The following is a 72,089-nucleotide window of genomic DNA, read 5'->3' as shown; positions in this document are numbered from 1 at the left end:
ATGCATATATATTATATGCCTTAAAATGTTTATATCTTTTAATAGTTTGCCTTATATTTCATTGTCATACATAATCCCAAATAATGCCAAAGTGCTTATGAGCCCCTTATCATAGTTGCAAACAATTTAATGGTAATAATGAATTATAATTGTATAATTGTTTTATTATTGGTGATGAAATTCTGTGTTTTAGAAGAGCAAAACTTGATACAAATGCTTAAGACTACCTGATGAAATTTAGTTCATTGTGTACTCTAGAATTTCAATTTATTTAGGTCACTCAGCTGTATCTGTGTAAAGTATAATGAGCATGAACTTCAAAAGGTTAACTATGAGTAAGTAGAACTATTACAGAAGATTTTAATTTTTTCCCTTAATTGTGTTCCAAAGCTAACACAATAAACACATGTCACTCTGTGGTCTAAATGAGCAATAAAAATTAAGATTTTTGATTGATGAATTTTAAAAATGCTTTCCAATTTAAAAGTAACAAATGAATCATGCAAAGGATTGAGTCCGTAGGCCTTTTCAGCTCATATTTTCCAAAGGAATAGACAGTGTAATATGAATATTCTCATGATTCTTTTCCAGCGCCATTGCTTTGTCTCTAACTTGTATCAGATTTCCAAATAAACCATGAAGGAAATTAACTCGTCAATTCCTTTGAAATGTTTGAAGGAAGGAGTTTCACGTAAAGACAGAGGGGATAAATGAGCCCCAAACTGTGCATCTTTAGAAAGCCCAATTCAAGTTTTAAAAGGTTTTCAAGAAAAAGACCCATGCCATCACTGATCAAAGGCTGATCAAAGCAGTGAGTAGCAGTCTGCTTTTTGACTGTGTGCTGGACTTTATTATTGGTGTAACTATTTCTGGAATTATGAAATAGTTTCTAATTGATGGTAATATTTCATCTGGTAATATTTTGGTCTCATCAGAATATTTTTATAAAAGTTCAAAGACATTTTAAATATACAAAATATGTGTCAATGACTAAGTTTAGATGTACACCACCTTTATGTGGGACCTTCATGGGGTTTTCAGTGGAGTAGACAAATAGGGAAGCCCCTCCCGTCACAGCGTTCTCTGTTTCAATATTCAGGAGTGGGAACCACTTGTCACGACTCTCAGGAATCTTACTCTCTAAGAGACTGTAACTGTAATAAAGGATAGAAGTTGACTTAGTCTCAAGGCATTGTGTTTGCTCCTTTTTGGTGGCTAAGGACTTAATAATACCAGCAGTCATCCTAAAAGTTTGTCTGGTGGCTTGAGGACCCTGTCAACCACCATTTTTTAGTTGGTACTTTGAACAAGTATCTTATACAAAATTACAAGTTTCCAGAGGTAAACAACCCATTTGCCAGGGATTTCCTACTTCTCACATAGGGACAGAAGCACAGAAGTGGTCATGAAGCCTTCAGTAAGCACAAACATTACATATTTTAGTAAGGATGTGAAAAAACCATGTATGTGCTTTGGCCTCTTCATCTGAAAAGGCCAGTCCATTGATAAAAAACAAATGCCAATGGTTCTTTATCTGTTTCTTCTTTGTCTCCCCCTTCTTTCCATGTTCATCTTTACCATTACCTTTAGTTTGTTTGAAGATAGGCATTCCTGTACATCCCAGGCTGGTTTCAAACTGGCTATCCTTTTGCCTCAGCCTCCTAAGTGATATGATTACAGGCTTGAGTCTCTGCATACCAAGAAGATACAATTTTTAAAAAGAGAGAGAGAGACTATAAGTTATGAATCATTTCATACTGTTGATAATAACAAAGATCACGTTGTAGCATTGATTATGTGCTAAATATTATTGCCAGTGTTTTATATATGAATATACACATTACCTCATCGAATCTTTACACAATCCTATGAGTCACACTACGCTCATTGCAGAGATGAAATGATAGTTCTCAGAGTTGTCCAGTTAGTAAGAGGAGAGTCAGATCTGGAATCCAGCTAATCCAACCCTACAGCCTTATAAAAGCCCTAGGTATCTATGGTTCATTTCTAGCAAATGCAAAATGGAGAGGCCTGATATTAACAGCACCACCATTCCAAATACTTTGATGAATTACATTTACCATAGGCAATGATAGAAAATGAAAATGAAAATGAGTTTACCATTACTAATGCTGATACAAAAGGCACTCAATGCTTGAAAGAGTCTGGTCTTCCTAGGGTGCCATGTGACAAAAATGTTTATGTCCTTTCAGAGATGATCTAAATCTAAGACTTCAAATTTGAACAAACCATTATGAAATCTGAGTTGAGTTCACCTAAGCTAAGCCAGGAGTGGCCATTTCTTTTAGACCTTGTGACTAGGTATAGATGGAGACTACAATCTTTCTGAAAATGTCAGACATCAGACCTGCTGTGTGATCTTCATAAATGGAAGGCCATTTATGAATTGACCTTATATGCTTTAACTTTCCTAAGTAGTGTTTAATGCTAGTTTTCCTATGTAGCTCATTGTTTTCTATTTATGACTAAAGTCTAAGCTTTTGAATATGGTCAACAAAGATACATAAATTGGTCCCCTGATTTCTTGAAGTTCAGCCACATGGATTTCTCTTTTCTTAATTTGTTAATTTATTTCTGGAAACACTGACCATTCATGAGTTCTTTAAACTTCCTCTATTTTCCCCTTATTTTATCTGACTACTCATCTTTGAAGTCTCAGCATAAATGCTCCTGCCTCAAAGGGGGGCCCTTTGCTGATCTATTTGCCCACCCTTTTATATTCTGGCCCTTTCTCATCTTTACATATTTGTTTACACAATTATATTTTGGGTGTTTGCCTCTCTCATTATTGTTAGCTCTTTGTAGGAGCAAACTATGGGCTTTGTTTGTTTCAGCATTGTTTAGTATCTAGAAAAGTGGCTGACAAATAATATTCACTTGGTAAATATTTACCAAGTGAATGAATGAGCTCTAGTGTTCTATTAAAGGGATTTTTTTAATGGTTGCTTTGAGATTAAATGAAATTTATTCACAGAAACTCACTGCCAAGTTGAGTTCTAGATTATTCGTAGACCCTGAATAAATATCATAATGTCCTTCTTTTTCTTCTCGATGTTAGTGACTCCAGTTGGGACTATTTTCAGCTTCTCATAAGCCATGGATAATGATGATGAATGATGTCTGGTGAAGATGCCTAGCATGGGGACGTGGGAATTCATGGAAGAGTAAACAGTGTGAATGAAGACAGAGAAGCTGAATAGGGTATGCAGATTTTAAAGAAAATAGGTCATTTTGATTGGCTTAAACTGAGGGCTATGCTGAAGAGTTATGTTTGAAAAGTCTGGAAAGCATTGCTTTGAATCATATTTGGAAGATCTTACTGAGGACTCTAGAAGAGAGACAGGCTCTACAAAAGTTTGGAATTATTGTAATCCTGAAGAGCAGGAAATTTTCATGGGACATCTTTTCTGTGGTAGTGAGACATAGATAGGATCTATGATTGCCATGCTGGTAGGTTTGTGCATTTGACCATCACTTCCCTTGCTTTGTTGGGTCTCCAAGACTGTTAGCATAATTTTCCCTTATTTTTCACTCATTTTTTAAAGTGTTCTATTTTCTTTTTGTGTGATTACAATTTAACTACATTTCTTCTTTCCTTTCTCCCTCCAAACCCTTCCATATACCCCTCTCCACTCTCCTTCAAATTCATTGTCTCTTTTCTCATTAATATTTATTGCATGCATACATATATATGCATATATATTCCTAACTATAACCAGTTGAGTCAATATAATATATAATGTTACTTGTATGTATGTTCTTGATATAATTATATGACCTCACTATTTCTTTTATACTTACAAATATCAGTCACCTAACCAGCATCTCCTAGGTCTCCTTGGTATATCTCAATCTTAACGTGTCTGAAATCAAACTTAAGCCTCCATAGACTTCTAGCTATATTTTTCACCAGTCAGACATGGCATAGATATTGTCCAATTTAGGTGCCTCTGAGTATTCCTAAATTCCATAAAAGATTTGCATGTAAGTCATCCAGTTACCTTTTTTCTTTCTTTTGTTTTTTGTTTACTTTTTTTAAAAAATCAGTTCCATGAAGATATTGTACAATGTTTTGATCACATTACCTCCCTCCCCCAACTTAATTCTTCCAATCATCTTGAAAATTAAAAAAATGATATAGACTCATTACAATTGTAATATAATCATTTGAAAGATCAAGTAAAATCCTATGTGTTTCAACTATGTATTTATATGCACGTATAAATATGTACTGTATTATTGTATTTCTTAGCTTTATTATCTGCACTCAATGTTGATAGATAAGTAGAAGTAAAGTGAATTGATTTATGGTAGTGTTATACTGGTTGGAAATGTTTATGGTTTCGTTTTCAGTGGCATATCTAGTACATTCTTTCTAGTACATTCTTATATTAAATGATTTTGCTGTGTGAGTGTCATCTCTCAGTACTAAGGAACTGATTGGAAAGGTCTGTGAGAAGTAAACTAAGTATAGACAGATTTTTCTTTGGGCCACTAGCTCACAAATAATGACATGGAGACTAATTATTAATTATAAAAGCTCAGATGGTAGCTTAGGCTTGTTTCTAACTTGTTCTTATAACAAATTAACTCATTTCTATTAATTTACTTTCTGTCTTGTGGCTTTATCACCTCATCTCTGTACTGCCCATCCTGCTTCTCTGTCATCTCCTGGTGTCTCTGCCTTCTTCTTCCCAGAATCCTCTCTGCCCTGAATCCTAGCTCTTGGCCATTCAACTTTTTATTAAACCAATCTGAGTGACACATCTTCACAGTGTACAAAAAGATTATTCCACAGCAACTAAGGGCAGAGTTTTTCAGTTGAATGATCCAAGCAGAAGTAATCAACTAAAATAGAATTCTTTTTTGATACAAATCAGAACAATTTAATAATTCAGGGTATTCCTCTTCCACTCAAATTCACCCAGCACTCCAGATGTGTGTTGGACTTTTTATCCTGAGAATGCTATTTTTAATAAGTTCATAGCTCCTTTCTAATTGAGCAATCATTTTAAAACCCTGTAGTCAACCAGTGAATATAACTAGGAATGCCCTTGAACCTTCAAAGGGTATTGATGCTTAGGTTCTTCTGATCTGGCCCAAGAACCAGAACTGCTGGAATAAAATTTGTATTTCTTGCCATAATTTTGGATAAAATGTATAGAAACAAGAATTCAGTTTTCCATGAAGACTTTTGGAGAAATTACAATCTGACTTGCAGGAGTTCCATCGGGTTAGGAAGAGTAAGGGCAGGGTTTTTCCAGTGTGCTGGTTTCCCAAAAAATAGAGCTTCAAGGAGGAATGCTTTACCTAGAGCCTGGCACTACTCTTTAGTCTTGTTTAAAGCCTGTCATGTCATCTCCAGGGCAATGAAGCTAGTCTGACTTCTGACACCAGCCACACTCTGATATTGCTCTCTTTTCTGTCTTTTGCAATGCTCATGACATGTCATGCCAGAAAAATAATAATTTTCTGAACCTTTTTTTACCCCTGATAAGTGCTTCCACAATGAATTTAATTAAAACCCCTTTATCTATTATGCTGAAAACAAGGAATTAACAATATCCATTAAAATGACTATTACATTCACATCAAATGGATTTCAACACCCTACTGAAATGACATGAAGGAAGCCATAATCACGCGAGGCCCAATATGGTGTATAAATTTTAAGCCTTGTGAAACCCTAAATTATTTTAATCTCCAAATGTAATTATCATAAATGTCAGTCAAACTTTCTCAAGGCCTATTTTTGTGGAAAGGAAAGGAACAAATGAGACTATGGGGCTCTACCCTTTACAACTTGATTAACTCCTCCATGCCTGGTGGAATCTCAGACTCACTACGAAGACTTACTGTTTGTTCCCGTGGAGCGCATTTTATGTTTTTATTTTTGCTTTTCTGATTACTAGTCTGATTATGATTTCCCCTGTCCCATCTCCTTCCAGAGTCTCCCTGTCTCTCACCCGTGCCACCCTTTCTTTAAATCTCTCAAACTGATACATACAAGCAACCAAAAAGTAATAATAAAATATAATTAGGTAAAATAAAGAACAAACCAGAATACAACAAAACAAAGAAAGAAAGCAAAAGATCAAGGAACACATACAGACACAAGAGGCACACACATTTGCACACAGAAAATTACAATCCGTGAAGCCATAATATATATGCAAAGAACCTGTAGAAAAGTAAAAAGTAAAAAAAAAAAAAAAAAAAAAAAAAAGGACAAAGCATTATGAGACAAAGAACTGCCAAAAAATACCATTGAGTTACTTTTGTGTTGGGCATTTATTGCTGGGCATGGGGCCTGGCCTTAAGTGGAGTTTGTAAACCCAGTGAGACTCTATTGGAGAGAACTAATTTTTCATTTGCAAGTGGACTTGGCTTGCTAGGTGTCCCCTTTCTTTCTCAGTCTTGGGATCGCATCAGGCCCAGACCTGTGCAGGCTTTGTGCTTGGTGCCCTGGTCTCTGTGAGCTCATGTGTGCATTTGGTCCTCCTGTATTTAGAAGGCCTTGTTTTCTTGGTGTCCTCTATCACCTCTGGCTCTTTCAATCTTTCTGCCTCCTCTTCCAGAGGCTTCACCCTGGTTTGAAAGGAGAGATTTGATGAAGACATCCCATTTAGGACTGATTGTTCAAACTCTCTCACTCACTGCACATTGCCCAGCTGTGGGTCTCTGTATTTATTCCCACCTACTGTAGGAGGAAGCTTCTCTGATGATGGCTAAGGGAGAACTAATTTATGGATATAGCAGAATGTCATTAGCAGTCATATTATTGCTATATTTCTTTAGCAGAACAGTGATATTTGTCTTTCCTTTAGGTCACTGATCTATCAAGTATTAGATTCTTGGTTACTCAAGCAGTGTCTGGTATGGGTTGCATCTCACGGAGTGGGCCTTAAATCTAGTCAGATATTGGTTGGTTACTCCTACAAGTTTTGTGCCAATACTACACTGGTACATCTTTCAGGGATTTCACCATTGTAGAAGAACATTTTGGTAGCTGGACTGGTGTTTACCTTTCTTCTCTGGTAGCATGTACAGTACTTTCCAGTACCCTGAACACTAGTCAGTAAAGGTGAAGGTTCTAGGGAGGCACACGCTCCACTTCTCCAATTGCTGAAGGTGTTGTCTTCACCAGTAGACCTTCACCATCAGTTTGTGGAGAGCAACCAATTGCCTTACGTGGGTTGTTTGTGGGTTTCTATGGGGCTCCTTCATCCAGCAACTTTGTAACCCATTCCAGAAACTAGAGGCTTCATTGATGATGAGAGTTGTCTTGTTGGGGCGTTGTCTCTGCCATTTTTTGGCAATTGCATTTAGATTACTTGCATGTATGTATACATTTTAGGAAGCTTCTACTGTATTAGGTTTCCATATGATCCCTAAATAGACCTTAGTGTTCAATGTTCCTCTCCATATTCTCTCCCTCAGCCTTTCCTTCCTTTACCCTACCTATTTGATCCTCTCTAGTTCTTCCATATCCATACATAACTATTTATTCTATTTCCTCTTCCTAGGGTAACTGAACCTTTCCCCCTAGTCTCTTATTCTATACTTAATCTATGTGGTTATATGGATTACAGCTTGCTTATTGAAGACTTAACAGCTAACACCCACATATAAGCAAATGATACTGTATTTGACTTTTGGAGTTTGTTTTGCCTCATTCAAGATGATTTTTATCTGGTTCTATTGGTTTACCTGCAAATTTCATTTTTAACAGTTGAGTAATACTCCATTGTGTAAATGTGCCATATTTTCTTTATCCATTCATCAATTGACAGACATCTAGTCTGTCTTCAATTTGTGGCTATTATAAATAAAACAGCAATGAACATAGGTGAGAAAGTGTCTCTGTAATAGGATGTAGAGTTCTTTGTGAATATGCCCAAGAGTGGTATAGTTTCATCTTGGAGTAGATCTATTCCTAGCTTCCTGAGGAACAACCACACTGATTTCCATAGTGGCTGTACAAGTTTGCACTCCTACCAATAGGTGAATCTTTTTTCTACTCCTCATCTTTGCCAGCAGGAGCTGTTATTTAATTTTGCTGCTCAAAACTCAACTCCAAGTAGATCAAAGACTTCAGAACAAGGCCATGAATCTGATAGAATACAAAGTAAGGAATATTTTTTTAATTCACTGGCACATGGAAAGACTTCCTGAACAGAACATCATTAGTGCAATCACTGAGAACAACAGTTAATAAATAAGAAACTGAAAAGCAAATTTGGCATAGGAAACTATCATTCAGACAAAGTGGCAGGCTACAGAATAGGAAACTGTGCTGTTTTGTTTTTGTTTTTTTTTTACCAACTACACATCAGAGGGCTAATATCTAAATTATATAAAAAACTAAAAAAAATGGACATCAAGAAAAAAAATAACCCAATTAAAATGGGGTACAGATCTAAACAGAGAATTCTCAACAGAGGAATCCCAAATGAGAACTGCTTTGAGATTTCATCTCTTACACCAGTCAGCATGGCCAAGATCAGCAGAGAAGACATTTGTAAGTGTGCTGTAGAGGCTGAACTACAGTTTACATGACAGCTGGCCTATGAGCGGCATACCTTGACTTAGTAACATGTGGTTGATAATGCCAGTAGCGTTTGTATAGTAACCATGGAGCCGTCTTTTCAGATAACTTATAAAATACCCATATAATGGCCACTGCCTGATAATATTCAGTTTTTGGTAATGTGTTGAGATGTTCTCTTGGCCTTCCAAAGCCACATTTCAGGTTGAGACAGTAAGTAAATAAATGGAGTGGTCTTCTCTCTGTTTTTATAAGTTATCAAAATGAAATGCTATCATATCTTTTCTTAAGAAGAGACAACTAAGTTTTGATGAGGCATTGTATGGGACAATTATGTCAACAGAAGAAACAAACAGTTTGGAACTTTTTTAAAGCACCATTTCCAGTACTATATTTGCCAAATATAACACATTCTAAAGTACTACTGGGGCTAAATACATGAGGATGTGTTACCTGTGACTGGGTGCTAGAGATCTTCTAGAGTACAAAGCTTTGCATGGGATAGCTCACTTCTAATTCAAACCATTATATAGTGCTGAATGTGAATTAGAAACAAAGAAAGCCACTTACAATCACTAGTTCAATGGTGCACAGATTTAGAGTTGTCTGAAAGCCATGTGTTAACCTGTTGTATATTTAAAAATTAAACCTAGATATCAGAAAACCAGTTTTATTTGAAGCCTCTCAACATCGTTTCCTGTATCATACCAACCAAGAGCTCAATCTTAGTTCTTTCCCTCTGATTATTTCATAGCCTTGTTCAATGCTTGTCACTTCTCTATTGTTGGCAAGTTCTGAAAGCCTGTCATATTGAACCTGATGCTGCCCCATTATTTACTTGGAACAATTGCTGTTATGTTTTCCTAATAACAGCTGTGAGAGCATCTATCAGTCTTTTTTATTGGAGTATAATTTTTGTATATGAAAGTAATTTGCTGTCAGCGTCTGCTGGTGACTTCCATTGTCTGTGTTGCAACAGTATCAACTCTCACCCTTTACTCTTGCTTGTGGTCTCTTTCTCCCTCTCTTCTACTAGAGACAATGAGGAGTTGTTCAGATGCCACTGATGGGAAGTGACTCACACTACAGTTTGGGAAACAGAGGCATGTTCTCACCCTATGTGTGGCTGTGGATATTGAACATGCCATTGGTATCCAGTTGGAGGTCTTGCCAGTGTTTCCTTGAGGACCCTCTTGCTGGTGATGATGACTCTAAATGAAGTTATGAAGCCCGAGTAGAAGGAAGTGAATGAAAAGTACTAAATTTCTTCAAGTTTATAAAATTTCCTCATCACACAAATGAACAAACAGATTCAGAGAGGCTAAATGACACTGTGTGGCTATAAGTGAGAGTAAAGATTCAAACAGTAAGCCTCCTCTTTCTCTTGTATCTCAGAAGTGGCAACTGGGGATAGCCTACTCTTTGAATGGACATCATATAAATGGGTTTTGTAATGGCAGTGGGATTCAAGTCACTGCTCATAGGACCTCCTGCATCCAGTCTCAAACAGGAGGATATAGTTGAGAAATGAAAGCTGAAAAACTGTAGACTAGCTGGGGAGAGGGAGCCAGACATGACTCATGTGGAGCAATGCTGAGGTGCGTTCTGAGTTGGAATTCCATGGCATCTTCAGATAGTGCCTCAGCCCCAGATCAGATTAAATGAAGGGCTTCATGCATGTTGTGTCATTGGCTTTATCTGCTCATGATGAATGTTCATGCATGTGTTGTGATTAGTCAGAGGATTAGCTTGATCATAATTTATTTTGTAATGAGCTTAAAGCATCACAGGAGTAAATGCCAAGTTCTATTGGCTCAGTCTTCAAAGCTGATCTGAAATGTGCCTACTGCTCACTATCTGCGCTGTTCCAGGTCATTGTAAAAGTTCCCTTACATTAGGTTATCTATCTTTTACTCTCCTTAACAGCCAGTGTACTCCCTCTAGAACCTAAACTAGACTACAGAATGCTTGATCAGGGCCCCCAGAAAGAGCTCCCCTGCCTTTGCATGATGCATGATGTTTCTTCCATGCCAAGCTCTCAGAAGGCTGCAAGGCTCTGGGAGGTTAGCACCCCTTAAGCCCAGAGTCCTCCGTGGCAACCCCCACTCTCTGCTTGAGTCACACTGCCTCCTTGCTGTTCTCCACACCAACAGATGTGTTCACTTAGCAGAACCTTCTCACTTTCCTGCCACAAAGCTCTTGCCTCCATAGGCTACTTTAGCATCATTCAGGCCAGAAAGTCTTCTCTACTCCCCAACCCCCATTCTCCCAGCTGCCAGCTCCACTTTATATATTATTTTGCTATCTATGTCTCTGACTGATTTATTCTTCATGAACCTTTAATATGAATATTATTTGATGCCATGACTGTTTGTTTACTTACTTTTGCTTTGCTTTTTTGTATGTGTTCCCTAATGTTGTATAAGCTCTAAGACTAATACTTTTGAATTAATTAATTAGGTGTGTGCGTGCGTGCGTGCGTGTGTGCATGTGTGTGTGATATAGGTCAGAAGACAGCTCTCAGGAGTTAATTCTCTCCTGTTACCTTGCAGAATATGAGGATGGAACGCAGGACATCAAATCTGCAGGTAAATGTCTCTACCCGCTGAGAAATCCGGATGGCCATGGGGAACTATTTTTGTCTTGTTGTTCTGCCCTCTGTGCCTAGACAGGCAGACATATAGCAAACACTCAGTAAATATCTTTAGTAGACTGAGGAATGGATGCAACTTATTGAAATTCTTACAAGAGAAAAATCTTTCTCATGCCTATGCCACATGAAAAAGTTTGTCAGATCTCCATTATGCACTTAACAAATTCTTGTTAAACTTAACACTAGTTGCTGGGATTACAGGCACAAATCAGACAGTCTGTATTGGAGGACCTAGTGTTCGAAAAATATAAGTAAGTGTAATGACAGAAAGTGACAAAATAACAAAGGGGAAGAGGAGAAGGTACCTGACCAAGTCAAAAGATAAGATTGAACCTAGCACCAAAGCAGACTTTCTAAAGGAGGTTTCTTGAAGAAGTGAGAGTTCAGTTGAGTGTTAAAAACTACTTAAGACTTATCTGAAAGAGGATGTAGACAAGGCCAACCTGAGCAGGGGTAGCTATACACAAAGACACTAACAGATACATAGAGACCAGGATATAGAAAATTGTTACATTCATACCTCATTCATTCTAAAAAATGGGGGTGGGGTGGGGTGAGAACACTAAGAGATGACACTTAACGATGCACAGGGGCAGGTTTTCCCAACCTTTTCATTCAAGAGGAAAAGCGATCGGAACAATAGAACACAATGATATGAAAAAAACAAAACACCAGTGGGGGTGGAAGGATACAAGGTGGGTGGGAAGAAAAGAGGGTGGTGGTCAACATTACCAATCTTTGTTTGAATATGCCATAATGAAACATAGCATGAAATGAATGAAACCCCTCTGGGCTAACTAAAATTATCTAATTAAAAATGAGTCAATGGAGCATGGATAAGACCCATGGCTATTTTCTGGTGTCCCTTGTTTAATATTTTCATGTGTTCTCTTGTTGGAAGAAATTTGTGAAACACTTTATGTGTTCTAGACATATCATACATTTTCAGACATAAATAAAGACGCTTGTTATTTATTATCAGTCTGAAATTACATATCCTTGCTCTCAGAGCCAAGTTGGCTTGATCTGAGGTCTCAGGTTGTAATGAGCTTTCACTGAGAGCAGAATTGATGTGGAGTCTTTTAAAACTGACATTTCATGTCTGGATTTATCTAACTATCTTATCCAACAGTTTCCCATAGTGGGCAGCAATCTATCCTAGGAATGGACTTTGGAGCAAAAGCCATGTCATCATTTCTGGGACTTGAAATTGTGATTTTAGAGTATCTAAACATGCTACAAATTATGCTAAAAAATAATCAAATGATTCATGCAGAATGTCATTGAGGGCTCAATGTATATTTTCTTTGGATGAATGCTAGCTCTTTGGGGTGGCTTTCAGAATCCTGTTGGAACTTACTACTGGAATTGAACTTAAACCTGCTGTCCCGGCCCCTCAATATCATCACTGACCCTTCCAAAATCACATTATGTCACAAAAGAACTCAAGCATTTTTATTATGTCTGGTTGGAACAACAAAAAACACAATCAAACTCAGTGACGATAACAAAATATTAACTGGATCACACACATTGTTTTAAACCTTGGAGGAGAACACTCTTGAGTGTCTTCTCAGATGCTTATTCTCTCAGCGTTCACGGTGACCGAATACACAGGGATATTCCCCAGCATAGCTACTTATTGCACAAGTTGATGTGCTGTGTAATGCTTAGAGTTTAATGTTTGAGAATTAAATAGGGTTGAGCCTTGTTGATACTTTAAGGGGAGAGCTACAGGGTATTCAAAAGGTCTCAAACAATGCATGTTACTTATTTGATACAAGTATATTAAAAAAAAAAAAAACCCGAGTAAACAGGTGGTCCAACCAAGCTTTCCTATTTGACCAAGTTTATTTATGAAGCTGTTTTCCTTGATACCAATAATAAAAATGTCACACAGTAACCAATTAACTGCAGGGTTTTTTGTTTGCTTGTTTGTTTTTGTTGTTGTTTTTACTTTAAAACTGTGGCAAAAGTGATACTTAGTTTCTGAAAGGGCAGATGTGTTTAAAAAACACAGGGCCTAAAAGAAAAATTCAACAATCACTTCAGTACACAGTCTCTTTACTTATAAAATGATCCCAAGTGGTCCGTAATAGCAAATCTTAGTCTCTTGTTCCAGCTGTGTTAGAAATAGCAGGTTCACTGCTTGAGCATAGTGCTTTCCCGTCGTCTTCACCAAGACTGCTTGAACTCTACAATTTCTACCTAAAAATTATGACACAGCTAGGCTCTATAAACATAAGTAAGCTGGTACATGGACTCTGCCATTTTCTTCATTTCCCAACTCTATGGATTTACATATAATCCATATATATATATAATTTTTTCAAATAATAACTCTTAGTTCCACCCTCTCTCTTTCCTTCACATCCTTTGATTCCTATGTTTATTACATTATAGCAGACTTCTAGGGTAAAGAACTTTCTAAATAATCTAAATTTGTCTTTTTTTCCCTCAATACTGATGAAATTACAGGCACCTAAAATCCCAATTTGACAGGACATGTTTGCCATAAAACTCAAAAGTTTGTAGCTGGGTTTAATTGCCTTCATTATTCTACCAGAGCTGCACCCCCTGTCTTGGCTACCATACTAATCACTCATTTCACCCTGGCTCTGTGCTCATTCCATTGAGGTATGTAGCAAGCACACTGAAATGGAATTCAGGGAATCTGGATATCAGTTACACATCATGAATTATCTGAACCTGGGCTTCTAATCCAGCCTTTCTGAGCTTCAAGTAAAAAAATAAGATACCCTACTCCAAAAACACCACCACCACCACCACCACCACCAAAAACAACAACAGTAAAAAACCCAGCCAAAAGAAACTTACTAACAATGTCAATATTACCTAAAGTAAACTTAAAGACAAAGGAAACCAAGGATCACTGAAAGGATGGTGGGGATTCACTAGGATATTGAAAAAGCTCTCAATTGTTATATAAATAATTAAGATGCTTCAAAACTTTGAATCTGTTGAAAACAGTACAAGGATAAATGTACTTGAAATACTATTAAGGTTGACAATGTATTTCTGAGCTATTGATATATGTCTATATTTATAGAGAATATGAGAAGCAGAATCAATAAATATGTTCTATCTTATCTCCAGAGAAAATTGCACTCAACTATTGGCCAACATACATTCTTTCCAACCATGTAGCATACTGAAAAAAATTGACTACCATAAATTTAATAAAAATCAATTTCAAAGGGTCAATAACATAATTACCACATATCTGGTCACAATAGCTTAGAGATCATTGTCCCTTTAAAATAGAAAATTATGATTAAAGATTAAGATACTCTACTAATATATACACTGAGCAAATATTAAGTCATCATAGAATTTAGAAAATATCTAGAAAGCATTGGTAATGAAAACCCTAAGGTCAAAACTATTACAGAAGTCAAGTGATATTAGAGGGACATGATTAGCCTAGACAAGAAAGTCTCAGAAATAGCCAGACATACTAAGCATCTAACTTGAAAAGTTTTAGTAAGAAAATAACCCTAAGAAGGTAAAAGAAGGAAAATACTATTATAGATAACAAAAATCACTAAAACAAGAGGCTGATGTCTCAAAAGTATTAATAAGTTAGATAAATCTTTGACAGGATTAATTAAGACCCTAATTGTGAAAATTAGAAATAAACATTAGAATTGAAAAAGGTGACCAAAGTATGCAATTTAGAAGATATTATAAATAACTTCATGCCACAATGCTTTAAAACCTGGGTGAAATAAATAAATAATTAGAAAAATACAATTTCTGAAATTGACCCAAGAAGAATTAGTGTGCCACTCATTATACAATCATTAAGAAACATAATTATAGGATAAAAAGTCCAAAAAGAAACACTAAGTTCAGAGGCCTTATGTGCAGTTGTGTTACATTTTCAAGGATAATTCTAAACTCACACAAACTCTTCAAGAATACACTGAGAATCATTCTCTGGCTCCTCTAGTGAAATTGACATTGGCTTGATGTGGAGTGCCAGGCAAACAATTAACCTAAGAGTCCATTTCATTACTCAACCAGGTAGAGAATATTAGCAGATGAAATCAAGCATTATGTAAACGAGGTAAGCATGATTGGGGTGGGCTAGGGTGAGAAAGGGACTCTATCTATCTATCTATCTATCTATCTATCTATCTATCTATCTATCTATCTATCATCTATCTATCTATCTATCTATCTATCATCTATCTATCTATCTATTCCATTAACAGATTAGACGAGATAAAATATCAATGTAATGAACACAAAAAGCATTTTGTAGAGTTGAATATTCATCTAAACTAAAACTCCTAACAAATGAGAATTAGAAAGATTTTATTTCATTAGTGTAAAATCTTTAAAATTTTATATCAAGAATCATATTTAATGTGCAACATTGAAAGTATTCCCTTTAATAGCGAGGTGAAGTCAAGGATTGTCTACATGAAATATTATAAAGATTCTGTAGAAAATTTGTTTTAATTAAATGAATTTTTCAATGCTGCCAGATACAAAAGTCAATGTACTAAACTTTATTATTCAGTATAATAACATAACTACTTAATAGAGTCTGTGAGGATTAAACTGCATAGTATCTGCAAAACACTTATCATTTGAAACTCAAATACAATTGTGAATATTAAAAAGAGGTCGGTTGTATCTCTACACATTAACAGTATGAAGACAACTTTATTTTACAATACTCTTTTATCCTGAGTTCCTGTAGAAACGGAACAGCAGACCAAGGCTTTTGTACAGTTAGGCAATTCAAGAATCTAGTCTTTTGTCTGTTTGCTTTTATTGTTGTGTTTTTATTTGACATAGAGTTCTACCATATAGCCCAAGTAGGCCTTGAATTGGTGACTGTCCTGTCTTATGCCTTCCCGGTGCTGGCATTGCAGGTATGCCCCACCACACCTGCCTCTCAAGAATAGGATCTTAAATAGTCATTGTGAGGGATAGAGGAGAAAGTACACACACACACACACACACACACACACACACACACACACACACACACACAAAGGTGAACCTGCGTTATTAATCTGGCCCCAGGAAATTCTAAGATTATGAAATCTCAGGACATCTCTATGATAATAATTTCTAGAGCTACTGAAAAAAATAATGAAGTTACATAAACAAAACACTGAAATAATGATCCTGGGTAGGAAGATGAATTGCGGAACCTGGTCAGTTTTCTTCAAGTTTATAGGTCGTAAGAATTTCTATGCAAAACTCCTATATTTCTGAAATTGCATTGTTGTGTTTTTAATTAACTTGGTCAGATGAGTGTAAAATAGACAATCCAGAGCAAATATCCTAGACACCAAAAACCACTGTACTAAGAAAAAGAGTGAGTTAGTGTCTCTGTGTGTGCATAGTGTGTGTGTGTGTGTGTGTGTGTGTGTGTGTGTGTGTGTGTGTGCAGGCATAGATTTACTGACTCATGGAACAATGAGCTCCATATACGTTCATACTTGAATAGAAAAAATACTGGATGGTTGTCCTCATGCCAGAGACGACTGATTAAAAATCAAGACATGACCTTATACTTCAAATAAGGTTAGCTAGAAGGAATAAAGGTAAGTGGGGCTGGCAACATGGCTCAGTGAGGCACTTACTGTCAAGCCTGATGATGTGAGTACCATCCCTGTAATTCACATGGTGAGAGGAGTGACTCCTGTAAGTTATCTTCTGACCTCCATGTACACATGAATGAATGAATGAATGAATGTAAAAAGTATGGTAAACCAAAACTCAAGAAACCAAACGAAACTCCAAGAAAACTTGAAGATATAATCAAGAATAATGTATTACTAAATCATAGCAGAAAAGACATCATATAAAAAGATATATAAAGGAAAAGATGAAGAAATCTTTCTGATAAAAGATGGATCGATGAGATTAAATTAATATTTAAAGGTGTTAAATTAGCATTAAAATTCCAAAAAGCTTGCAAATAGTCAAGAGAGTACAGATGATCATTATAAAACAGCCAAACAAGCAAAACAAAAGGATTAGTGTCTGGATATTAACAAGAAAAAAAAACAGTAACTTATACAGAAAAAAAAGACTCTTACATGCAGGAAGATTAAAAACAAATGCCTTTTTAACATATGAAGTCTACTGAACTTCATTTGTGTAAATGGAGTGGCAGTTATAAATCACAATTGGATGTGTTTTCTGTAGACCATATTGGCAGCCTCAAAGTCTGAAAATACCAAGCAAGTAATGCCAATAGCTTGAAGCTTACCCAGTGCTGATGGGAGGATAAATGGTCCCAGCCATTTTTGACTAGTTGGATGTGACCTACAGAAGTTGAACTGACTTTAAGAAACTCCTGTGCACTGGCTAGCCCGTGTAAGCATCTTACGCAGCTAGCAGCAACTCAGTGTGTATCAGGGAGTAGATGCATGGTGTTAGTTCCATACACATAAAGAACTACACACTGGTGAAGACCAACAAATCATCCTTACATCCATCAGCATGGATGAATCAGAAAACCTCACACTCAGGGGCTGGCTGGAATTATGGCTCAGTCAGGAAATTGACAAGCATAAGGGCTGGAGTTTGGGGTCCCAGCACCCCCATACAAGCTGACTGTGGTGACAGACATCTGTCACCTCAGTGCTTGTCAGCCCTTCGAACCAATCAGTGAGCTTCAGGTTCAGTGAAAGAGCTTTCCAAAAAGAGGAGCTGGGGAGTGGCAGAAAGGGGTGGCAGACATGGACCTCTGGCCTCCACAAGCAAGAGCATACATGTGCATGTGTGTCTCCCAATGAGGATGTTTACACACCCATACCAACATGTGCATATACCACATGCAACTCATATCGGAGAAAACAAGCACAAACTGTAATAGTATAAATTATTAATCAATATAAGTTCTAACATTATGCAATTATGCAATACATTAATTGGGGAAATATATATAAATGGCAAAACTATAAATATGAATTTAAGATATTTATATCCTAAAGAGCTTCTAAAACCCTAATACTTTATTTCTTTAGGGATTAGTTTAAGGGTTACTACGAATTTTGTTTCAACTGTTGAGATATGTTTAATGTAGCATTTTATTAAATTTCTTTTTGATTCCTTAGCATGCAAAATAAAGAACTTCATGGTGGCATGTGTGTGAGCTTGTGTGTGTGTGTCTGTCACTGTGTTTGTTCTCATCAATATAACAATACTTTTTCACCAGAAATTCCTAAATATAATCTATCCTAATTTTGGATGTGTCTACCTTATTCCTTTATAGTATACTCAATATTCAGCACCTATTTTTTATTTGGATTATAATGCTTCATAGAAAATCAGTCTCTAACATATGGTAACCTTTTAAGTGCTCAATGACAGTCCTCTTGACTCCCTTCAAATTTTTTCTTTTCCAAGAACCAAGCACCCTTAAATCATGGTTTCCAGACACCTCACCATCTTGGCTGCCTTTTCCTTGACAATCATCCAGGATAGAGCACAACATTCCAGTTTATTCTGGCCAGTGAAAGGTCTGATGGAACTATTAGCTTTCCTGTTCAGGATGCAGCATTTATTGATATAGCCTAGACCTGACCTATATTTCTGCTGTCCTGCATGTCACATTAATTTGTACTAGGCTACACATCATTTCAAACCTTTAGGCCGTGTGTGTGTGTGTGTGTGTGTGTGTGTGTGTGTGTGTGTGTGTGTGTGTGTGTGTGTGTGTGTGTGTATATACATTCCCCCACATTCCTAACTTGCATTGATGGTTTTCCTAAACTATTTACATTTTCATTTTTAGATAAACTTATATTTATTCTTAATGACTTGTCTTGGAATTTGGTTATATTATTCTAGCTTATTAAGGACTTTACTGCCCTGATTCACACTGATTGGTTTATTTTTCACCCCAGTAAATGGGTGTTTGTTTGATCAATCAAATTGTTATTGCACAAACATCTTAGATGCGGTGATATATATTCATTTCAACAGTTAGAAAGTATATTTAAGTGGAAGGAAATGAAAAGGAAGACTTATCTAGACAATCATTACACCATAACAAAAAAGCCTGATGTTTGGCATTGGTTGGAATATATATTTACAACCTTATCCTCTCATGATTTTTTTCTCTGTTTTGTCCATATGCAGCAGGACAGAGATAATCATGTTTTTGTTCACTTTCTAAGGTCCAAATCCATACCTTCTACCCTGACTGAATTTTTGTCTCTGCTGATTCCTCAGTTTCCCATCTCAGTCTCTATGAAACTAAGTTATGGAGAAGATTTTACTTTTATCCAAACCTGTCCATTTAAAAATAATAATCATTCTGTTTGTTTTTTGATAATTTTGTACAGGTACACAATGCGTTTGGATCATATTCACCATCACTGCTCCATTTTAAGATCTTCTAGTTGCCCCATTATGTCTCCCTTTCAACTGAATATCATTAAAAAATAACCCACTCCATCTAATTAGTTTTAGGCATATGCTCATGGGCTTTGGCCTATCTACTAGAGCATGACCAACCTACCAGAAGTTATAAATGAAACTAACTCTCCTTCCCCTAGCAGCCATTAACTATCAATAGATCCTCAGATATGTATAAGGACTTATTTGCTCATTTTTCACTCATGCTTGACTGGCTTGATCATGTACATGTCTTGTGCAGGCAACCATAGCAGCTGTGAATCCATAAGAGCAATGACCTTATCAAGTAGAGAACAATTTCTTGCCTCAGTCCTTCTTGATCTCTGGCTATTACAGTCTTTCTTCCCTCTTTGTCCATGATATTCCTGGAGCCTTTGGGAAACATATTCAATTTACGGCTGAGTACTTCCCAGGCATTGGTTCTCTTTACCTTCAACCAGTTGTGAGTCTCTGTGTTAAATACTATCCACTGAACAAAGGAACTTCTGTGATGAGGCCTGAGAACTGTACTTAATCTATGGCTCTAGAGATACCATGTTCATATAGCAAAGTATTTGTAGTAGGTTCTTTCCTCAGGCATATGATCTCTCCAACCATGAATTCTTAATCAGAGATATATTACTCAGCATGGTTTCTTCCTATGTATTGAAAATGAAATCTAATTAGAAAGTGGTTGGTGACCACCGTAATATTCATGCCACTATTGAACCCATGGGAATAGTTTACCATAATGGTCATTATTTTAGTTCATTGCATTCACAGCTCAGTAAGACTATTGACAACAGACAAAAACAAGAAACTATAGAATAATATCTTGAGGTTTTAGAGCAAACCAAAGTTTCTCAACCAACATCCATAAAATACTAGTATTAAAGGAGTCAACATTAAATTTATGAACTCCTAACCATCAAAAGATCCCATGAGTGAGTTAATTTTCACAAACCATTAGATAATAAACAAGAAGATATCCATCTTAAGAAGTGCTAGGTCCTAGGGCACATCAGGACAGTGCAAACCAAAAGCACAAAGAGCTATCCACATTCAAATAAGACTAGAAAACATTGCACACCACATACTGCTTGTGGGTTCAGAATTGTGGATTCAGAATTACAGGGCATCTGAAGTTGGACTTACTGGTGTCTTATGAAGAATGCTGAGGCTTAGGTATAGTTCAAAGTGAAATGCATGCATACATATAGAAGGATGTTCATAGCAGTGCAATTCACAATTGTCCTGACCTTGGAAATAATCCAAATGGGTATTTTGTTCTGTATTTGTCTGCTATAATATTACACAATAATAGAAACAAACCACTGTCCTGCATATAATATGGTTATTGCTCATACACATAATGCAGGGTTTGCTGGATATAGAGGACAGCAGATTATATTGTTTTATACAAACACTTTTAAAGTTTTGCTTCTGTGATTATTGTTTTAACTATACATAGCCACCATATGTTAAAACATTGTTTATTCAAATGAGTAGAATGGTGATTGTGTTTTCTTTCTTCTTGATGCCCAGAATGCTGACTTAAAGGAAAGGATAAACATACTTTTCTTTTTTTAAAAAACACTATCATTTTTGGATGCTAGGGTGATGATTAACTCATTTTTAGTTTTTAATGCCTTTGTCTTTCCCCTTTTATAAAATACAGTTCCCTGCATTCTTATACATTAGACAAAGTCTGGTTTTGTAAATTTTAAAGATTACTTTAAAATTTTGCATAGTAATTTCTGAGAGAATTTTACAGACATGACACATAATGAATAATAATTGAAAGAAAGAGTACTTTAAACTTGTAATAGTTCCAGGAAACTACAAAGGGGGCATGGGTGGCGTAGGGAGAAAGATGTTAAGGAAGAGGGTTAGTGGAACATAGGTAGTATGAAGTGGGAAAGGATGATTGACAGGTAGGAGACAGATAAGGAGGAAAGGGGATGACAATGTAGAGCACAGAAGGTGACAGGGGGTGGGGTAATACTAAGGATGTTTGAAAAAGCTATAGAGAAACCCACTATTTTATAAGCCACACACACACACACACACACACACACACACACACACACACACACACATACACTCACACACACCCCTCATGTAAGTGGAGTTATCTCTACAAAGATAGGGATTCTAGTTGAGAAAGTTTTCTTTGCCTCCAAGAGCTCAAGATATTCTGCTATAGTTTCTTGTTTTCTTATTTGTGCTCAGGTTTATAATATATGTGTAATTTTGTGTAATATAAAATACATTTCTTTTAGAATACCTCTGCCTAGATGATCCAGAATCATTTATTGGAATAATTTCTTCCTCACTGCTTTTCAATTATATATTCTTCTTGAGTTAAACTCATCATCCATCCATCCATCCATCCATCCATCCATCCATCCATCCATCCATCCATCCAGTATGGTTTAACTATTACACTCAAAAAGATCTATTTAGGGAAGATAGGCATCTCAATTATATATTATCATGTACTAATGTATTGATGCATTTTTATTGCTTGTCTTATTGAGAAAGTTAGAAAATTATGGCATGTGGACTAAATTCAGTCCTTTACCTACTTTTGAAAATTAAGTATTATTGGAATGCAGCTACATTCTTTTCTGTATGGACAATGAAATGTGTTGAGCCAGCCTGCAAAGGCTAAGATACTTATCATCTGACTTACAGAAAATGCTTGCTGGACCCTGGATTGTATGCTTCTTATTTATGCTACGATTTTTATACTGATTTTTAGAAACATATTTACATATGATTTGTCTGGGGGTGCTTATGTAAATATAATGACTTTGCTTAATGATATGGCCAATCTGTGGTTCTTTTCAGCATTTTTATATTTCCCATCAATGTTTATTTTTATATAATTACTTATTAAATGAATTTTTTAATTAAATTAGTATTAGTAGAAATCCATTTTGTTACTGATTGTAAAAATTCCACTTGATATTGGGTAGGATATCTGCTATATTTTTGATAACATCAAAGTTTTCTGTTTTTAATTTATGAGCTTTTATTGTGAGTAGATTTTGAATTTGTAACATATTTCTCTCCATATATTGATTGAATCATGTAATTTTCTTATTCTAGTAATATATAATGATACATTTTTGAATCTTAAACCTAATATTAATAAAGTAAGCCCTAACAATATTGAGGTATTAACCTTTTAATACCAATCTTTATTTGTAAATAGTTAATTTAAATGTTTCCATCTGTGATAAAGACAGATACTGATCTATAATTTTTTTTATCATTAGATGAGATCAAACATATGAACCTCCCCAAATGAGTTGAAAGTGTTAACATTTTCTACTCTCTGGAAGGTAGTTTATTAGTTTCAGTTACTGCTTCCTTAAACAATTGTTATAATTTGGATAAAGGAATCTAGGCTTGGCTATTTTTCAAATAGCAATTTTTCATTTAAAGAGTCAAATTTTTTAAAATTATTTTTTTAAAGAATATATGAGTACTGTATATCATTTGTAACCCTCCAACTTTTCCCATGTATCCTCCACTCCCCCTAAGTCCATGACCTTTTCTTTTTGAATTAAGATTGTTTGGAGGTCTAAGGATAAGCTCGTTGTCTTCCACTTTTTTTTTGAGGCAGGGTCTCTTTTGTTGTTCATTGATAGATATGCTAGGCATGCAAACTCGTAGGAGTTCTGTTTCCACCTCCTGTCTTGTTATAGCAGTATTGAGATGATAGACAGGCACTACCACATCTGGTTCTGGAGATTTGAACTCAGTTCCTTAAGCTTTAGTAGCAAGTTCTTTATCCACTAAGCAATCTCCCCAATTCATCTCTCACATTCTTTATGCCAATCAAAACCAGTCATCTGTGAGCTAAGTTTATAGTCAAGAATAAATCAGGTGGTTCACAGACCATGTCCCTTTGCCATGGAAGATGCCATTTTCATTATAAAGGACATTACAGAAAATAGAAGTGAACAACAGGACCCAATAGACACATTGGGTCAAGTGTGTGGAAAGGGTGGAGAGCTTTCATGCCCTCTCCATGCTTGCTATCCTCCATGTTTTCAGCTATCTGCAAACTCACCCAAATACAATCCTTTTAGTCGAGGCTTCATTATATAAGTAAAATTGATTACATGTTTGATTATTGGTGATTACGTTAATCTTTAGCCCTTCTGCTCTCCTCAAAGTGTGGGGAGTGGGAAGTCTAATCTTCATACTTAAGTGGCTGGTTCCCATGACTACTAACCTCCATCTTTTTGGGTGTATGTCTTAACTAATATTCATCCTGTTAAAATAAATCATGGTCATAGTAACCAAGAAATTCCAAGGTAATAGGAACTCTTTGTCATGAATCAGGGTGCAAAGGCCAAAGGTTAGATCAAAATATTCTCCCATCTTATCTACAGATTATGAGAAGCATTCATCCACAAGTGGCTAGAAATTGAATATTAGACCAAAAATTTGCTTAGCATTTTTAAAGTTTTTGAAGTTACCAGGGTTTTTAGAAATGCAAATAGTTTTAATGCCAAGTTCTAAGAGTAAAGCCCATTATGTATATTTCTTAGTATGTTATAGCTTCAATTTTGTTCTTAAGCTTTTTGGAATTTTGATTTGATAAACTTTTATAATTTCCAGGGAGTTTTCTTTTGGAAAAAAGGATTTTGAATATTAGAGTCCATTTTCTTTTACTTATCCATCACTGTTTGCAACAAACCCATTTTCTAGTTACTTGATTCAACATTTAGTTTTGATAATTTCATTATAAAGATATTTGAACACTTGGCTCCTATCAGCTCTTCTCTCTGTGTCTTGCTGCAGTTTTTGTTTCCTTTTTGGTGTCAACTTATTTTTGACAGAACACAAGATGCTGTATATAAGGAAGCAATAACTATGGAAATAATTTGTCAACTAAAACAATGGTATTTTTCATCACCAAAGTTTAAATTTGCTTCCGGAAAATAACTAGGGACACAATCTGTGATAACCATAATCTAATTTCAGGGTTTGAAATTGTTAGAATCTTATCTTTTTTTCCCTTTGAGAGTTGGCATATTTCTGATTTATCTTTCTGATTAAGGTATAGCCTTTTATATTCCCAATATGAAACACTGAAGGTTTATATTTCATATTTAATCCCTCAACTCTAAAAGTTTTATAGAAACAATGCTTAGGCTCTCAGCTGTTGTAGAATATTATTTTAACCAGGCAAAGATGTGTTATATTTGTTTATGATGTGGAATATTTCTTTAACTGTGTAAAGATGTATTATGTTTTTATGCTGCATTTGTTTAATGATGTAAGAATGTGTGATTAATTATGTAAAGATGAGTTGCATTTGTTTTACCTTGCCTGCCTAAGGCACTTGATTGGTCTACTAAAGAGCTTAATGACCAATAGATGGGCAGAAGAGGGATAGGCAAGGCTGGCGAGCAGAGACAATAAGTAGGAGGAGAAATCTAGGTTTAAGAGGAGGAAAAACAAAAGAGAAGAAGGAAGAGAGAACAAGGGACATGGGACATGCCTAGGGCAAGAAGCCAGGCAGATGCCAGCTAGCCAGCCATAGAGAATGAGGGAAAGTAAGATATATAGAAGCAAGAAAGGTAATTAGCCTCAAGGCAAGATAGATAAAGAGAAATAGGTTAATTTAAGTTAAAAGAACTCTCCAGAAGTGTGCCTAAGTTAGGCCGAGCATTCAAAACGAATATTAAGTCTCTGTGTCACGATTAGGGAGCTGGTTAGTGACCCCACACAAAGGAAAAAGCCAACTACACTCAGCCTCTCAGCTGCCCATTGAGATCTATCAACACTCTTATGGTTAAAGTGCCTGTGCACCCTGAACTTGTCACTTGGGTCCTTTTCTCAAACTTGGACCCTGTATGTTTAATCATCTCCGTAGTCTTTATAGCTTCAAGTAAATTATATAATTTTTTAACTTCTATATTTTTTTTCAATGGGAAGATTTGCTTCACTTTCTTATGTTATGAATGCCAACAAACATTTTTAAGTACTGTTGTATTAGGTATGATTGGATACATGTAACAGAGAACTCAAGTTGATAACTTAAATAGAGATTCTACTTCTCTTTCATAGAAACAGCCCGTTCTGTCTGTGTTAAATATATCTATGGCTATTAGAGATGTAGGAAATTTTCACATTTCTGTTCTACCAGGCTTACTGTGTGATTTCCATGTTCAGAGATATAACAGTCTGAGATGTCACTCAGAACCCAAAGCATTGTGTACACCACAGAAGAGAAAATGGAAGAATGAGAAGGTAACCTACTTGCTATCTGACCTTCAAAGAAATATTCCCAGAAGCCACACTCAATATATTGTATTTTTATTTTATTTACCAGAATGTAGTCTCTTGTGTATATATTGGTAAAAAGAGTTAGAAAATATAGTTATTTATATGGGAGCTTCAAATAGGATTAGAGTTGTGCTATTAAGAAAGATGAGCAAAGCCAGGTGTAGTGGTGCATGCCTTTAATCCCTGAATTTAGGAACCAGAGGCAGGTGGATCTTTAAGAGTTTGAAGTCAGCCTGGTCTTCAGAGTATATTCTAAGACAGTCAGTACAACACAAAAAAACCCTGTCTTGAAAATAAAAAATAAAAAAAAAGCAAAAAGGCTAATCTCTGCAAGAACTTCACAGTATCTTATCATGTGATGTACTATGATTTATTTGTTGATACAATTTATATTTGCCCACCTTTTTCATTATTATAAGCATGTTCCAATGGTCTTGATTTTATATAAGCTTTAATGCATATATATTCTATGTTTTACATAAAAGTGTCTTTGGCATAGCTTTATTAGAATAAAGACTATTCAAGAAGTCTTTATTTCAATGTATATAATATAATTTATTAAGTTCTCTATTGTTGGATACATAATTTATGTCTACTACTTTGTAATTATAAATAAAGCTACTATCAACTTTATGTTCACTTTATTTTAAAATCTCTGTCTTTTAGGAGAGTTTTCTAATTAGAAATATTTTCCTACAGATAGCAACAATTTTTACTTGCATGATTCAACACACCACAATATTTATAGTGCTGGAAACACTCTTTAACAGTATGGTACCCTTTCAACACACCTTTATCAGCACAAATTTATACTTTTAAAACAAAAGACCTGTGGTGATATTTTATCTATGTACCCCAATAAAACTTATGTGGAGATCAGAAGAAAAAGCCGGCCACTATGGCTCAGTGGTTAAGAGCACTGGCTGCCCTTCCAGAGGATTGGGGTTCAATTCCCAGCTCACAACTGTCTGTAACTCCAGTTCTAGTGGGTATGACTTGCTCACAAAGGCATATGTGCAGGCCAAACACAAAAGCACATAAAATTTAAAAAAATTATATATAAAAAAAGAAGTCAGACAATGGTAACACATGCCTTTAATCGTAGCATTTAGGAGGCAGAGATCCATCCTGATCTCTTGAGTTCAAGGCCACACTGGGAACAGAGCCAGGCATGGTGGCACATGACTTTAATTCCAGCACTAACCACGGAGGTCTGGAGGTCTGTACAGACAAACAGGAAATGATAGAGCTGGGCAGAAAGAAGAAGTGATGTAGCTGGGAGGAGAGACAGGAAATAGCTGTCTTTGGAGGCTGAGGAGTTGGTAAGGTGGGGTTGTTCTGTTCCTCTGATCTCTCAGTTTCCACCCCAATATATGGCTCAAGGTTTTTTTTTTTTATTAATAAGATGATTTAGCAATTTGTCTTATTAAGACTTTTACATTTTTATAAGTAAAAAGATGACATAATTTACTTGCTTTTTATTTAATTTCTATTATTTTGAATGGATGTTCATCTATTTGTCATCATATTTCTTTGGTGTATATACACTAATCACACTTGGCTGTTTTTCTACTGGATATAATTTTTTTCAAATAATTTATATACCCTTTGATACAGAAACTATATTTACTCTCTGTATCAGGTGTTTTTCTCATTGCTGTGCTGAAACCTGATGGAATCTACTTAAGGAAGGAAGGCTTTGCTTTGCCTTACAGTTTGAGGGAATTCCAAGATGGTAGGGAAGACAGGGTGGCAGGGACATAAGACTGCTGGTCACACTGAATCCATAGTCATGAAGAAGAGAATGAGAAATGTTGATGCTTGGCTAGCCTTTTTCATTTGTGTGCAGTCCAGGACCAATGAACTTAACCAAGACAATACTACAACACATACCCAGAGGCATGTCTTTTTTGCTGATTCTAGATCCCATCAATTTGATAATCAGTGTTCACTACATTGCGCTTTTCATTTATAGTAAATGTGGTGGACATTCTCTTTCCTTACTTTTGGCATATTGATTTGACTGATGATAGTACATATAGTTTAATCATAGTACACTTATATCTTGGGAATTTTTCATTTTGTTTTCTTCTTTCATGTACTATAACCATTCTCCCAATAAAAGAGATCAGTTAAATATTCACTTAATTTTTCTTTTAGTTGTTCTCATGATTTTATGTATTTTTCTATTTACACATGAATTTGAATTCACCTATTAGCCTCATGATGTAGATTTCTCACAGTAAAAATCCAGATGGGGTATTTATATCACTGGTCTGAAATGTTGGGGTTCATAGATATGTAATTCCTGTGTTTAATCAACATACACAGAGTTATTTCTGTACTTATGCTTTCTGCTCTCCAGTGAACACAAAAGGTATAAAGACTCAAAAGACAAGGTATAAAGATGATTTGTTTTAATCAAATATGTTTAAAATATCTTGCCTCTATAAATTCATTTATACTTATTTCTCCAACTAGTCAACACCACTGTCATTACCTTTCCTTATTCATTTAACATTAATTCTTTGAGAATTTCATACATTCCATTCTTATATATTCTTCCCAACTTTGCCTAACTCCTCCCAGATCCAACCTCACTTCACAATTTCCCCCAATAACAATAATCCATCTTCTCTAATTTTTGCTACCCATTTACTTATGGGGGTAGTACCATCCACAGGAGCATGGCCAGTCTACTGAGGGCACTCTTCAAATAAATTGACTGTTTCTCCTCCACAGAACCTCAGTTAGCAGTCCAGACTCATGAACTTCTTCCAGCTTCAAAATAGAGTTTTGACTGACTTTCCCTTTTGCAGTTCTTGGGCTGGAAGCTGTAACTGCTATGAGTTCATGAGCATAGGGTCTTGTCTTGACCAGAGCACACTGTGTTCAAGTGTAATCTTGAATGTGTAGATCTTCATGCCTTTTCCATTTACACCCCATACACTAATTCTATTACTAAACATTTTTGGGAGGAACTGCAGGATTAACTTTATTGATAGTCACCTTATAGAAGTTGTTGGGATGTGATGGTGAGAAGTAGGGCTGGGTCAGAAAACTCAGGCCAACCCAAAGCCTTTATTGTTCTCCCTAAGCCCATATTTACAATAATGCTAATTAAATCAAATTTTAGGCAGATGAGAATCTACCACTTAACCACCAGTTCCCTTAAGTTTTAAGCCCTTAAGTTGTATAGAACTCAGAGTCATATTTTTGCAACATTTATACTAGTAATATATTTTAAGCATGATTGGTTAAAACACCCCATCTTTATACCTTTTTTTGACTCTCTGTATCTTTTGCGGTCATTAGTTTGAAGATAGAAGACATTTTAGAAGATGTATTTAGTTTGGTATTAATGAATATATTTATGTAAGGTATAATTACAATGCCTCATTAACATTTGTCATTCTGTTATGAGGAAGCTTCTAGAAACACTACCTTCCATAACAAATTGTAGATTCAAAGGACTAAGATAGGTTAGTGGAAGAAAAAAGTGTTGAAATGCATAAAATTAGAAGCTTCTTAGCTAGAAAATTGAGACAGCACTAATATGAAAGAATTTTGACATCCATAGTAAAATTTTATGTTTCCTTTAATGAGTGGTAAAACTGAAAGGAAATCTTTTAAGCAATCAATAGCAATAAGGAACTCCATTCTTATTTGCAGATTTGCACAAACAGCTATTATCATTTTTATTCTCTCAGGAGAAAGTTATATGGCAATATTATTATATTATGAAGCAACAATTAAAGTATATACAGTCATAAAATATGAAAAAGTATACCAGGCAGTTAATGAAAATATACTGAAATGTTTTTTTTCTGAATTTTGTGATGTTTTGGTATTTTTCAGTGTTTTAAAGAGTATAATCATAGTGGTTTTTTTCATAGTCTTCTATACTTCTATAACTAATTTGTATATTTATGACTCTATCATTTTATTAAAGAGGATCCTTTAAATTATACAAGTTATTAAGATCTAGCCTTGCTGTTCTGTTCTTCCAATGCTGCTTTACTGGCTAAGAGCTGATGGAAGAATATCCCCACTTGTAAGCCAAAGTCCTTGAATTTTTCAAAGTCAATGAAACTTAAACCAAAGGAGCCTCCTATTTTCAGTAACACTAGTGTGCACCCCCCACTTTTTGGATGGAGCCAAAGAAAGAAGAGGATGGAGGAAGAAGCACATACAACTTTGGCAGGTTCCACTGGTTGCCTGATTCTGTAATGACAAAGATGATCTACCCTTCAGGCGGGGACACTGCCATCAATCAACCTTGCTTGAACTATTAGCGCTGTCAGCTTAGAGATTACAGTTCAAGGGTAGCTTTCCTTGTTTGGTGAAATTCCCTCAATTGAAAGGGCAAATAAGTCAGAAGCAGAGGCAGGATCATGCATCTCTGGCAATAAGATCCACACCCATACTTTTAGTCTACACAGGCTTTTGACTTAGTTTTGTAAGAGTGTGAAAGTGATCCTCAGCAGAAGCCCTGAACTTGCTAGTACAAGAGTTGGGGCCAGGACCTGCGTAGTTTGCCTTGGAAGGGTGTGTTTATGATGTCATGAACAGGAAGGTTAGCCTTTGCCTATATGATGATATCTGGTTAACCAAAATGGCAATAGACACATGCCCATATTTGTTTGTACATGCACTATCTTTGTGGAACAAGTAGACAGGATTGCTGCATTACTGCATCAGAAATGAAAGGCAGGCATTAAGCTATGGTGCCGCTTGTTAACAGGAGAAAGAGAATCTTTAGAGGTTGTGAAGGTTATTTAGATCTGAAAGCCAGGCTGTCCTTTTTTTTTTTTTTGTGGCCTAAAGCAGATGCTATATACATCAGTAGAATATCATGAAACCCATGGTATTATTAAAATTTTCAATATTTACATGATTTGAAAAGAAATCATAGCACAATTAGAAACCCTCAAAACTCTAGTTACTCATAGAGTTTGTGTCTTGTCATTTCTACTCTGTGTATGTGTGTGTGTGTGTGTGTGTGTGTGTGTGTGTGTGTGTGTGTGTGTGCATGAGTCTATGTGCATGTATACAGAGGCCAGAAGAGGATGTCCGGTATCTTACTCTATTGCTTTTACCTTATGTAGTATTTTTTTGAGACAGGATCTCTCATTGAACTTACAGCTCATTGCTTCAGCTAGACTGGACTATCAGCAGGTCCTGGGAATCTGGCTGTAACTGCCAAACACTAGCACTGGGTTACAGGTATGTGGTCATATTTGGCCATTTGCCTAGGTGTTGGGGGTGTGAACTTGAGACCTCATGCTTGTACAGCTAGTGCTCCTGCCATGAACCAGCTCTTCAGCCCAGATACTGCCATTTTCCAAATCATCACAGAAACCTATTCTACTGATAGTTTTAAAAACTGTGTATGCCTACTGTTTTTCTCTTACTTTGCAAATAAGGGGCTGTAGCTCTATCTCATGTGCACTGATTTCTCTTCAAGATGATGCTGTCTTATGGCCCTTAATTTAGGTCTATCTGCTGTAAAAGCCCCAGATCCATTTTTAAAGGGTGAAATGGGGCAAACATTTCAGTGACCTTCTCTTCAGTCTTTTTTCTCCCTGCCTCTATTTCTAAATGATTCAGGAAATTAAAAATGTACCTGTCAGCCACTTAAATTAATGATATTGCTCATGTCTAATGGAAGGATAGCTTCTCTGTATGTGCTCTAGATACATATATGAATAGAACTTAGTGTGGATACACATCTGCTCTGGCTATCAGTATAATCCATGTACATCCAGGATTGGCTTTAGAACCCTCATTCCCAGAAACCTAAGGCAAGAACTGTTGAAGAGATATGGGATATACATGATTTGTCTTTTGACCTAGAGATCAACTATAAAAACTGACTGATTAAAATTAAACTTCAGTTTTAAGAGTGCTCTGCCTTTTTTGATAAAGGAGGGGGCCCTTACTTACTGGCTTGTATTATGAGTTTATTAATTTCTTTAAAGTAGCAATATTTAGGAGGACTGCTTTAAAACAAAGCAATGTATCCCATTTCTGTAAGTGAGGTATACTAATTAGCTACAATGCTTTCTCTAAAAATAGTGTTTTCAACTTTGTGTCCGTTTGTTTCCCAGGGGACATCTGACACTGTTGAAGATATATTTGATGATTTTACCTTGGTGTGGTATGATGATCTAGACAGGGGTAGCAGTAGACACTCTACAGCATACAGAATCTCCATCACAAAAGTCAGGAGTGCTCATTTTGAGAAGCCTTTGTTTGAGCAGTATGAACAAAGTAGACAGAACAAACTGTGGGTTCTAACTCAATCTAAAATTTTATTGACATCTAAAAATGCCTTGACTGTGGTGGACTCCTAGACCTCTTGTATCATTGTTCATTATGGCCATAGGAGGTATCTTCAAAAACACTGGTTTTGATTGCTTAATTCTATTTTTGTTTTTATGTATTTATTTACTTAGAAACAGAACTGGCTTGGATGTGGATAGCCTCACCTGTTGGCTGTGCTGTAATAGAATAATGCTGTTGGTGCTTCTGATAATTCATCATCTTGGTATAAAGTCTGCCTGCCCTTAGGGCCTATGGATATATCTATAACTGTAGATTTCTCCCAGTAGACTGGAGGCCATGGCATCTCTGTATTTGTAGTTTTAGAAAAGTCCTGGTTGGTATCCCTTAGAAAATATTTGCTATTTTGGTTTGCATTGGTGTCTGATAGATTAAAATGTAGCTGTTTTAGAAGTTACAGGTAAAATTATTTAATGATTTCTTGACATTCTTTCTACATAGCTAAAAGCACCTTTTATAATGTTGGTAGGAATGCGTCTGAAATGTGGAATCACTGATAATGTTAGAGGCATTGACTAAATTGACTGAATTAATTAAAATGCTTTTCAGTTGTTACCTAATAATAATTTTGAAAATTATATAATGACACCTTCTTGATCCAATATGTTCCACAGTCTCTCTATTATACTTTGATCTTTTAAAAAATCTAATTTATTTGAATCATAGAACCATTTCTGAGTTTCACAACTGTAGCATGGTATCAGAAGAAAACTAGAAGTCATGATTGCAGAAAGGGCTCCTGAAAGTGGAAGATAAATAAGGAGAACTTATCAGTCTATGGAATGCAGCAGTGAATAGAAGTCACATAGAACATGGAAGACTGTTACAGAAACAAAACAAAGCTAACATCTGTTACCATAGAAAGCTGAGCAAAGAAAGCCATGGATCTGTAAAGTGGGAGATACATTTACCAAGAGTGAGATGGTCAATACAAGTGTAACAATCTATATATTCTTTAGAATATTGACAAAGCAGGAACAGTTATGTTCAAGAATCTAGATAGTCTTCTAATTGCAGTCCATATTATTTCCTCTAGTCATTGTAACAGACTATTATTGATCAGCTTAAAATAATTAGAAACATTCATATTGCATGACTTTCCTTGTAGAGATATAAAGAAATGTAATTCATTAAACAGTCCAAAACTTCTATTCAATTCTATTTTGGTGAAACTATGAGTGTGCTGGTGCTACTTACAAGAGCTACTTATAGGGGACTTAAAGTCCACCGAGTGATGTAAGGGTTGCCATACCACTGGGAAATCCCCCTCCTAGTTAATTGTTTACTTGTTTACATCATATAATCTCAGAAGGTGTTGGACCTTGTGAGAATACTGTGATGGCCTTCTAGGGCTTTTGTGAGTTTCATGGATCTAGTGACCCTCCACTGACCCTCCACGAAGTCTGACTTTGAGAGGATCTCCTGTGAATCACCAAAGATTCTCAGTTTTAAAATGGCAATGGCCCTATCTAAGCTAGAGGAAACATCTCCCCTTCATGCAGTTTCTTAGTATTCTAGGGGTCAGAAATTGAAGGTCAAAATCAAGGCACCTGTAGGGTACCATTCTTCTAAAGGGCTTTCAGAAAGAATATGTTCCCTGCCTCTTTTGAATCTGCTGGCTGCCATCATTCTTCTCCTCTTCATGACACTACTGCCATCTTCAAGGCTAGCATCTTCAAATATCTTTCTGTCCTGATGTCGTTTGCTGTTTACAGTGTATGTATGTGAAAGGCTCCTCTGCTGGCATTTTATAAAGGAGCATGAAATGACATTTGGGGCCCTCCTGAATTTACCAGGGTAATTTCCTTATATCAAGATCTTAATGTAATCACACCTGCCCAGACTCTTTTTCCAAATAAGGTTCAATGTATTAAGATTCACCATCATTAGCCTGTTACAAACTCACTAAGGGCTGAACTAGCTGAGTGTATCACAGTGCTCCCTCCATTAGGATACTGTTGTTCAGATTGTGATCTTTGGTGATTTGCTTCACTATCCCCTGATTCTTGGTTTTCTCATTTACAAAATGAACCTACAAATAGGCCATAAGAATTTTATGAAGGTCATTTCACTTAGTCCTACGGAAACACTTAGAGACTAACTGGTGTAAAATGAACTACGGTAAGACTCAGCAATCATTCCTTTTCATGCTATTCATGGTGGTATTATGGTTATCACTAAGAAGAGAGCTATGCAAGAAGAAATTAAATATGTGTTTGGTGACCTATGTTATGCTGCTCATCGCATTTCTTTATTGATACTTTATTTTATGTCTTTATAGCTAAGGTAGATCATAGGACTAAAACAGCAAACTAGTGTCTGGACAAAGCATTTAATATACTTCGTGGAGTTCATTTAACTTTGTCTCAATGAAACATACTAACTGAATCCCAGAATCCAGTAGGTAACTCAGAAACCAAGCTTTTCAAAATCTTGTTAGCAATAAATGGACCTAAGAATAGCAGAGATAAACTGTTCACTCAGAAGAAATTATACTGCACTCTAAAAGTGTTTGATCTACTTTATCAACTTTCCAGACATAGAAATAAAATTTCAGAGCTTTAGATTGTAGCAAAGATTCTTTTTATTTCATTGAGAGCTGTGCCTCATGCAAGTTTATATTAGTTTCTCTCCCATTCAGGTTTCTTTTTCATCTCTAAGAAAGAACACTGCTCTCTCCTCTCTTCACTAATGGAAAATAAGCACAATTAATTAGTTGATTAAAAACGATGCAAAAAGCAACAAAACCTTTTTTAGCTTAAAATTCCACTGCGTTTCTTTTGAAGGAATAATATTCTATATAGCTAACGGATGAGTTAGGCTGTTTTGAAGATGGTGTGATGGGCTCCATTGTGCACACTAACAGGTAGATTATGTCATTTCTTTTGGGACTTGTGTCAGTCTAACGACAGTCATTGGTGGGTCACACTACAAACAACATTCTTGTTTTCATTATTAAAATGATAAAATTTAATGAAAAAATTCAAGTGACAATGTTAAGGGCATTCCAATGGAAACAATAATTCATTTTTCTCTTTGGGTTTCACAAAAAATAACCACACACAGCTCTAGTGCAACAGCAATCTGCAGACCTTCTGCCCTTTGGCATGGTACTAGGCTTAAATAATAAAGAATTGCTATTTCATAGGTTAAATATAGGTTGACTGTGGCAATTCTATATGGTACAGTGTGCACAAAAGGAGCTCGGTTTTCTAGAGCTATCAAATGAAAGTAGCTAGATGAAACATTCAACAATATAAGGAGAGTTTAACATTTTCCAGTTGCTTATATTCCTCTCAATAAATATCAACCAACCAAGTCTTGGCTTCCATTCTTCACTTTAATGTCAATGGTTATGGGAACAAACATTATTAAGAGAAGGGGAAATGAACAAAAGAAATTCATAGTGGAGAAATTCAGGTAAACAGAAAACAAAGAAAAATACAAATTGTTACAAACTTTGTAATCATTTCTTTTTGACAGTGTTTATCTCTTTAGTGTTTATCTTTGCACCCATTTTTATTTCATCTTTATGTGTCTCATAAAGTTGGAGATCACTCAACGCTTAGCTTTTTGGGATCTGATCACAGAGAACAGATTGCCCTGGAACTTTTATATACTGTAGGAAAAGAAAGCAATTTTCATATACTGAGATTTATTATTGGAGTATGTTTTTCAATACAGCAACACATGACTACAAAATTTAATGTACAGGCATATGCAAGTGTATGATGCAAGAATAATATCAGGTAAATCTTTATACCTTCTGTTAGAGAAAATGCAGGGAAGCAAATAGACACACACACACACACACACACACACACACACACACACACACACACACCTCCTCTTTCATGTGATATGTCTCCTCGCCATCAATGATACAGGGAAGGAGCATTGCATTTTTTCCACCAGAAAGTTCTCCAAAACATTCAATTATCATGGAAGATATGGGTTCTCATTATAAATGGTTGAGAAAGTGCTAAACCTGTAATGGTAGAGATAGGTACCTGTGGGACATGCAGTGACCCAGAGAGAAGAATGGGTTTAGAAAAGTAGGCATAGAGACCCATTATCATGAATTTCACTAAAAAGTTTTATATTCTTATGATTTATGTTTTTATGATAAGTTGCATAAATTTCTCCCATCAATGAAATTTCCCCATTGAAAACTTCACATTATGAAGCATATTGGCTTTGTATTGACAAGCTGTGTGAACTCTTACTAACTGCATTTCTTCTATTGGAAGACTCTTACGACCTAGGGAGCAATCTCCTATTAAACCTCGTAGTATATTCCATGCTGGAGTGAATGTGAATGAGCTAACTGAGATAATGTCATAATCTAAAAAGCAATATCACCCTGTGCCAGCATGTGCACTACTGTCATTAAAAATGGGGGGTGGGGTGCGGTGGGGGAAGTGACCGTGGCTCAGAAAATTGGAGGAAATGATATGGCTTTATTTTATTTTTGTGTATGCATTTTTAATAGCACCTTGCACCATAGCATGAAGGAACTCAGATGGAAGATTTGGTTCCAACCCAGAAATGATGGGAAAGAATTTATATTTTTAATTTGTTTCTGAGCAGTTTGACATATGATTGTCAAAGATGAAACAGAACACAGAGAGTAAATAAATTAGTCAGATGTTTACATCACGTCTTCTGTGGTTGAAAACTGTAGATATCGGGAGGGTGTATGAAACATCACGAGAAAGTCCATCATAGTCACACAGGAACTGTGGAGGTAGGTAAAGGAAGCAGAAGTGAAGCGAAATTGGTCCTGAGTTCACATTTGTTCAAAGTGGAGTTTCCTTATATTGCTCTTGAATATTGCTTATGTTTCAATTTTTCCCATAATAATTTTGAATCTCAGCTGGGCATGGTTGTGCATCATTTAATCCTAACACTTGGGAGGCAGAGGCCTCAGACCTCCGTAAAATCAAGGCCAGTCTGGTCTATATAGTGATTCCAGGGCAGCCAAAGCTACACAGTGAGACCCTGTCTTGAGAAAAACAAAAACAAAATAATGATTTTTAATTTCAGAATTTAAATGTTTTCCAGCAATAACTTGAACCAAACATAAAACAAGAATATCCACTATGTACAGATATCACAGTCTCTATTTTTCAGGTGTAATTCTACAATCTCAGTTTCTACATCTTTCTGGAACATGTCATAGGAGACATCATCAATGTCCCTCAATTCTGTTGCTTATGCTCTATAAGAATGATCTGTCATGAGAGGATCAACATAACAACCATCACACACAAGAAGGATAGAATGAAGAGAAGTATAGAATGAACAGTGTGGAGGTGTAGAATGAACAGAAAGAGAAGAATGGACATTCGGATTAAGCTAGTCTGTTAGTATCCTTCCCCTGGCCCAGTAGCATAACATTTCTCAAGGTCACATTGTTGACTTGGGATGTCAATGTGTTCTCTAAGCACACCTCAAAAAGGAACCTCGTCAGGTCTAACACCAAAGGATCTGTTCAAAACCAAACATGGTTGTGGAGAACTACAAGTGGTCTGGCCATTGTTTTCCACAACACTCACTGACCTAATTCTTTAACTAGAAGTAGGCCGCATCACTGAAGTTGCTTGATGGTATATCATGAGTAATATTTAAGTGCTAAAGCTGATTGAACTTGGACTTAGTGATTTCTTATAGAGTGAAGAAAGAGAGGGATATGCCCAGGTCCTGGGTCTTGCCTGTTAACTAACAGGTTTCATCCAAACAAAGCCTCAAACAAATCTTAGTTCACTTTTTATTGCAGATTTCTGTGTATTAAAAGGAGGCTATAGTCTTAAATAAGTTGCCCCACAGCACCTTCCGAGGCTTCCAAATATTTATAGTATATAAGTTTCTTGACTAGTGGTTTAATAAAAGGTCACACACATAAATATATAAAGAAACCATCACTTTACACTTGTTCCCTTATCAAATACCACACGAGTGAAATTCATTTCATATGTAGTTGGGCCAAGGTATAGTTTTCATTAATCCATTCTTTATTCTTACTTTATGAACATTAGCTAATTCTTTTATTTTACCCCATTGTAATGTGCAATGTATGTTACCTGAAACACTGTATTCCATTTTTTAGTTTACTAGTCTGTCTCCCCCTACTGGATTCTAAATACTTTTTGAGACTAGGAATCATCTTTAATAGTTGCAATAAATGCCAATGATCAGTAAATGACTGCATAAGTGATACATGGTGGTTCATGCTTGGGGTAACCTTTGAACTGGTTTCATGATATAAAATGTATGTCTTTTTACTTTCTCCTGCCTCTTTTTCTTTCTTTTATTTTTTAATATTAAATGTTCTTATACTGGTCCTGCATCTAGGAAAGAAAAAGATGTTGCCTACTGAATTCTTATTTTCTATCTCCTTATTGAGGTGACATACTTTTCCTGATGCTTATCACCTGTCACAATTGAGGAACTCAAATGCTGTCCGTTATTGCCTGCCCCCCAACCCCACTCTGTCCATCCTTCTGTTGAGTGAGATCCAGCTGGATCACCTGTCTTTTACCTTGCTCCACCTCCACTCCCTAGTTCTTTTAATTAACCTCTCCTTAGAAAGATCAGTCTGTCACATAAGACTGTCTTTGTAGCCAATTTATTGTCTACAATTTGAGACAATATGGGGAAGTGAATCCATAGCTTTGGGCATGCTAAGCAAACATTTTCCTACCAAACCATATCGTTTTACCAAGACACAGATTTTTGAGACCACTGTATTACAGGGCACCAACTATAGTGAGGAGTGAAAGCAGTACCCAAATCATTGACAAACATTGAATTTTGTTGAGGTTTCAATATGGCAAGCATACTGTCCATTATGATGGCTCCTTTTAAAAGTCTTTCTATTCCCCCTTGGGTTAGGCAATTTAAGAGACGAGTTGTCCTATACAGTAGGAGATATTCGGGCGGCTTTTATTTCTCCTTCGCATCTTGGATGACGGAGAGAAGGTTAAGTGGCGAATAACGTTGTCAAGGTATGTGCCTCATAGGAGTTCACACTGGTTGCAGTTTAGAGTGGAGGTGGAGCAGACTCAGGCTGGTCATGTCGTTCCTCAGGAACGGTGCTCATGCCTGGTATTTTCAGTGAGCATCTTCCTTTTCATCAGGTTAGCAAGAATAGGTTGATAATTCATAGAAAAGCTATATCTTGCTACAAACAGCTCTTCCCCCTCTTCTCTCTCCTCCTCCTCTCCATCATCCTCCCTCACCTCCTCTTCCTCTTTCTCCCATTCCTCCTTCATCCTTTTTGGTGAAAATTTATTCAGAAGAAATAAGCTTAAGAAAGTCTGAACAAACATCATTCAAGTTGGCTTTTCCTTTGACTGGTTCCTTGTAAATTAGAACATGACATCTATCAATGCTGAATACATGCCGGAAAACAGCAGCTCCATTTTACAGAGAGAAAAATAAAACTAGCGGTCTATGTATGTGGTTACATGGGCTTTATGATCACAAAAGTCAATATGTATATGTATATATGGAATTTCCTGGAATGACTTATGGGCTGCAGTCTAACTAATCCAACAATGGCTAACTGTGAATAGTTGCTCAGTTCCATGAGGTTGGGTGTCTCAGCTGGTCTTCTGTATATGCTGGCATCCCAAAGAAGAGTAGGTTCTAATGCTAGTAGTGAAGGAATGGATGTGCTGACAAGGAAAGGTAAGTAGGTTAAGAATAATCCCTTCCTTCTTCCCTTGTCCTTACATAGGCTTCCAGCAGAAGGTGTGGCCCAGATTAAAGGTGTGCTTTTCTGCCTCAAGGTCTGGATTAAAGACCTGTATCCTCCAGCCTCAATCCAGATCAAGGGCATGTTATCTTCCTGTCTCAGGATCTGAATCAAGATCTGGAGGTTTGCCCTCCATTTCTGGATTGCTGTTCATTCTAGAAAAAGTAAGTCAAGTAACCATGAATAGTTCTCATAAGTCTGTAATGCCAGCTACTGAAGAGGTTGAGACAGGAGGGCCATAGATCCCAGGTCTGCCTGGGCTACAAGGTGAATTCTACTCTGGACAACTTAGAGGAACCCTGTGTCAAAATAAAAAGCAGAGAGAAGACTGAGGATGTAGTTCATTGATGAAGTTTGACTGGCACATGCATAGGTTTAATACCCAGTCAAATTAAAAAAGCAAACAAACAAACACAAATCAACAAAAATAAAAGTAATGACAAATAAACAAGTTGTAATTGTTTAACACTCAACAGTTCCATGAAGCAACAGACATGTTTTTTTTCCCCCTGAGGCTCTTAGGTTAGTGTAGCTTTTATTACTAATGTAAAAATTTAAAGTATATTGGTTTCTTTCAAGAAGGAAGATTTATTAGGATCTTTAAAGTGATAGAGTAGTCTCCTGAGAAAGTAAAATGTCTGTTCAGGAATTTGTTTATACATCTATTTGGGAAGTAATCATTTAGCTAAGTGGTTGTATCTTGATAAAAGACTCCTAGCATCCATCTAATGTACGAATCCAGCTTCAAGCTAGATTTGCATTTCATGCCTTAGATTTTTGTCCTTGTAAGTCAAATCCTCTCCTGTCTCCAACCTCTTAGAGGAGCACAAATATTCATTTAATCTGATAAAAAAGGTAGCCTTTAAAATTGAAATGGAAGTGAAAAATATCATTCATGAATATCGTATTCTGCCATTAGCCCAGTTGCATGGTTTTATGCATGAGGAGTACAGTAATTCATTCTAAACTATTATCTTAATAGCACCCTAGGTTTAAAGAAGTTTTGAGGAATTATTTTATTAACCTTCCTCCCTACTTCAAGAACCAGTCCATTGGTAACATTTTCATAATTTCACTTGGTAAAATGTCTCATTTATAATCATCTTCATTGAAGATATTCATCCCCACACCAAACATGAATTATTTTCCTATGATACAATTAATTTTTTTAGCTTCCCCCTCTCTACTCAAGTTGGAAGAGAACATCTGGTTTTTCCCTATGTATTAATGTCTACTGATTGAAAGGGGGAACTGTGGCATGCCTCATTCTCAGAACAAGTCCTTCCACTGTCTCTAGAGTGACAAGAGTCAGCATGTGTCTCCACATCATGTCTTGTGCTACGTGCCCATGTACTGGACCGTGAATAAGGTGATGTAAAACAATTCTTTTAAGAGTGGCTGTAAACCCATTTATAAAGAATGACCTATTTTATTTGAAAACTGAAAATCATCTGCTGGTTTCCAAAAAGCTGTGGAATCAAATAAAGGGCAAGAGAAAGTTGTTCCAAAGGTGATGGACTAGTTCTGGCCATTTTCCTTTGTTTCTTTTGGTCCACTGTAATGGGTCATGGAGGTTGGGAAAATGAAATGACTGAGTCACACTCACAGAAAAAGGAGAGTTCAAACTGTTCATTCTGAGAGCTCTCTGTCCTGGAGGAGTGTGCCACGTGTGTCGTGACAGGACTATAGTCTACTCAGTTTCCTTGTGACCTCTTGGCTCACAAGGTCCCAAAATTTGGCTATTACCAGAAGTAAATAATTCTCAAAAGTAAACAGCCAGCCAGCCTCATGGCACTTGGAGACATTTGTATCATGAGGGCTGGAGAGTGGCCATACATTTTAATACAGACCAGGTCAGTAGCAACTGAACATTCTTGTTTCCTAACAGCTGTTTAGTGGCCTCTGAGAAATGAGGTGGCTGCAATCCAGGTTCTGGACAGCTGTCTTCCTCAAGAGAGGCATCTCCACAATGGACATTAATTGGTTTTCTTGTGGCAGCCTCCACAGGTAATTCATTGAGCCTTTCTCTTTTTCTACTTCCCATTATGTTGTTTTCATAGGTGTATAATTGGTCATCTGTGCTTCTATGTGTAAGAAGACATGAAGCCAGAGGTCAACCTTGGGGATTGTTCCTCAGGTGCTACCCAGCTTGTTTCCTTGCTTTTTTTGAGACAGGGTCACTCACTGGGACCTAGGTTCACCAATTAGGCTAGACTGTATTTGAGCCTGAGGGATCCACTTGTCTTCAACTACTCAGCACTGGGATTATAGCGTATGCTGGCTTTTATGTGGGTGCTGGGGATCCAACAGAGTTTCTTGGACTCGCACAGAAAGTACTTTACCCACTGTCCTGTCGTGTGTGTGTGTGTGTGTGTGTGTGTGTGTGTGTGTGTGTGTGTGTGAACCTGACACAAACCAGAGTTATCTGGGAAGAGAAACCTCAATTGAGAAAATACTTCCATCAGATTGGCCTGTAGGCAAGTCTGTAGAGTATTTTCTTCAGGAATGATGGGAGCAAGTTCACTGTGGAAATGCTATCCCTTGGGCAGGTGGTCCTGAGTCATATAAGAAACTGAGCAAGCCACAGGGAGCAAGCTAGTAAGCAGCTCTCCTCCACAACGTCTGCTTCAGTTCCAGCCTCCAGGTTCCTGCACCGAATTCCTACCTTGACTTTGCTCAGTGATGAGTTATTACATAGAAGTTTAAGATGAAATCAACCCTTTCCTCCCAAGTTGCTTTTGGTCATGGTATTTTATCACAGCAATAACAACCTCAGACATCCACGGATCCAACGTTTCCTCAAATTCCTCTATTATCACTTTTACTTCTCCTCCTTTGTTCTCTTTTTAAAAAATATTTTCTTCCGTTCCCTTCTTCTGCTGGAGGTAGGTGGCCTTTAAAAATGAGCAGCCTCAGTTCCTGAGGGAAGAATGCATTAACACCTCCCATGTGCCAACACTTGCCAGGGATCTAGGGAAGGGCTGTAGGGAGAGCATTTCTCATCTCCCACAGTGCATGCCTGCCCTACCTCAGCTCTGAGTTGCTTTGTTTGAGGTGTGTCAGAGTTGACTCTGGGGTTGTGTATTTTGCCCATTGAACTGCACATTTCATCACGGGAAGACAGGGAGCATGGCTGTGTTTGCAGAAGGGATGGGCCTACGGGGAATTGAGAGGGAATCAGTATTTGTGGTCGACACCTTGCATCACAGTGCCCTGTCAGGCACAACCAGAACTAGAGGCAGGAAGTTGTGCATTTTGTGATTTCGTTTTCTGATCAGAGCACATCATTTAGTGAAGTATGTCAGAAAGCACCATTTGCAAGGCCTTAGTCAGCAGAGTTGTCATTTTTGGATTAATTGTTGCATTTATACTATAGATATTTTAAAAAAGATAAAACCTCACGTTTATTATGCACTTGACAAATCACATGAATGAGGCAGACTATAATGCTTGAAACCGAAGTTGCCTGTATGCCCGTGGCATAAAATACCATAGTGGCAGAATCATTTGAGTATTTATTTTCTTTTTAAGATGAGAATAAAGGAAAGAGTGTGGCAGCTGCCACGCTCCAAAATATCAAGTAGGCTTCCAGGTCACCCAGCTTCATTTTCTTAATCTCAATTGAAGAGCCAAAAGCAAGCAGACTAAAGAAAGACTCATCATTTATTACTTTTTTCCAACCAGAGGGAGTCAATAGCAGGAGCTGATGCACTCACACTGTGAAAAGAGGTGGGAAATCTCTAACAATTTTATAGTGGTTCTGTACTCATTAAAAATGCCTAGAGTGTTTTTCCCTAGGCTGTGTCTTTGGGAATGAAAACTGGTGCACAAAATTGTCTGGGGAAATTCAACCACCATACCCCTCTGCCGGACTGCATTGACTTTGTTAGCATATTGACTGCTCAGGACAATTTCATGACCAGAGGATATCCATACCTTTTCAATGAGATATGATATCTGAACCAAGGGATTGAATTGAAGCAATATTAAACAGATGTGGAGTCCCAGATATTTGTTGCAATTTAGAAGATAAAATTCCCAGTGAACCAACTTCACCAAGAGCTTTTGATTCTCAGAGCCATGACCAGGAACAAGAAAACAGCTGTTACAAACAGTGAGGTTTAGAATTCAGAGAAATACCCCATACAGCTGGACCCTCCAACCATGCTGACCCACTTTTCCTCATCATGTGATAGGGAAAACCATACACTGCCACGTCATGATTATTCTGTAACTTAAAGAGTAGAAAATCACTTGAAGATTAAAAATGCTAAATATCATGAATAATTATAATAAGCAACTGGGAACCGCGTACATAGAAAGAGACCTAGCTTCAGAGGGTTGTAATTTCTTCTGAGGTGATGTCCAGATGGGAGAAGATGCTCAGTTTTATGATTCATTTTACTTAGAAAAAAAATCAACAGAAGTTTGACAAATGATTTTATCAAGTTAGTTATAAGCTACTCATTTTCATACATTTTAAAAATTCCACTCCAACATTTCTAATCTCAAAACAAGGAAAGAAAAAAGTGGGAACAAACTGCACCCAGTAGTTATAGTTCTGATCTGTAACTACTTCTAATTCTGTGCTTTGCTCTTGAAAAGAAAGCATTTTCTGAGATCCTACTAGCCTTTCTTCTTCTTCTTCTTCTTCTTCTTCTTCTTCTTCTTCTTCTTCTTCTTCTTCTTCTTCTTCTTCTTCTTCTTCTTCTCCTTCTCCTCCTCCTCCTTCTCCTCCTCCTCCTCTCCTCCTCCTCGTCCTCCTCCTTCTCCTCCTCTCCTTCTCCTCCTCCTCCTTCTCCTCCTCCTTTCCTCCTTCTCCTCCTTCTCCTTCTTCTTTTGGTTTTCTCGAGACAGGGTTTCTCTGTGTAGCTTTGTGCTTTTCCCGGATCTTGCTCTGTAAACCAGGCTGGCCTCAAACTCACAAAGATCCACCTGCCTCTGCCTCCTGAGTGCTGGGATTAAAGGCCACCACCTAAGAATCCATTTCCAGTCATACCTTAGATCTTGAGGAGTGGCAAGGGAAGGAGAATTGGTTTAGTTTTCCCTGTCTCAGAAGAGCTCTGTGAAGGCTTAAGCTTTTCAGCATTGGGCATTGAGTAGCCTTATTCCCCGGGGATCACACCTCCTGTCCTCATTGACAGTGACTTCATCAGCTATTGAAGTGTTTTCATCTACACTAGTTGAGATACCACACTCACCTCCATCTCTTTGTCCTTTCTTTCCTCCCATCAAGGCTTTGAGAAGTTTCGGAGAAATAACTGACCACATAAATATTGTATGTGTGAATGAGAGTCTTTTGCAAACAGCAAATTCTGGTCCAAGGACAGATGTCCTGTCATTTGTATTAATTTTTCAAACATCTGAAGTCTCTTCTAAAAATTTAGTCCATGGGGTATATAACCAAACATCACAACTGATGCTTAAAAAAGGGAAAAGATAATATGATAGGGAGCCTTTGTTTTTGGGAAGGGCCATGCAAAAGTTACCTCACTTTAGAATTGCAGGGCACCTCTCCACTGTGCCATGTTGTATGTGAATGGCGCCCCCTAGTGTGAAGCAAACTGAGCCCTCTCCATGCCCTAAGTATTCATTCATTCAGAACATCCTCACTGAGCTGAACATGTGCCAACCAGGATTCCTAAGTGCTGGGGAGATGGCAATGTATAGACAAGAGCTGTGGGTCACACAGATATTACCCTCTCCTTTTACTACTCTTTCCTTTTTTACTAGTACCTTGCCAATTGAACAAAATACATCCATATGCAGATTTTAGCCCATGCTCCCTACAAAGAATGACTTTGCTCTTTCGAGGCTTTTAATTTCTGTCATGTATGGAGGGAAAAATGTGTAAGAACAAGAGACTGACCACCTGTTTGTATCCACTGTTCAGCTTGTGCTTAATGGGAACTCTGTGCACATAGAAAACTCAACTAATTAACTTTCGATTACAATTTTATGCCCCCACCCAAGTGTCTATAATTGCCACTGCTTCTCCCAGGAAAAGGTAATTCCCAGAGATGATCTTTTAGGCAAGAGAGGAAGGACAAGTAGAAGGAGGTGGGGGTGATGGGCTGCTGCTGCACTGGACCTTCCTAAATAACTGTCTTGGAGACCAAAAAGCAAGGAAGCCATTGAGGTCCATGGGGCGCCCGGCACCAATTTTTGATTTGTTCCTAACCACTTATAGACTTATTTATTTATTTATTTGCCAAGAAAAAAAAAAAGATTCCCTAAATCTTCAGGCCTCTTAGAAGAGCTGAATTTAAAAAACTCTCATAAATAATCGATTTCTCAGCCTCATTGCATCTAAATGTCAATGAATGGAAAGTTTGTTTTATCAGTGTTGAGGGAAAATGACACTAAAAGATTTGGTCACTCAGTTCCTTCTGTGCCTAGAAGGTTATTATTATTATTATTATTAAGTTGAAGCTTCAATAAAACCAAAAATAATACTTGTATTGAGTTCGGGAATAGGCTTTAAAGAAATACTGTGGTGATCTCAATAATTTACAACTTTTCCAACTCAAAACTCACTTTGTGTCCCCTTAAATAAGATCATTACTAAAAAAAAGAAAAAAAAATGTTCACAGAACCCAAATCAAGTGGGGGAAAACAAAAAACAAAAAACAAAAAACAGTCATGGTATAAAGGTGTAAAGCTCACATAGAAACTTTAATATCTTAAAAAATATATGAGGAGAAACCCATCTATGTTCACTCTTCCCCTTTTCTCCCTGCCTGCCAGGACTCTTTATTGCCAAAACTCCTGATTAAGTTAATAAAAATGACACTCAGAGGAAAGTGTTAACATATTAATCTACAAATTATTTTTCTTCAAGTTTGGAAGCATTTCCTGAAAGCTGTCAAAGGTGATTCCCCCACCCCCTTTCTCTGCCTTTAAATCACAAAGCAAAATCCCACTGTCTTTTCCCCCACCCCTTCTCAAAAAAAAAAAAAAAGTTGTGGAGTTTTGCTTTTCTGTTCACTGCACTCCTGGCCAAAGTAAAGCCCTCTTTCTCAATGACGTCAAGATCTTTAGCAAGATTAGGCTTTCATTTCTCTATTGCAGCAATTAGCCAGGGAATGTATAAAAGGCTTCAGGGAGACTCACTGGGCTGCAGAGAGAGGCACTCTTCTGCTGCGCAGGCAGAAGATAGCAAAGAGGAAAAGCCAGAGGGAGGGGGCAGAGGACTCAGCCGCTCCTGGAGAACCTGGAGAAAGGACAGACAGAGGCAGGCTGGGAGGAGGAGAAGAGAAAGTATGTTGAAAACGGAGTAAAGACAGACAGACAGACAGAAAGAAAAAAACAAACAAAACCCTACCCTTACAGCACAGTTAAGAAATTGGCAGGGCAAAGAAGAAGTCAGACTGCGTTTAAAGGAACATGAAAAGCTAAAAGAAAATTTTTACCGTCTCTGCAGTCTCATAGGTGCCTGGAAATGAAAGTAGAGCTTCCTGTCTTTAACGGACTCTGAAAGGGGTAACTGGATTAGGGACTGGTACCAGGGTTTTTCTTCTTTCTTTTTTCTTTCCTTTTTTTTTTAACCATCTTAAATCCTGAAAAAAAAAAAAAAATGCATCTCGGAATTGAATGAATTGATGGGCACACTCCAACTGCTGGACTGCAGAGACCGGACTTACTCTTGCTATTTCTGCTTCTTTCAAAGAAGAGACAACTTGGGCTTCTTTCTAATTTAGTTTTTCTCCTCCCCCATCTCCCACTCCCAACCTCCCCCTTGGTCCCCTACCTCCTCTACCATCACCTTCCTTTTCGAAAAGAGGGTGAAGGGGGAAGCAGAGTGCACAAGGGGCCAGACTGAGGAGGCAGAGAAGATGGGACTCCTCAGCGTAGACTTGCTGATTACACTGCAGATTCTGCCAGTCTTTTTCTCCAACTGCCTCTTCCTGGCGCTCTATGACTCGGTCATTCTGCTCAAGCACGTGGCGCTGCTGCTCAGCCGCTCCAAGTCCACTCGCGGAGAGTGGCGGCGCATGCTGACCTCAGAGGGACTGCGCTGTGTCTGGAAGAGCTTTCTCCTAGATGCCTACAAACAGGTGAGCGGCACCCACGGGGCTTCTCCTAGGGTCAGCAGGGCCGGGGGACTGGAAGGTATGGGGCTGCAGGACATGGGGAGTCCTGTCTGGGGTGGCCGGCCCAGTGATTAGGTTCAAGGGAGTCTCAATGTCACTTGGGACACCTGTTGCACAGGTTAGATTTGGGAGTGACAGATATTGAGCCATCGTGACTCTGGGTGACCTCAGCCGGAGTCTTTAAATGAGGGCTGCTGTTACCTTGTTCTGATTTGGCAGTTTGGGGGTTTGGTGGTGGTGAAATAACTCTGGGTAAAGTCAGAATTGTTGGAGGCTGGGAGCAACAGACATTTGTTCTGCTCTTGGCCAGAGCTGGGTTCTGCTGCTTTGCCTGACAGGAGGCTGTGTGAGATGTAGTAGGAAGGGTTGAATAATGTTTCCTTTCTGCTGAAATGGTCAGAGTTGGATGGTGATGATGATGGTGGTGGTGGTGGTGGTGATGATGATGGCTGTGACCACACCCTAGCCCCTTCAAACTTGAAGAGGTAATAGCTAATGGAAACAAGCCCAGGACAGCCACCTACTTGGTTGGAATTTGTGGATTCCTAGTTATTAAGTGTCAGTTTGCAAAAGAAAGGTCTAGCAAGTGTCAGGAAGCCAAACTTTATATGAAACCAAATCTACAAATAATTTGCCCCAGAAAGCGCTGATGGGTCTCTTGTGTGTTCCAAGGTCAGGCTTTGGGCATTAGAACACTGACCTCCCTTACCTGGTGAAAGTATGTTTCAGCATTTGAAACACCAGAGGAGGCGACTGATGTTTTTAAGCGAAAACTTCTGGTGTTCCAACCTTTCTGCTGCTGAGAGATGTTGGGGGAACGTTTTCAAATTGTATCTCTCAGAGCAAAAAGGAATACTTTTATATGGTCCTCCATCTCTTTGCTCCCATCCCTTAGGTTCATAGGACTCCTGGAGCATCCTGGGTGTTAGGAAGAATGAATACATTTGGAAAAAAAGTTTCTACAAAAGGAGGAAATATGTCCCTAGGGGTACAGGGATAACTTGCCGGAGAAGGGAGTTTACAATTGTGAAGCCAGATGTTCAACCAAGTGGCATTCTTCAGACAGGTGGAATGGTAGACAGCATGATGGAAACTCAGAATAGCAGAGGAGGAAGGGAAGGAATCCCCCCTCCCAATAAACATTGGAAAAATCAATCCATGTGCCAGGGAAATAATACTAAAGCATCCAAGGCAGGGTGTTCACTGGAAAGCAAATACTGAGGATGAAAATGCCTTTTGTGAACAGGCTGTGTGATTCATGACATTATTATTTCAAGTAACCTAAAGAAGATTTCCTCTTGCTGTGCTGAGGGCATGTCAAATGTCAAGCCTCTTTTTAGCAAGCAGGAATGCCCTCATCAGGATAGGAATGGCTTCTCAGAATTTCCTGTAGTTAAATCTCAGTTATATCACACACACACACACACACACACACACACACACACATATTGTATCATATAATAAAAGTTATGGGCATGGAGGTACTGAGAGATAATTCCATTCTCACAGATGTGCACACAGAATGTGACATTTACATGTCTGTTTAAGTGTCAGGAGTTTGGAGGAGTGGGGCATTGTGCTTGTACATTAAAATATCATCAACTAGTCAATCCCTTTAACTACATCTATGTATCATGTCTTACATAATATGGAATGCTAGTGGCTTGGTCTCATTATGTTAAGAGCTTGACTTTTGAAAGACAATGAACTTCTGCTTAGAAAAAGTTAAGAGTGAATTTTTGAAGAATTTTACCCACATGATATGTACAGAATATAAATATTATTTTTATATCAACTTTGGAGGCTACAAAGGCACCCAAAAACATTAATTGAGGTATTTTCTCATCAAGATCATTGAAGTGGAAAAGGAAAAAGCAAGCAAGTATCCCTATAATAAACTTCATTTTATCTTTTTTCACTAACATATAGTGTTCCATTGTGTTGCAATATGTTGTTATTTGTGTTCATGGGAATTGAGAAAGATGAATGATTTGTTTTTACTTTTGGCATGTGGTTTGTGTATTCCTCTTACTTATTTCTTTGTCTCTGGTCACTGATTTGATTAGTGACCCAGTTCATGACTTACGTTACTATGCTTGCTTTTAGTGATTTATACAATAGCTACAATGCAAAAGAAATCCCAAGAAAACACACACCCAGAGACAAAGCTGGGCTGAGTGTGAGATAAATGAAAACATTAAGAGTACAACTTGAGCTAAAGTCTGTCCTCTTCTGTCTTTGAGTATGACTGGCATCATGGTGGATGTGGTGGCCTCAGAAGCTTACTCAGAACCTCTCAAACAGGTTGAATCATTTGCCAAATGCTGTGTCATCCATGGCACACTGTCTTTAGGCGTGACTGTTTCCATAGATTCTGGAGGAGGTCCTGTCTGACATTGCATCTTGGGATTTCACAATCTTGACTTGCATTATTTGGCGACTGCCACCCTGAAGCAGATTTCTCCAGGAGGAGGGGGTGTGTCCACATGGGATTCAATTAGGCAGATCATTCATTACTCCCAACTTTCTTGGTTCATGAATGTCAGCTATTATATTTGAGAAGATATTTAGAGGCTCTGGATTTGTTCATTGAGGAGGTGACAGAGGTGGGAACTGGAGTGAGGAGAGGGTACAGAATGAAATGCTAACAGTAAAAACTGCATTGAAATTTTAGAAGTGATTTAAAGTCAACTTTGTAAAGAAGTTATCAAGATCACATGGGCTTGGTAATGGTCAGGAGGCCCTGTGTGCAATTTGGCTTGAAAAGAAAAATCTGGAGACTGGTGAAAATGTTGGAGCAAATAACAGATATTTATTACTTAAGTTTCCTCAGTCTCTTTGCTTGTGAACACTGTACCCTTGTGCTGGTGCTCACAGACTTAGAAATTCGACCAGAGAGCAAGCTTTCCTCCCTTGGACCCTGGCTCTTACCTAAATGAAGTGTAAAAGTAAGCAGACAGTATGGACGCTGACAAGCAGGCTCCTTTCTGCACGGCTAATGTTGCAGTGGTACAGAAAACATGCTCATTGGAACATATAATTTTGGTTTTGAAAGGGTCTCTTTAACATTCTCCTCCTTCTCTTTATTCACCTCAAGCCTTCTGACACCAGCTTCTGCAGTGAAAAGTGGCTCTTTAAAGAGAGAAACTGTCCTAAAAGTACACAAAGAAGGCCACAACCAGAGTTTGTCTGTCACTTGGATAAAACATAGTGAAATGATAGGGCTGTGAACTTCATTTTTAAGATACAAATCAAAAAGAGAATAGCCAAAAAAGGGAACTTAACCCAGAAGATGGAGTAGGTAGGCAATTCTTCAAGTCTGATTTATTTGGCCTGTCTGAATGGGGATGGCTAAAGCTCTGCCTAATGATTGTTTGGCCATGTTTCTAAGGACATTGGTGCAGCCTGATCATTATGTTAAAGAATTGGAAATTTTCTGAGAGTTAATTTCCAGTGCTTTGGATGACAAAAAGTCTGTCTAAATAATCTGGTACATGCCCATCCTCCATTTTTGTAATTTGTTTCACTACTCATCATGGGAGTGTGTGAGAAGTTACTCAAAAGCTCCTCTTAGGCTGTGGAAAGAAACAAAAACAAAAACAAGATTGGCAGTATATGCTATATTTAGTTTATTCAAAGAATGGTTCCATATTTCCCTTGGGTCTGTATCTTGTAGCATTATCTTCTATTCCCTAAGTACTCAACAGTGTCCTCAAAAGGAACGCATCACTAAGGGAGTCAAATTCTTATATATACTATGCATTTGTGCTTTGCTTATGTTTATAAACATGTCTGCTATCACCTTTGAACTTGGCCCAGAGATGTCATCAGCAGTAAACTTGCAAATGCCTCACCCACTCCCTTAGTGGGCATTGTGTTCCTGTCCACTGAAAAAAAAAATGTAAGAAAGGATGACTGTAATAGTGCAGATGAGAGCGATAAAGGTCAGTGGTGACGCTATCACATTTTACGTGTGTCCTTTCTGATCCTTGCAAAATAAAGAGACCCTTTGGGAACATCGGAACTTCAAGACCAATTAGTGGAAATGATGCTTCTTGTGTTTGGGCATTAAATACTAGGCAGGGTTCTCTTTAGGCTGCTGATGCTGGCAGGGAAAGAGGTACCGACCTAATTACTCTTCCGCAAGAGCAAAAAAATGCCTTTTGAATGCCTCTTTGGCAAATATGTCTCATTAAGGACAAAAACCAAACACAAACCCTGTAAGAAGCAGAAATTAAGATGATAGGTAACTTGTGGCCAGGAGACTTTCTATGCCACTGTGGGAAATTAAAACAAAGTTTGGGAGTACCAGGGGATGATTTATTTTTGTTGAGCGTCTTTTATGTAGCCTCGATGTTATTATGGGACCAACTTTATTCTCTTCATCATTTGGCTCTGTGTCAGGGAGTACTTTGCTCCTGTCTTCTTCCATTGTGAAGGCTGTGGGGTTTCTCCCATTCCATCTCAGCAGGGTTTCTAGCCAAGAAAATCCAGAAATGCTCCACTGGGAATTCTAATATAGTAGAAATTTCATTTTCATAACGATTCAGGCAAAGAGGTGACAATGAACAGAAATGGATTTAAAAGATTTTTTTTTAAGATTAAGCCTGTTTTTTAAGATTTTAGCCAACTTATCTAAAGCCCATCAGGTTTTAGAATTTGTGAAGAGTTTTATGAGGCTTATAAAATCTGCTACTGATCTACTCACACGGGCTTATACATCATAGGTGTGAGTTTTTCTCTCTCTATCTCTGTCTCTTTCTCTGTCTCTCTCTGTCTCTCTGTCTGTCTCTCTCTCTCTCTCTCTCTCTCTCTCTGTGTGTGTGTGTGTGTGTGTGTGTGTGTATGTGTGTTTATTTTGTTATTCTGGGACTCAAACCTGGGACTTTATGGATACTAGTCAAGTGCCTCAGCATACTTAATTTTATTAGCACCATTAATCTTGCCTATGTATTTTCTCTAGTCTGTGACCATCTTGAATAAGGTAATCATACATGACTTCCTAGTGTTCAATAGGATCCCAAAGCTGCAGAACAAAGTAAAGAGGATTGATCTCATTTCTTTTATTTGCTGGTTAGCTGAAATAAGTAAAACTATGTCAAGGACATTGGTGTTGACTACAGCAGGTCTCTGGTGAAAGGGTAGGGTTCCTGTTTCTGAATGTATATGCTTTAGTGTGTTTGTCAATCACCTGTCTGTGTTTACTGCAAGTCAAGGCTGCTATTCAGTGTAGAAGTCTTCCCTGACCTAGGATTATAACAACCAGAATTTATTCAATAATTCACTCCATAAAGCTTAAGATATATATTTTTCAGACTAATGAAACACCCAATACCTCCACCACTAGAGACATTTAGAAATTGTTGACTTCTCTAAACTTTAAATTTAGAGTGACAGTATGTGATGCTTGTCCTACATTTTCCTAAAGTAATCTAGAAACTAAAATTTCCTTGTTTTGGAAAGAATTGTGTGGCTGAACTGTCCATTGTCTCCAAGAAGTGATGTGCACTTAAGCTTTCCAAGGAAATTAACTGCAGGTAACAAGAGATTGTCTGTGACCAAAACATCAGATTGGATTGTTCAGGTGAATAGTCAAGGATAACACAAGGATCAACAGGTCTGCTTGGGTGAGAGCCAGGGAGACCTAGGCCTGTTTACCAAGACCACACAACTGTTCACAGAGCTCAACAATAGCTCCAAAAATGCAGATGAATGCTTTCACTCAGTATGAATCCTTTATTCTGCAGTGCAGAGGTTATTTCCTCCTATGAAAAATTTCTGATCTAACAAGAAGTCTCTACAACACACTCATCAAAATGCATCCAGGCCTTCTTATCACAGGCCATTGGGGAATATTTCACAGCCAGTGGTGTTTAAAGTAGCCTTGGTATTATTTTATGATGTGAAGGGAAGTTAGACGTAATGGAAAGCCCCTTTGTAACCTTATTTAAGAACAAGTATCAAGCTCATTATATGCCTAAAATGTGTCTTTAAGTTTAATGTGTATTTCAGTGTTTCAAAGACCAGAATAGTTAACTCTGAGATCTTCTGGCCAAAGGTGAATTTTGAGAATCCTCTATCTAATATTGATTATAAAATAGCCAAGATAATTCATATAAGTAACTTTCTTCCTGGTTCTTACTAAATCAAAATATATTTATTTAAATCTAAGGAAGACTAAGATTTTAAGATGTCTTTTGGACCACTACTAGTACCTATTTCAACCCAGCCCTGACAGTTTTTAGAAGAGTAAGAAAGAAATTTGATTCTTTCTCTAAGAGAAAATAAGTTATGTCTTGACATTAAAACGTCTGAGCAAAAATCCCTTGAGTGTTTTATATCAGTGTGCATCATTGCTCTCCTGCAATCCCCTTTTAAGTAGCTTCAATTAACAGTAGTTTTATATGGAACTATATTTTTATGAGAGAAATAAGTCGATCCAGTTGGAAATGTTTTGTAATATTAAGGATAGTGTATAAAAATCAATTGTACCATTTTAAGTTATCTCTAATGGTATTAGCTTTGATTAAACCATTCTAGAAGAAATCCCAATTGTGTTAATTCTGAATGAAATAATTGGCTCTTTTCTGTTGCTTGCTTTTTATTATCAATTTACATATCCAAAGACCACTAACTTTCAGTATTTTGTGTTCAACTATTTCAACCATGTGCTGCTAAGGGGTTCATAGAATAACTTTAGTCGACACCTGAATGCTTATAATTCTGAGGGCCTTGCTAATAAATTATATGGTAGAGAAGCACATGGTTCGAGTCTTCTTATATAGAAGTGTGGGAAAAAACCAAAAATACATGGAAAGTGAGAACTTAACTGAAAGTCAGACTGTGGAGTAGCTGTTTCTCTTGTCTGTTTCTTTTTTTTTTTTTTCTTTTCCCCAGGGGCAGCTTTGAGGGTCTAGCCATACCATGCATAATGTGAGCAGTAGACACAAGAACCTGCAGAGACCACATGATGTGTGCTGAGGGGAGCATAGAACAATTCCCACCCCCTTCTTTTTGAACACAAGATTTCCCAAGAAGAGTGGTAGTGTGCTTTATGTGGTGGGGTGCTGTCCATCAGTGGCAGCTCCTACTTTTACACAGTCACTTATAGAGTCCCTCTCCTTATTTTATCCTCCAGGAGCCCCATAAGAAAAGCGGGCATAATTGCTTACATTTTCCAGGTGGGAAAGCATTGGCAAGGGCAAGTGGGAGGAATCCTACCTACAGATGGTGGATTATAGCTTGTCCAGCTTTGCCCAGAGACAGAACCCACTGGTCTTCTGGTTCATTGGTTGATAGTACAGGACTTACACTGGGCTGGTGAGTTGGCCCACTGGGCAATGCTTGCTGCCAAGACTGATGGAATGAGTTTGAACTCAAGGACCCACATGGTTGAAGGAGAGAACCGACTCCAACAGGTTGTCCTCTGACCTCCGCAAGTGCTAAAACACACACACAACAACAACAACAACAACAACAACCAACCAAGCAAGCAAATGTAATAAATTATTATTTAAAGGAGGAGAAAAGAGAAAATAAATTAAACTCATGTGTGTGAAAACTCAGGTCTTGCCTAAGTCTTTTAGAATTCAGAAAGAGGCAGTCCATTCCAAAAATGAGATAATTTATCTTAAAGTGGACCATTTACTTTTAACTTTTAAAATGAAGTCAATTAATCATTCATTCTATAATGCTTGTTAGGCATTGACAGAGTAGTGAGAACAGCAAAGAAAACCAGAATCAACTTAATTATGAAAACAGTTCATTCCAGTGTCTTCAGAGATAGAAAGAATTACCTCTAATGAATATTCAGAATTGAAGACTTTTATTCCCTCTTGACCATCCTTTATGTTACTTGACATAACTATATATATATATTATTTAGAGTAAGTTGAAGTAGCAATGTGTTTAATTCTTCTTTTTCTTTTTTCAACATTAGGTTAAACTGGGTGAAGATGCCCCCAATTCCAGTGTGGTGCATGTGTCCAATCCTGAAGCAGGTAACAATTATGCCCTGGAGAAGTCAGCTGAAGGGACGGAATGCCACCTCCTTGACTTTGCCAATGCAGAGCGCCCACTGGTGGTCAACTTTGGTTCAGCCACCTGACCACCTTTCACTAGGCAACTGCCAGCCTTCCGCAAGTTGGTGGAAGAGTTCTCATCCGTGGCTGACTTCCTGTTGGTATACATTGATGAGGCTCATCCTTCAGATGGCTGGGCAGTGCCTGGGGACTCCTCTCTGTCTTTTGAGGTGAAGAAACACCGGAACCAAGAGGACCGATGCGCAGCAGCCCAACAGCTCCTGGAGCGTTTCTCCTTACCGCCCCAGTGTCAAGTTGTGGCTGACCGCATGGACAATAATGCCAACGTAGCTTATGGGGTAGCCTTTGAACGTGTGTGCATCGTGCAGAGACAGAAAATTGCTTATTTAGGGGGGAAGGGCCCCTTCAGCTACAACCTTCAAGAAGTCCGGAATTGGCTGGAGAAGAATTTCAGCAAGAGATGAATTCTAGGTTAGCTTGTTAAAGGTGTGATTGCAATAGTGTTTATTATTTTAAAAAAAAAATATGTAAAAGAAGTTGAGAACTGAACTGAATCTACTATTTCAACTGAATCCCATTGCCTCACTGAAAGACAGGGATATACTTGTCAGAAAACATAGACCTCTGAACATTTCAATACTTCCTTTAGTACACAAATGGCATTGGGCTAAATAGCAGCCCTGTTACCTCCCTTCTAAGTGAACGGATCCAAGTTGGAGTGGAAGAAACCCCGATGCACTGTGTGTTCATCCTTGCTTGCAAAAGAAGTGATTCTGCTCTATGTGTGCTTTGGGACCAGAGAACAAGTGTTCCCTGAATACTTAGTGTTAAGGGAGCTACTACCTATGATCTGATTAAGTGTATTGACTCAATTTTAGTCATCGGGAACAAACCCAACTGGAAAGTCCCCCAAATACTTATAATGTGATCTTGAAGCCATGCTGTGCCCTTAGGACTGAGGTGTTAGTTCTAGCCATGCAATGCCTTCTGCTAGTCTTGGTAGCCCAGAATTCCCAAGCGTATATGTAGATACCAAGAATGGGTGCCAACCCGGAGGGTTAAGATGACACTGGAAACCTGGCAGATGGAGAAAGCACTAGGTCAGAGAAAATGAACTTGACAAACAAGGAAAGAGGGAGCATAAAGAGGAGGAAATTGCATAATGTTTTAGCTGGAAGCTGTAGAAATGAGAGTGTCATTCAACCACACCAGCATGGAAGTACGTACACAGCTGGGAAAAGAAAGGGTTTGACTAGAGAGAGCACAGGGAGGGTACACGTGGAACCATGATGTGTAGCAATATACCTAGACTGAGAGGAAAGGGGAGATGGGGAAGATTAACAACAAAAACAAAAAATGGGTGAATGTTTTCAACCTGGAGATAATTACTGTATAGAATTGTATGTGATATACCCATTTCAGTGGGTGATACTCTGTAAGGGAAAATCTAGGGAGTCTGGTGCTACCGGGTCATTCCTGCCCAATTCTTACAGTTACAATGTTACACTCCCCTCCATTCTTAATATCTGAAACATTGTTTTCTCTGGATGCTGAGGGAAGGGTGTAGAAGCCAGGTACCCTAGCCATTCAGCTCCTTCCCTCTCCTAAAGTAGGTGAACTCTAATGATAATGGGTTTCTGTACTTAAACATGACAGCAATTTACTCTGATGATTTCCACTCATAGTTTTGAAGGCTTAGACATAGATTATCATTGATGTCATGGGGATTTGGTAAAATGGAATTTCCACTGACATTTGAATTTGGACTTCGGTTTTCCGTTAACTGGGGTTAACCCATTAGTTAAAGTTTAGTAACTATGTGAATAACTATGAAATATCTATGGATACATTTCTCTTAAAATAAAAGAAACAAGCTTCACCCACAAGCAATACCTAAAGATCACAACCTCAAAAAAAAAAAAGATCAACTGATGTTGTATCATAATTATTTTTTAAACTCAAAGACTTTCACATCACAACATATGATTACATTTACATGTCACATTAAATGGTTTCTATGTCTATCCCTTTCAGTAATTAAATCTAAAATTGAACTGTATGGGGAAAAATAATCTAAAGTCAAAAGTATCTTATTAAAATAGTTGTCCCAAATGAGAAAACCAGGAAGTGCGTGTATATGAAACAAAAGTATTGTTTTTAAAAATGGGAGCAAGAAATAAGTCAGATCACTAGTCCATATTTGCTTAGATATTAAAGCAGCATTGTGGCTAATTTTTTTGGCATTATCTAACATTGAGAGTGCTTTAAATCCTGTAAGACATACCCACAAAGAAACAAAGTACATTTCAAAAATGCAATGGTATCTAATGAACTGTTATAAAATCATATTGAAGATAGACTACTTCAGACTCCTCAGATGTTAAGGCCTGCAATCAAGGCTTATCAGGGATTCCTCACTGATTTTAATCTTTAAAATGATGTTGAGATTTACATGCCTCCTTAAAGAAGCAAAATGAAAAATTGGTTTCAGAACATTCGCATCGTTGTCCATGAATGTCCCCTTTGTTTTTCATGTGCCATAGTGGAACAGAATGTCAGAGAAATGGGTGGGGGGATGAGTTTTGGCTAATGTGATGCTAGTCGTTTGGGGAAAAGAGTGGTGGAAAAAAAATCACCCAGTTGTGTTATATTTTTTTAAGAAAGAGAAGGTCGTATGTGCATACAATTTGTCTTTTGGAGGATAGGCCAATGGAGGAAGGAAGAAGAGGAAGTAAACATACAAAGACATAGTCTGTCTGTCAGGGACACAGACATGTTCAGTAGAACATGGCAGAAACACTGGAAGAAAAACTGTTGAAGGGCCCAGGAAGAAAGTGGTTGGCAGAGCTCAGGAATCTTACACTGTGTAGAATGGGGTGGTCTCCCGGGTATGACAAGCCTATGATTCTGTAATCTGTTTATCTCAATGGAAGCATCTATGAGTTCCTAGGATGTGCCTTTTACAAAATTAAGAAGTCATTAATCCAGACAAGAAAATCAATGCTCAGCTCTTGTGCTCAGTGACACTACTAGGCTGTCAGTACCCACCTACTTAATACGCCTTTTACAATGTATATTCCTTTCAAGAGTTATAGTTGTCGCAAGGAAATGCACATATATGTGTATATGTTCTCATAAGAATATATATGTATATATATACACACACACGTATATATGTGTAATCTTGGAGTTATTTTTCTTAGAACATAAACATTTCCCCCTATAAGATATGTTTACGTGGGCATATCAGTTTAGACTTCTAAACTGAATTGGCCGTCTGCTATAAACTGAATTGGCCTGACCACTACTGAAACAGTTTCCAAGGACTTACCATAGCATCTGGATTTCTCAAATACTTCGTGTTTGAAAGACATCTTAGACCATCACTTTGGTTTATTGGTTAGAAGAAGTAATCTGGACCATGACCTTCTTGAATGGCATGGATAAAGCGCCTGCCCAGCAAATGTAGACATACTTCGTACAAATGCAATGAGCCTCCTTGAGGCAGAGCAGTCATTATTCTAACATGCTAACTTTATTCATTCTTTAGATCTCTACTCTTGTTTTTTTTTTACCTCAGTCATAGTTTATGTCCCTGAATTTTTGGCAATATCTGCTTTTAAGTGGTCTATTAATTTAGTTAAATTATTCTAATAATCAAAAGACACTTATTCTCTGATCCCATTGCCTGAGTGTATTTTACTATTGGGGCTTTGAATAAAATTTATAGAACATTGTGAGGTCACAGGTAGGGGCTGCCTCACACAAAATACTGGAGGAGAAGGTTGAGGATGCTGTTTATGCTTTTCAGAGGATTCTCAGGTGGATATGAACTGTCCTTGGCCTGCCCTGTAGCCTCCGTACACAGCGAGAGGGATTTGCTGATGTCCAGGGCTTCCCATTATGTACATCATAAGAGGATCAACCTGGACATTAGTTCCACCTGACCTCTGACTGATGATTTGGAAAATAAGTTTAATTAGAATCCGTTGGCTGATGCAGAGGGAGAAATTAGGTTGATTTCTATCTTATTGAAGGATAAATAAAGACATACACCAGCACTTTAGCTTTTCAGAACATGTCCAATGTCATCTCTCAGTGGAAATTGACTGTGAGTCTTTTAATTTTTAGGACCTTTCTTTATGATATAGCCTCAAACTAGAACTGAAGTATATTTAGTTTACTCCAGCTTCTACCTTACCTTAAAACACAGAAGTCAAACCCACTCTTTATATGGACTTCCAGAATGGACATAAAGATCACTTGCTACTTGATGATGGTACTGTCTTGGGACTGTCCCGAGTCCCCCTAGGAAAGGAGGGATCTGAGGATGCATGAACCAGGGAGCTGCTAGCTGGCAGGAATTATCCTCCCAAGGGCTTGGCTTACAGATTTGGGAAAAATTGAAATGAAACTTCTTATACATAGAGGAAGGCTGCTGCATGTCAGTAAATGACTTTCGATGAGCAAGCATCAGGCCTCTTCTTCATGCTGTGTGTTCTAGATAACACCAGAAACAAGGTCTCAGACTTGACAGACTCAGCTCTGTTCCAAGATGAGTCTGAACCAGCAGAAAGCAAACATGTACAGATATCCAAACAAGACTTTTCAGGCAAGCCAGGGCTTGCTGTCTGTCTCGGGCAACAGCACCAGGGCTCTAGGGAGTTTATTTAATATTTACCGAGACTTTGCAGACCTAGCAGATGTTTAATGAAGTCACTATTTTGGCTCAAACTGCCCTCCCCCATCTGTCTTGAGAAAAAAAAAAAATTCAAACAGGTAAACATAAAACTGAAAGAGGCCCACAGAAGGAGATGGGAAATAAATAAAATTCTCTCAAAACTGCTCCAGGCCATGCCATGTGGTGTTTATGTGTCAGGAGTGGAGGATGAGAAGACCTATGTACCCAGTACTTGATAACCAAAGCAATTAAATGATCTTGGATAGGGAACGTTGGCCAGTTTTGTTTAGTTTTGTATTCGTTGTCACCAGACTCCCAAGCCCAGATAACCAGACACCCGAAGGGGGAAACTGAGATGCGCAGAGCTTACTGGTGTGCAAATGATAACTACTGATGAAAGAGTCACCCACTCAGTCTGTGGTTGGATGTAGTCACACGAGTTTGCCTCTCCCATCTCTGTCTCCTTAGCAAGGAGAATATTTGGGTCATGATGCAAAGAGTGCTGGGTCAATGAGATGAGAATGCGTGTGTGTGTCCATCTCTGCTGCTCAGTTGCAGACAAGAGAAAAGCTTTGGGGATTATCAGTAGAAAGAGTGTTGTTATTTCGGTGCTGAGTGGTATGTGTGCTTTTACAACTTGTTCTTATATTTTAATAAACTTTGAATAAAAGAATAGAGCTACTCTTTGGTTCTATCTGTTTATTTTTAAACAACTTTCTAGACCTTGCTCTGGGCTGAAACATACTCATGGTTGACGTGGAGAAGAGAATCCATCATTCTAATATTTACTCCTTGGTATTCATGGGCAAAGGAGCCAGCGATGCCAGGTTATTTTAATCGAATGCTGTGTGCCAGAGTTTTCAAGGAAATCAAGATGAGTTCAAAGTAAACCTTCAAATATTTTCCATATTTATTAACAAATCACACACAGAATTCATGAAAAGGGGGCCTGAATCTGGAGACTGTGAATGAAACACTTACTTTGTTAGGTTTGTATTCTAGGGTTTCTAAGTGTAAGGAACATTCAAAAAGTTGGTTAAAGCAACACACACACACACACAGAGACACACCTACATAGTCTTGTACACACACACACACACACACACACACACACATACACATTATTCATTATGTGATCAGCAATGCACTAATAATGCAACTGAAACATTAGACCAATGTATATCACATATGTTCCAGTATGAAAGGATATAAGGAAATGAATGTTTTGTGAAGGCCAGGCCTGGAAATAATAAGGAATATGTTTGGAATGTGCTTCAACATGTGGGTTTTCTTTCTCAAACAGATTACTTAAATAAAAAGTTGATATTTCCTGAGACTCTGTTCTTTCTCAATATTTTTACCCATAATTTCATTAATACTGTAGCATCTTGTGCAATACTCTGAATTTTAGTGAAAATTTAAAAAAATCATTATTTTACAATAATTCATTCAGTTTCTTTCCTTTGCAGAGCCCCATGCTAGGTTCATGTGATATGCCTGTAAAGACCAGACTTCTTCAAGGTGCTTATCATGGATTGGGAAAATTTTGCAAGAAGCATGCACAAATTGGTTTAAAAAATTTAAAATGGTTTCTATTGGCTAGTAGCCCCAACCCCTGAAAATAACTGGGACAAAACTGTGCCTTGTTTTTTCTTTTTGGTTTTACTTTTAAAATATTTAATTTATTATTTATTATGTGTGTGCATCACCCTTGGTATGCATACTTTCATGCAGTAAGCAGTGGAGGCCAGAAGAGGGCACTAAATCACCTGGCGCTGGAGTCACAGATCTTTGTGTGGCACCTGGTATAGGTGCTGGGAACAGACCTTGAGTCGTCTGGAGGAGCAGTGCTCTTAACCACAGAGCTGTTTACACACACACACACACACACACACACACACACACACACACACACACACCTTTTTAATAGTTGTCCTCGAGTTTGCAGTATTCAGTTATAACAATTTCTATCCCAAACAACACTCTACTGTTTCAAGTAGTTTGAATCTCTAAAAACAGTGAACTGCTACCTTTATTTTCTGTTTCCTACCCCTAATATTGTCATTTATTCCACTTACATGTATATATAGTTACATGCCTACATAGTTACATGCACTATTGCTGATAATTTTTTGAACACTGTTATCTGTTGCATAAGAACAGGAAAATGAGATTTTACTTCAGGTTTGCTGTTAAAGCTCTTTCTTAAGTTTTTTTGATCTGTATCACTTTCCTTTTCTCTAATGAGTGAATTTCTTTTAATACCAATCTCTCTCTCTCTCTCTCTCTCTCTCTCTATATATATATATATATATATATATATATATATATATATATATATATATATGTATTCTCTATTCATTTTACACACCAACCACAGATTCCCCTCTTCGCTCCTCCCTACACCAAGGCTGTGCAAAGTGTCTCACCATAGGCACTAGGCTCCAAAAAGCCGGCTCATGCACTAGGGACAGGTCCTGAACCCACTGCCTGGGGTCCCATAAACAGTTCAAGCTAAACAATTGTCTTGCTTATCCAAAGGGACTAGTCCAGTGAAGGAGATCTACTGGCAATACACTTTCTCAATTTTTGTTTGAGAATGACTTTTTTTCTCCTTCAGGTTTGAAGGACAGTTTCAAAAGGTAGGCTTCATTTTTTTTAGTGAGCCTTTGTCTCAGAACTGTGGTCCTCACAAACGTTCCCCATCTTTTCACCCTCCTCAGGTAGCACCGACTAACTAGAATTTTGTTGTTTGCTGGTTTTTGCTTTTTCTCTTTCAGCACTGTAAATATCCCACACACTCTCTTCTCACACACATGTGTTTTCTAAAGAGAAGTCAAATAGGATTATTTTCTTTGTTTCTCTATAAATGTTCGTCTCCTCTGGCTCTTTCATCTTTTATCTCTCTAGCTTTGGTTTTTCTAAAATTGGAAAATATAACCAGGACTATAGTGCTTACTCTGACTTTCAATATTTGTTTTTGCCTTTTAATATGTCTTATGTTTATTATTATTAGTTTTATTATCATCATCATTATTATTACTGATGGACATACTATGCTTGTTGAAACACAGTCATGTAAATGGGCTTTAGCTATGAAGTGGTGGTGTCAGGGTGTCTTGCAGTCATGTTAGTAGGCATCACCCTGTTAGTGAGCCTTTGTCTCAGTACTGTGGTCCTCACAAATGGTCCCCCATCTTTTCACCCTCGTTAGGTAGCACTGGCTAACTAGAATTGACTTGATTTTTGTGTCTCTCTTTCCTGAGGTCAGTCAGGCTCTCACAACACCCCAGTTGGTTAGGTGTTGTTAACCAGCCTCTCCTAAGGGTTAGGTCTCTCAAAACAGCAGGGGTCAGGTGTGCTTCAAGATGGCTCCTTTTGTCTTCTGCTTGCCATAGGTCAGAGAGGAATTTTTCTAATTTTCTGAGACCCAGTCTGGTTTCTGCAGTTGAAACTTACAAAGGTGTGAGAGACACCATGACTGGGTCCTCCTGGAATTTTTACTGCAGATTTTCTCACACTTGAGGCTCTTGCAATGCACCAATTACTGGTTGGATATTCCTACTCCTCCTGCAGGAGTTCCCAGGTCTTAACCTTCTACTAGGTCAGTTGTGATGTTTTTACCTTTCTGTTTCTCCAGTCTTGGGAAAGGATTTTCCTGGGTCTATACCCTCCTCATAGACTGAAAACTGTTGAGTTTTCAGTCTGTTCAGCAGTTTACATGTTAGGTTGAAGTGATGGATGGATGGATCTATGAATTACCCCTCATCTTAATCTGGACCTGATGTTTCTAGCTTCTGGTTATCTTAGTCAAAGAATTTTTAAAAATGCACACAACTACTAAGGCAGTGAGAGGCTTCAATTAAAGAGACAATACAGGATACATTGCAAGGGAGCATGAATGTCTGAATGACCATGAACACTGGTTGCTGTTTGGAGCTTTCTTTTACAGGGTCAGGACCAGGAGGAGTCAGTTGCTAAGGGGCATTGTGTGGGTGAATCTCCAATTCAATTGACTGACTTGGATTATGAAAGCCTTTCTCTACTGTGCATGTCCTTTCTCATAATGCATTTGGTTTTAATCATATGCATACTCAACTATGCATAGACATAGAATGGAAATAGGCTATTTTACCTAAACATTCACTCACAGGACACCCTAAACCTTACTGCCCGTATACCCAAGACCATCCCAGGCCAGATCAGCCCATTGCCTCTATTCCTGAATAGGTTCTAGAATGTTTGAATGGAAACTAACCACACAAGAGGAGTTTATTACTAAAAGAGAAAGACTTACTCTATGGTTTAAGTTCTATGTATGTGTGGCTCAGTGTGGGTGAGGGTCCTAGACTGCTAGGTGCGTTGTTAGAGGAGGGTGTGTGTAGAGCTCAAGATAAATGGAGTGCCAGGCTCCTAAGCTCTCCTATGCTTGGATGCCTCAGACATGTAACTGGAAACTTAGGAAGTCAATATACAGGGATGGTGAGAGGGTTCGCCGGGTAGATGTGCCTGATGATCTGAGTTCGAGCTCAGCAACCTATGGGGAGGTGGAAAGAGAGAACCAACTCCACAAAATTGTCCTTCAAACCTCCACACTTGTCGCATGATAGGTGCTTCTACACATTAGCACCATGCATATACAACACACAATAATGAATGGCAATTTAAAGAAAATTTTGTATATATGTGTGTGTGTGTGTGTGTGTGTGTGTGTGTGTGTGTGTGTGTGTATCTTGAAAACTTGAAGTTCTGATATTTAACTCCATCTAGAAGGGGGAGTCCAAAAATATACAGAAGAAACATCTAGACACATGAATTTAAAAAAAAATAAAGGAATGGGCTGGGAGACGGCTCAGTTAATAAAGTGCTGGCAGCAAAACATGAGAACCTGGGTTTAGATCTCTACACTTGTGGAAAAAAACTGGCATGTAATGTGGATAAGGCAAATATCACAAGGTTCCACTCTTATATAAAGAGTTGCGTGCAACCAATGACTGATGAGAAAGGGAGAATCAATCTTCCCCAGGGTTAAGCCTCCTAATTGGTTATCTAACACCAAGTGATCCTTCTTAAAAGCATATACAAACAAGAACACTAAATAGACTCAGCCAATTATATTTCTATATGTAACAATAGTAAAGAAAACAGAATTTGAGAGAGCAGGGGACATAGGTATAGTTGGAGGTAGGAGCTGGGAGGGAGAGGAATGATTGTAAATACAGTACTAATATATAAAATCATCAATAATAATAATAACAGTAATGATTATGAAACAACCTAGTATGGTGGTGCATATCTGCACACTAGTTCTGCTGGGGAATGGAGGTGGAGGCATCCTCAGAGCTTGTTAGCCAAGAGTCTTGCCATCAGTGACTGCTATGTTCAGTTAGAGACCCTGTCTCAAAAAAGTAAGATGGACAATGACAGAAGAGGACAACTGATGTTGACTTCTGTCCCCTATACATACATGAATGCACAGACACACAACATGAATACATACATACCACATATAAGCACACTAAAGGCCCTCCTGAATAGCCTTGAGCTGTTATTACTTGAAACTATGTTTTATGAAATCATTAACATATTGCATTGCACCGGGCATTTATAGTCTTTTTCACAGCTTTGCATGTGTGATGATTTGCTATGGTTTGAGCAACATGTTTAATTGCTACAGTGTGGGTTTGCTTCATATCCAAAAGGAAATGAAGCTAGAGTAAAAGGCAGGGGATGAATTCTCACCATAAGACCAGCGCAAAAGCTGAAACCTTTCAGTCAAGAAAACACAGATGCTGCTGTGGTGAGGCTAACACGATGTCCAGAGTGAGCATAGTATCTAGCCTCTGGGAATTCCAGGGGTCTCCTTGCAGGACACAAATCTGGCTATAGCCAAACAGCTGTAGTTTGCTTTGTGTGGAGCTTGTGATTGTTTATGCCTTGCAGATTAAGTATCATAGGAACCATTCTCAATCCTGCAGCTGCTTTGGCCTGCGTGGCAGTTGCAGAGATTCTGGTTACCTTTTGGTAAACTATAGCCATTTTAACTGGTGAAAATCAGGGGGATTTGAAGTGCACAGCTTCCCATTCTTGCTGCTGGAAATGGGAATTATGGCTGGCTTCCTCTATTGTCTTTGCCCTCTCCCCACCCCACACATTTTTTTCTTGTTCTTCTAAGAAAGAAAAAACAACAAAAAACCATACAACTTTAGCAGGTACGAACATGGAGTTTGGATGACATGGAATGGACTGTATAGCTAGACAGTCTATATAATTCCGACAAAAATCTCGATTTGTCATTTTACACAACCTGTGTGGCATAGTAGACAGTTCAGTAGCGTATAGAGTTTGTAGGCCTAGGCGCTTCTGTTATTCTTCAAGATCAAATAAATAAAGGCTACATTGTGTTCTAATGACTGGAATCCCCTAACTTATTCTTTTTGTCACTATTTCTTATGGAAAAATGACTTTGGCACAATACACTTTCAGTTTTTTTTTTTTAAAATATATATGTCATAGCATCTATCTCTTTGGAGTATGTAATACAGTGCTGATATGGACTTCAAAAAATTCAAAGTTTGGCCCATGTGTGATTCTGTTTCCTGTGTTGTGGTGCTCACGGTTTCTGTAGAAAGAATGGTGATTAAACATGGCTTGACCTTATGGTTATGCCTTTAAGATATTCATCATTTCTTATTACAAATAAAACCATATTGTTACTAGTAATCCATGCTGTTCATTCTAGAATATGCATATGCTGGCGACCTTTGAAAGTCCAGTTTAGGGCAAAGGTGGGTTGTATTCAAATGAATTGGCAGTTGACATTCTAGTGACCAGATAGAGTAGATCAGGTATGTTAGTGGATATACCATGACTATGGGAAGGCGTCAAGGCATTGTTCAGGGCAAGTACTATTCTATTTCTTCATGATTCAGATACACCTAGTCCAGAAATACCTAATACATCTGGGTGCTGATTTTATACAGAGATGGAAGGCTTCCAAGTACCGTGCAATAATCCCTTGAGGGCTGGGTTGTTTTACTAGCTGCTTAGTCACTCTTTTAAAAATGTCCCTCTATAGTCAGCAACGATCTCCCTCTAATCTAGATGACTACAAGATTAATTTATTTCAGTCTTCATTCTCCATATTTTAATGACATTGGACATTATTAACTCCTATAGCTTCTCATTTCACCTCCCTCTTTCCACACAGTCTCTTAAAAATAGGTATGTCCATAGAATTTTTTCTATGTATTTGTCTTAGTTATGGTTTCTATTGCTGTGAAGAGATACCATGACCGCAGCAACTCTTATTAAGAAAACATTTCATTTAGGTGATTCACTTACAGTTCAGAGGTTCAGTCCATTATCATCATGGCAGGGAACATGGCAGTATGTGGGAAGAAACAGTGCTGGCTACATCTTGATCAGAAAGTAGACTGAGTGTCACACTGAATGAAGCTTAGGAGACCTCAATGCCTGCCCCCTCAGTGACACACTTCCTTCAACAAGGCCACATCTACTTCCACAAGGCCACACTTCCCAGTAGTGCCAGTCCCTATGAGCTTATGGGGACCAATTACACTCAAATGACCACAGTACTCCTTTGAAATAAAGAAAACACCATTGTTATGTAGGTGACATGAGGCAGGATGAGAGATAATGTAATAGAGGCATAGACAAGACCGGTACATGTTATTCTCTGTCCACAAGAGCATTATAGGAAACCAGAGCAAAGATGGGGGCTGCACCGCATGAAGCCAGCCTGTTGCTGCCTGGGAGTTCAGCCTCCAAGGGCAGCCCTCTGGGCTCAAAGGGAAATCCACAGCATGGCAAAGCTAGGAACGTTTCTCTTTGAGGAGTCTCAGGGAAGGGAAAAACTCACACATTCTCTTGATGGTTTCCTTTCTTTATTCTCTTGATGTGGTTCTCATCATGCTGCTCTCTCTCGTGATGTTGTACTCTCTCCTTGCTCCTTTGCTGTTCTCTCATGCTTTGCTACCTCCTTGTCCCATTGTTCGCTTTTCCTCCACTGTTTAAACACTTTCACTTCTGATTATCCAAGAACACCTGCAGAGCCTCATTTGGGGCTACAGAGTCAAATTATTTTCTGTAGCCTTGACTAGTCAGAATTTATTTTCACGAACTGGGGTCAAAAATGGGGGCAAGGACTTAAATCATTTGCCAGCCAGCAACAATTGGGCTGTTTTTGTATTTACAACTTAGCCAGACAGTACAACTGTGTGTCCTTGCTGAATTAAAAATTTGAAACATTGTCTAAAAAACTATTAGCAAGGTATCTGGTCTAATCTAAAGCTCTTTTGAAGCTTTATATATGAATTTTATGGCTAGTGGTGCCATAAAATTAAAGGAATTTGAGCCATACTGGCTCCCAGTATATCATTAATTTGAGCTCTGATCCAAAGCAGCTTCTAGGGGGAATTTATGGGTGACTGTGTAGCATATCCTTATATTCATTTTTTATTCATCAAAATTATACAGCTTAAGGAGGAGTCATCTTTTTCACAATCCACAGATATAAATGCCGAGGAGATCAGGATGTATTCATGAGATAAACACATTACAGTGCAGGTAGTGGGGGACTCCCCATGTACATATACATTATAGTAGATACCAAAGGTACAGCAGAAGCAAAAGATATTCTGGAGTCTGTATTCTCGAAAGCCTTAAACAAGATATACCCATCAGAGATTTTCTTTTCTTCTGGTGGGCTGACACCTGAACTTCAGTCACCACCTGATGTTGCTCTGACAGGGCCATGGCCACCGGCACCAGCCTAAATCCCCAGATGATTGTATTCCCCTTCCAGGCTTTGACTGTTCTTATACAACTATATTATAGGCAAATAGGAGGTAGTAAGGGAAAACTAGATGGGTAAAGCATGTGTGTGCCAGCTGTCTTTTAAGGATGATCCTGTGACCTGCTTTATAAACATTTCCGAACACATCCCACTGGCCAGAAGTTTGTTAGTCACTGTCTGTTACCTTCTCATTGCTGAGGCAAAATACCCTGAAGAAAACTTCCTAAAGGAGAAACAGTTGTTTTCACTGAGCATTCCAGAGGATTATAGTCCATCGTGGTCATGAAGACACAGCAGCAGGCAGGAAAGGCACCATGATAGGAACAGAAGGTTGGCTGGTCATACTGCATCCACACTTGGGAAGCTGAGAGTGAGCAGGAAGTGAGGCTGGGTCAGAAAAACCTCAAGTCTCCTCCCCAAAGACTCACTTTCTTCCTCAAGGCTCCATTTCCTAAAGGTTCCACAGTCTTCCGAGATAGCACTACTAGCTGGAAACCAGTATTCAAACACATGAACCTATGGGGGCAGTCACATTCAAATACGGCCCAGACATTACTATCACAAATGCTAAGTTGGAACATGTATTCTTAATTCTTGATATCCATGCATTCATATACAATTTCATTATTATAGAAGAGGAGAGCAGTCAGGCATGGTGGTGAATGCCATTAATGCCAGCACCTGGAAGGCAGGTGGATCTCTGAAGTTGAGGCCAGTCTGGGGAGGCCAGTCCACATTGCCAGTGCTACATATTGAGACCTTGTCCCCCCAAAAAAGGAGGAGGAGTAGAGGGAGGTAGGGAAGAAGAGGAAGGGGAAGAGAAAGGGAAAGGAGGAAGAGATTTTCCTATATTTTCTTTCATAAGTTTTACCTTTTGATTACATAAGCATCTGTTTTATATATAAGAAGATATTCTCTTTATGATATTAGATAAGAAACAAAATTCTACTTTGCTAGCCTATCAGGTAATTATTAAAGCGTCTTTTATTCATTTTCTACCAAATGTTATCTAATAATAGTTCTGACCACAAGTTTCCAAATGTATGTATGTACCTCTATGGTGTCTCTTATAGATTTTCTTTCTCTATTATCTTTTTTCTGTACCAATAATAAATGTATATATAGTGTATATCTGTATGTATATGCATGCATATATAAAAATATATAAATTATATGTATCATTATACATACACATATATACTTTCACATATACATATAATTTTCTCAACACTATTAAAGAAGATATTATCCACTAACTTCATATAATATTACTGTTTAATTAAGTATTCACTAAATGTAATCAGTTACCCAAGTATATGGGTCAGGCAATAAATACAGATTTAGAGATTAAAAAAAGAGAAATTTCAATGTTTGTTCAAAGAAGGGCAGAGCTGTAATATGAAAAAGATGTCCTGATGACATCATTTCAGTACACACATGCGCATACACACACACACACACACACACACACACACACACACTTCATTTTTTTCTATAACTCTTGTGAATTTATCCACGTTTGTTCTTGAGCTATACAATGCTAGTTCCCTATGCTTCAAAATGAATACTGTAGTTTTGTGATGAACTTTGTTATGGTTAATTCTCCCTCTACTATCTTCATTTATACTTATCTACCAGAAACATCTTGGTTATTATTGGCAATTGTCTGTTTCATATAAGTTTTAGAATGTACTTCCCAAGATCCAAGAAAGAATTCTTTTAGCCTTTTGGTTTGATTTTGATAAATTTACCATCATTTCATAGAATAGTTGACATCTGTTTGGCATATATATATGTATATATGTATGTATGTATGTACGTATGTATGTATGTGTGTATGTATATGTATATATGCTCACACAGGTGTGTATATGTATTACTGGTCCTGAGAATGATAGTATAGAATGAAAATATTTGTTATTCCTTTATGTGTTTTGAAGTCTGTTTGTTTTATTTTATTCAGAATCTGTTAGGGATTATAGTAGAAGGATCCACCCCTCAAGAATATGCAGCCCATCCCGTTGCTGAAAGCATTCTTAGAGAATGTTATCTAATCTGTGCATCATCACTCTCAATTCCATGTTAATGAGTGATTCTGGAACCTCTTTGTGTAGAACCAAATCTACATCCTGCTTCCCATCACCATGGACCGCTGGAAACATGAATTAGTCACTCATATATTTCATCAGCTGTTAAAGCACAGGATGTGGAACAATTCATCTTCTTTCACAAATTGATCCTCCTGTCAAACTCTGCTGTTCTGTTATTATAACATGTCAGCATTAGTCTTAGATTTTAGCACATCAGCTTTGAACATACTGCAGATGATAAGCATAGTCCGCCATTTGCTCCTCTGTCTACCCTATAACATATGTTATCAATTTTCATTTCTCATTTCTACTTAAACATCTAGGCCCTAGTCAATT

General features: G+C 37.8%; 1 protein-coding gene across 2 annotated transcripts; it reads left to right on the top strand.

The window, feature by feature from the left end:
• Positions 1–47,026: 47,026 nt before the first annotated feature.
• On the top strand, positions 47,027–61,526 carry Dio2 (iodothyronine deiodinase 2). 2 transcript variants are annotated; one of them, XM_028875984.2, is made up of 2 exons: positions 47,027–48,086; positions 56,062–56,628. In XM_028875984.2, the coding sequence occupies exons 1-2, from the start codon at positions 47,865–47,867 to the stop codon at positions 56,626–56,628; spliced, it is 789 nt and encodes a 262-aa protein (XP_028731817.1). In that variant the 5' UTR covers positions 47,027–47,864. The 2 variants fall into 2 exon arrangements, with proteins under 2 accessions (XP_028731817.1, XP_028731808.1); XM_028875975.2 differs by having other exon boundaries at positions 47,028–48,086; positions 56,062–61,526.
• The last annotated feature ends 10,563 nt before the right edge of the window (positions 61,527–72,089 follow it).

The sequence above is a fragment of the Peromyscus leucopus genome, chromosome 14 (assembly GCF_004664715.2).
Source record: "Peromyscus leucopus breed LL Stock chromosome 14, UCI_PerLeu_2.1, whole genome shotgun sequence".
Taxonomy (NCBI): Eukaryota; Metazoa; Chordata; class Mammalia; order Rodentia; family Cricetidae; genus Peromyscus; species Peromyscus leucopus.
This window is presented reverse-complemented; position numbering and strand designations above follow the sequence as displayed.